Source organism: Aplidium turbinatum, chromosome 2 (assembly GCF_918807975.1).
Source record: "Aplidium turbinatum chromosome 2, kaAplTurb1.1, whole genome shotgun sequence".
In the NCBI taxonomy this organism is placed as follows: domain Eukaryota; kingdom Metazoa; phylum Chordata; class Ascidiacea; order Aplousobranchia; family Polyclinidae; genus Aplidium; species Aplidium turbinatum.
In genome coordinates, this window is record NC_137473.1 from 13513866 (window position 1) to 13585954 (window position 72089).

Sequence of the window (72089 nt, forward strand, 5' to 3'; positions counted from 1 at the left end):
GAAAGTTTTGCAGTGCAGCTGGTACAGTCAGCTATAGAAGACAGTTAACAAATGTTACGCAGCGCATATTTAAAGAATAGGCTACTTGTTTGGAAAGGCAGTTGAAAAGTTACCAGTAGACTGCTGTTTTTCCTAACAAATGCTTTGCAGTAGGCTAGATGTAAAGCAGGTATGCGGGTAGTTGAATCAAATTAATAAATAACATGATCATGCAGTGAATATCCAGGCCTGATGCTAATAAGGCAATGCGGACTGTTATAACAAGATTTTAAATAATGTAGGCTAAAATGTCATTTGAATAATGTAAAATGCCATCTTGCACTTTGTGATAGACTGGCAGTCATTAGAAACGACGTTTTTGATTAAATCTTTATCCTCAGACTAGGAAAGCTTCTTGCAAAGCTTAATCCAGGCAGTTTTGCATACTTTGTAGAGGCTTTGCATCACTGACGCAGTCCTAGTCACTGAGATTGACAGAGTGAAGTATCCGATTGTTGAACTCTTGTTGCCGGAGAATCATTCCATCCATTAGATGCCGCTGAATGGAGAGCAGTCCTTAACGTGCGTTGCTCAAGCGCACATCCCGAGAGTCGAACCAGCGCCGCTTGATTTTAAAGCTTCTTCGTTGCAGAAGTCATGCGCATGGTGTGCCACGTTGAGCCAAGACATGACGACCATCTCAGGATACCGCCATCAATGGAAACTGAAGCTCATCAGCGAAAGTAAAACGGTGACGGAAGTCTTCCATCTCAATAACAGCGAGGCTCAACGTGACCCGAAAGTGACTATCAACAGAAAGATCTTGCAGTCTTGTCCAGAACCAACATACCGTGGGGTTACGTTTGACAGGTCACTCACTTATCGTCACCCTTTACAATCACTACGCTGAAAAAACTGACATTTTGTGCCGCTAAAACGCTTGGCAGGCACAACGTAAGGTGCAACCGCTGACACCTTAGCCACTGCAGCCTTGCCTCTGGTTCACTCCACTGCTGAATACTGCGTCCCTGCTTGGTGCCGCAGTGTCCACACCCGCCTCATCAACCAGCCAATCAACGATGCATTGCGTTCTGTGACGTGATGCCTGCGCCCAACTCCAACAGAGTACCTACCAATCTCTGAAGGCACCCAATCTGCTGAGCTTTGCCAAAAGGGAACTGTTGTACACTTGGCTAACCGCGAGGAAGAAGATCCCAACCACCTGCTCCACTCAAAACTCAGCCTCCACCTCCCGGGTTAAAGTCAACACGCTCCTTTGTACCAGCTTCTGAATTATTACAATCATTCAGCGATCACACCATCAGTGCAGGACATCACATGGAAGACACTTAGAATGCAGCATGGTGTGCCGCCGACACCAAACTGCATGGTTTTATATGTCACCCGGTGGAACGCCCCCCTGGTATGGACCTGTCCCGGCCGCCTTGGGTTAAGCTTAACAGAATCCGAACAGGAGTCAGCCGCTTCCATTCCAACATGTAGGCTACAAGTGCGGTTTGGCTTTCTTATCGGTCTGCGAATGCGGCGCGGAGGAACAAACTGCTGACCACGTCATTCTTGAATGTCCCATTTACAAGGCACCAAATGAGATGCATGGTAAAGCAGCACTGGACGAAACTACACTCACCTGGCTTTCCATCACCTGCCCTGAAATTTGAGCAATCCTGTATCATAAAAAAGAAGATAACAAGATTTATTTATTAAACTTCTATCGGTGCCAATTGTCATTTTACGATAAACAGAGATTATTTACGATATACAGCCCTTCTATTGTCAGACGTAAGAAAAGCTTTCATATCCCCTTCTTTAGATATCTCTGGTTAGAGCACCAAGTCAACCGATCCTTCGAAAGTGCACTCGGCTTATTAGCTGTTTAACATGACATGTGTGAAGCACTTTTCAGCAAAGTGGTTGGAATTAAATCCAAATATCACAACCGATCGACGAACCATCATTTTAACCAGCTTTTGTGTAGGCCTACTGCATCTTTCAATATTAGGCTACCCCCTTATTTTGGGAAACTGATTGAAAGTCAAAAGTCAAAGCTAGCCTCAAGTTTTACATTAAATTGCATTTGTTTTATGACGACCCTTTACAAAATTTAGATTTTGAATTTGGCTCCAGTGCTGAAAAACGTTGAGACCACTGTTGTAGGCTATCAAAGATTACGCGCCTTCAGAAATTTAACTCGTCTCTTGTTTATGACTTCCTTGTTGGTATTCCATTTCGTTTTTTTTTTTTTTATTTAATATTGCTACGTAAGTTATGAAGGTGAAAAAGCACTGCTGTGCTTGCAACACCATTATTATTATTAACCTTAAAGTAGCCTACAGCACAGTCACTTTATTGTTTTCGTCATATTGCATACAAAAGCATCGCCTTTGCTTGGAATGTGATTGATTGATCTTTATCCTCAAACTGAAAAAGTTATTGCAAATTAACTTTTAACTTGATTGTTTTACGTGATGTGCTGCAAATACGGACTTGTTGATTTAATGCAAATAATTAATAATAGCCTAATAACAACACAACGTACCAAAATATCAAGGTTAAAGAATTTATTTAAATATATTAATACCAGTAAAAAATACAAACTATGAAAAAACAATTAAATAACACTTTAAATAGCTTTCATCGACTTTACGCAAACACTACACGTCACTTAATTACGTAAAATTAACATAAAATTGCACAACACTTGCACAACGAACAACACTATTATTTGATTAAAAATTGAAGAACAAACACGCAAACGGAAACACATCGCTGAGCTGTGGTGGACTTTACTAAATTGAATTTCGGGAACAGATAGGCCTAGGTAATGGTATGGTCGCATTTTGTTGAGTCGGTGAACGCATTGCTCTTGTCTTAACTTTTTTGATAGTCTTTGTCAGGGATGCATTGATAGAATTCACATTTGTTGTTTGATAACTTTAGGAAACGGCGCATCTTTTGGAATCCACCCTTCATCTTCCCCTGAAAAGAAAAATGACAAAAACTTTACAATGGGCTTTATGTGATCGTGACGCTTTGTATCTAAATGCTAAGCATCAAATAAAGTTATTAGGCTACCCTTTAAAACCTCTACAGTGTGTTTCACCCTAAAATGGGGATCATCAGAAGTTCCTTATTTTAATAGAAAGTCCTTATTCTATTTGAATAAGGACCTTCCTTATAAATCCTTATTCAAATAGAATAAGCACCTTCTAATGACCCCCCTTTTAGAGTAAAACAGGCTGTAGAGGTTTTAGGGAGTAATAACTATATTTGATGTAATTCCTTCTGATTGACTTTTTGCTTGAAGTTGAGCACTTTTTGTAGTATTAACAGTATTTGTTGTTTAAATGCTGAACAGATGCATATTCGAGTATCTTAGCCGAGTTTACATATTTTTTCTGGCCAAAATAGGCCACCTTAAGATCAAAAGCCAACATTGAATTGAATGTTTTGAAACAATTGCAACTCTCACGGTAACTTCTGGATATCTAACAATATTCAGAATATGCGGCCCAAACTAGTTTTTTTGGCTAACCCGAATGAACTTTAACGGTACAGCAGAAATAGCCTTAAAATCACTTTCATGCGTTTTCGTAGACGACTCCATTTTAAAAAATTTAACTTAAACTTTTTTCCCTACTCTCCTAGCAGTCACAATAGTAGCTGGACTTGAAATGCTGGAGAGTGGATAGGCTAAATTTAATTTAACCCACAGGGTGTTTAAACTTGAAAATAATTAGCCATGCTTTTACTGAAATTAAACTTTATTCTTATTTCTACAGTAGGTCCTAGCTGGAACACCGTCAACAGATTTTTCAGTAAAATGTAGTTGTTTATTTCAGAAAGCTTGAACAAGTGCACTTTTAACTCGGTAATTAACAATCTGTTATCCACGCCCTTTACTTCACAAAACATATTATTTTTTAAATAATAGCATGCTCTGTGGCCGGAGGCATACTAATCAGAATATGTTAATTATACATCTGTTTGGCTGACTTGAAACGACAAGTTACTATAAGCAAGGAAGCAAATAAGTAGTTTGCCTTTTGTGAAGATTTAGAAATTGAGTAACTAGGCGTATGCTTTCGCTTTAATTGTCACTTGCAATTCAAGTATGGTTTTCAACGTCATAGCACCTCCTTGTGCTGCTGGAAAGCACGCTACTACGTCGTTAATTTAATGTTAAACTGCGCTTGTTTGGCGTTATCTGTTACAATGAGGTGAACGGGTTTTTCTTTATCAAGTCAAAAACATGCTATGTGAGCAGTTAGGTGATTTTTTTGACCGGGTCACATACCAATCTTGGTCCAAATCCACTTAGAAAAATAGCTGATCTTGGCGTAAACACCCGGACGTTGCGGGTGACCGCAACCTACTCCCCAGCTCACACTCCCCGCCAACATCCAGACGTCCTTCCTTGGATCATAACAAGATAGTGGGCCTCCAGAATCTCCCTGAATAATAAGAAAACCCAACAATGGTAAACAAATATAACAGCAACGTGTTTTAGCATATATTTTCATATTCCTGATGAGGGCTTAGGTTCTGCCGAAAACGTTCGACTGTCAAAAGTGTTTGCAAATATGTAAAATATATTCTAATAATGCTCAACCCTGTTGCGTTGTTGTGCCTTGCCTGTCTGTGGAACAAAAAAGCGAACTCTTTCTCAAAATTATATTAGGATTTGCATAGTCCAATTTACTGCAAAAATAGTAGACAATAATAAAACGTTGAGCATTGTCGCGGGTTTTGATAAAAATAAATGGTGAATGTTGGCATCACAGTAGGCTGAAGGCATCTTGTGCCTGAGTCAAAAAATAAATCTTGTTTGTCAAGCCTGTTTTGGAAAATATGCGTGAAGATAATAGGTAGCCTATGGTAATTTTGATTTAACTCTACATTAAATAAAGCATTGAAAATGAAATAGGTTATTCACTTAAATAATTCCTATCAACAAAATAAGAACTGAGTTATACTGTCGGAGAAAATTTTTTTTAGAGAAAAATAGATCTACTGTATTTTTTAAGTTGCAGCAAATCAGGTATCAAACGACATTGTTTGGGGTGACCTGGCAAATTTTGTTGATGAGTGTTTGCAGTTAAAGGGTTAAAGGGAAGCATACTGTACTTTCACCATTCAAATGCAGGCCTACACCTTTGGTGCAGTATCTAGAATTTGAAAATTTTGACTGCACTTTTTTAATCGATGATTAATTTAACCTTATACAAACTAAGAATTTTGTTAAAATTACATAGTTAAAATTACATAGTAGCCTAAACCGTTTGTTCGTTTCGTTTTGTTTTTCCACTCAGAAAAAATTTCATAAAAAAAAACAACTTAGTATAATTAATAATCGAGCATAGTAACGAAATGACAGCTATGAAATAATGTATTTATTATAATTATGACTTATTTATTTATTAGTATTGTTTACATATAACATTTTTGGTGTTTATAAAATACTTTAGATGTATTGGGTTATAATTAAACCTCAAAGATCATATGAAATACCTTGCATTTAATAAACAAACTGCATATGTGAATACACTCAAATAACAAAATTATTGTGCTGATAAAAATTCTAATGGCTTTAAATAAATTGAAAATAATAACAAGTGATGGCTAAATCAATATTTTTCTAATCAATGCTAATTTTTATCATTGATTTTAAACTAAGACGTAGCCTAATCATATCAGATTACAAGAATGTTCTTGAAAATAATTTCATATTTTTTTGTGTTTTAAAGCACTGAAAACAAAGCAATACAATGTAAATATCGAAATATTTACAGAACCATAAGCTTGGTTACGTGCGTTTTTTCTTTAGATTGATAAAAGTTTCCAAACATTTTACTTCTTGCATATTTTTGAAAGTATTTCCGCATATTTTTATATTGAAGTTTCCTCTCACCTCACAACCATCCTTTCCCCCTTCCAGTTTTCCTGCGCAAAGCATTCTATCCGTGAGCCAATGCTTATACAAAGACTTGCAGGTTTTTCTTTCGATAATGTTGATCCGAGCTCGTTGAAGAATGTCGGCATCGGGCGAATGCTCTACAAAGTTTGAAATTGTACGATTAACACTACAGGCGGATTTGCTACAGATCAACACGATTCTTCTTGCACGTGGTTTTTCAACGGATTTGGTTGATAATTTGAAAGCGGTAAAATCGAATTTGGAGTTAGGTTTTATTGATTACGCCACGGTTTTGGCATATGAAACCAATGTTGCAAAATAAATTTGCTAAGTTCCATTTTTTTTCTTGCCAACAGAGCGTATCATGTTATTGAATTAAATGCCTGGTGAGCTGTCTCATTCATTTTTTTATCAAAGATTTAAAAAAATACGTTGCATTTCAGCACCTTAACACGAAGCAATGTTAATAAATGGGATTCAGCTAGCCGCTGAAAAATTATTTTCAAAAATGCATTTCTTGTATTTTTTTGAGCATTATTGACCACAGTAAACAACTCTATACAAAATTAAATACCAAAATCTGAGCCTTTAAATTAAATATTAATACATCTATGTAATATTATTTAATATTAAATAAAGTATATATTACTATAAAAATATGGAATATATGTCATAACTTTTGTATTGAATATAGATAAAACGTATGCTGTTACTGTGTATTATGTGTGTTACTGTTGCTGTGTATAGGAATAAACGACGTTTCATTTGGAAACAATTGAATTAATTTCTATTGGACTATCATACTTAAAATATTTTTCTACAATTAAAATTTGCATGAACCACAGAACAGAAGTATTGCATATTGTATTTTTAATAGTTGATTACATTTTGTTACAAATACAAAATTTTATTTAGTACTGTAGATTGAAATCATTTGTTTGTACATTTTTTTTTCAATGTGAATACGATTAAAGTTGATGCGCTTTCAATAAAACTGTCTTATACGAGTCGATATAAAGTAATAAAATACAATACAAAAATAAAACCAACATTTAAACAACGCGTTTACAAAACAAAGTTAAGCTTTTAATCATTAACAGGTGATTTTTTGGAAAAAAAGTTATGGTTTTGGAAAAATGATTCTTATTAAAAAAATTGGTAATATTAGTCCTGGATTATTATTTTGCAAAAGTGGTATATTTAATCTAGAGTTGTCAATTATAACATTGAATAACAAATGGAATAACCCTAAGGTTTTCATACCAATTTTTTGAAAACACTCTTGAAAAGTTGCTACACCGAATTATGTTATTATTCTAAAATCATGTAGTAATCCATTAGTCACATCAAAGCAAGACATGTTAACCTTTTCAAGTATCTGTCAATCAATCAAGTTTATATTTCCTTTCGTTCGTCAACGAAATTTAAGACAGTCCTAAACAATTTTAGTATCTTACTTATAAATATTGTTAAATAAACATTATAACAATAATTAATATATAGTACCATGGCCACCTAAAGATACGGCCTGATTTGTCACATTTTGCAGAAATTTCCACGTTTTTCTAACTTTGGGCGAACGTTTAAATAAATTTTTCTAAAATTTAGATTTTTACGTTTCTTTATTCTTTTCCCCAGATAACACAATAGGTTTTAACATCTTCACATGTTGAAAAACAAAGAAAATTTGATTTCGAAGATTTTAGTCAGACTGTTAATTTTCAATAACAGTCTGATTTTGTGTTTTTCAACTTACTTTTTCTCATTTGCTACTGCTTCCCCAAGGCAACAAAAAAGTTTTATGTCATTAGGAAACCGCAAAAAGTAAAAACATCTAAAAAAATGTCAGTCAAGCACTAGCAGTAGCTGTAATCAAAATCTGCAAAATGTGACAAATCAGGCCACATCTCCAGGTGGCCATGATAGTACTAATAATAATAATTATTAAAATAATAATAATGACATTTCTTATAATAAAACTGTTATTATTTTCTTACCTGCATCTTTTTTTGTTCCCCATCCGCTGACGTAGCAGGACATACCATCAGGAAAGTCATAATTCCAAGGAGGAACACAAATCGGTTGGATGAACTCAGAATACTCCAGATCACTGTCAAGCTATCAAAAGTTATTTTTATCAATTTCAAATGTCAGATCGACTTTTTGTCTGCGAAAGACACTTTCGCATCATAGTCTAAGTATTTCAAAGAATATTACTTTGATGCGATGATAACCTACGTGTCCATAGGATTTCTGATTTATTTGTTTACATGAAAAATGAATGTTTATATTCAACAATAAAGGATGATTCCATTGGAATACTTAGTATCGTTTCTTTAAAGTTAACATGCCACCAGCCTGTGAGCATACTAACTTGTCAACTAACAATGGCATCAAAACGACTATGAAAACCAGTGAAATTGCGGAAAAAAATATTTAAAGATTTAAATCAATTACTTTTTTTTTATTGCATCACAGTAATCTTAATTAAATAAGATGTGAACAAAATGACTACCATGGTAATGCTATTTGTTCTGTGCAATGTTAGACTAAGTTTATTTAAGTCTTCAATTATAAAGCAATGGATCGCCATTTTTTCTCTGAATATGAACAACTAATTACACGAATAAACGAAATTTCGCAAAGCATTCAATTTCGCTTTTTTGAGTACCTTCAAAAGACTGATGTCATAATCATAAGTCTTATTGTCTCGATACTTTTCGTGTTGAATGATTTTGATGACGGATTTCCTTACTCCGGGAAAGTCGTTCTTTTTGGATAACCTCGTCATTCCAACATATACGTTCCACCACTTAGGGTCTGGCTTCCTGAAAAAAAGTTTTTATTTTTTATTTTTTTTGACAAAACATGAAAACTTCTTAGATTTTCAACAGTAGTCTATTAAGTCAATGAATTCCATTTCGATTTTTTCCCTTTAAAATCGCATATGCAACAAACTTGTAAATAAAACACGTGCTACTATAACTCACAGTATAGTGCAATGAGCAGCTGTTAATATCCAGTTCTTCATAATGATGCAACCCCCACACGTCATTCCTTCGTAGTACACATATAAACTTGCCTGTGAAATATTAGCTGTATGTTGATGGAGTGTTTGTTAGATTTGAAAATTAAATTTTGTAGATTTTAAAACTTAGTTAATTCATTTGCGTAACATTTGCAGTTTGTTTATACTTAGGTTACAACTTTTTAACCTACAATTTATGGTAAGCTTGTTAAACATAAAAACGTAGTAACTGCGGTCTAATAAAACTGTAACAGAAATAGTTTCCCACTTTATTATCTTCTGGTAGTTTATTTTCCTTTTTTTTAAATAAAATATATTCACCTGCCATGGGACCGCTCCAGCGGGGGTGTTTCTACCTCCTACAACTCGAGTGTGCCTGATTATTGGTTCATCAGGACTTCTGTCGATCAAATTATTCGAAGCTGAACCTGAATGTTCTTCAATTGAATTTGTTGACGTCTGTAATCAAAGCACAGCTTTTAATTCTGTTTTCAATTTGAAATGCTACACTTCCAAAGACTCTATTGAAGCAAATGATAAAGAATTATCATCGTATGTCACTTGCTAATACGTTGTCTGATGGAGAGCTTGCAGGTCAGTTTAGTTCATGTATAATAAATAGTATGTTGTCACTGTGTTGTCATTTTGGAGACCTTCAAAACGTAAATCTTTTTTTTTTAATTTTTCATTAACCTAAAGTCTACTCCGATGTATTGCAATTTTGCATGAAATGTTGATAAATTTGTTAACAAAGAAATTCCTATTTCACCGCCCAACTGCGTCGACTGTATTTTATATATTCCAAACAATACAGAATTTCAAAATTATTTGTAAAACTTTTTAATAATTAATTTCCATGAGACAAACGTTATTATCACGATAACAATCGACGGCTTTGACATGATATGTTGCAATGTGGTAGAAAAATGTAATAACATTGTCAAAAATATGATAAATTTAGGTTAGTTGATCACATAGAAATTTATTGTAGTCAGTGATATTTTATCACAGGCATTTAAAAAATTAATCATGGTCAAAGTTCTGTTCTGTTCTCGAACTGTTCTGTACTAGAAAACCTTTTTTTCTTGATGGCATAACTTGTGAGTAGCCTACCCATGAAGCAGTGAGCGTCATCAATCAGTCAATGAGTTTCAATCAATCAAATCGGCTTACTTCGAAATGAACTGTGGTTTCGACATTTGGTGATGAAGATGTTGTTGCTTCTGGACTTTCAGCATCAAACGCGTAGATGTAACTTGCAGGATATGCTCCGCAAAATTGAACTGGATAGGAAACAAAATTCAGTGAATTTTTACAGCTGCATTATTTTTTTACAATTTAAAATATAAGCATCTACTCAAAAAATAAAAAGCTCTCCAACTAAAAGATCGTTAGAATATCACAACATAATCGTTAAACACGTGTTCACTTTAGTTTTCATTTCTGATCATCATACCGAAAACAACACAATCAACCTAGCAAAGGTCTAGAAAAAGGTAGAAGCGACAAAACGCAAACGTTAAAACGTGCTTGAGACCGAAATGAGTTATTAAGTTAAAAGAATTTGGCACCGTCCGCAACAGCATCAAAAAATTTAAGTTGAAAAAAAAGGATCATAAAAAAAAATTCAAAAATGGATATTTTCAAGATTTGTAACTTATATTAGACACTTGCTATGAAGATCGGCTGTGGTCCTTTATCAAAAGTGATGATTGGTCGTGATGGGGAGAAATCTTGATGCGTTTACGGCAACAATACTTACTTTGACTTAGTTCGCCTTTCAATCCATGTAAAACAGTTGTTGTGAGCACGTGCGTTGTAGTGACGTTTTCAGTATCAGCACCTAAAGGTTTAATATTGCTACTGTCAGTGGCGTAGCCAAGGGGGGGGTTTTGGGGGTTACAACCCCCCCCCCTTTGGCACGCGTGTGACGTCACTATATTGAGAATGATGCTTTCAGTTAAAAAAAAAATTGCCTAATTTTAAACAAAATTGCATTAAAAGAGCGAGTTTTGCCAATACCAAACATTCAAACATCTCAGCCAGGAATTAGCAACAAGAAAATACAGAGACTTAGCTTTTTTTCCGAAGAAAACATGATCTTATCCTTTTGCTATGCTACTGGACAGCACCATTTTACAGGAATATTCATACCCACATTTTTGTTGAAAATGCTCTCAGAATGCACCAAATTCAAAGTAATTTTTCAAAATTTTCTGGGGGAGGCCCCCCAGACCCCCCGCCGTTGGGTGGTCAAAACCCCCCCCTTTCAAAATTCCTGGCTACGCTACTGGCTACTGTTAATGATTTCAGTTTTTTTGCTTTGTTTGGCCAAGCCATTTAGAGCATTGTCAACAACAGAATATGAATTAAATTCACTGTAAAAGTAATTGGTGGAATCAATCCACCTTATGATTTATCTTTTTAAAACATGTGAAGGAAATGACAAAAAGGCCTATTCCGAAGCGGAAGAAGTCCCGGATCTTTTCGCCTGACAGACAAGCTAATCTGATATCTGGTTGCTATCACATTTCCACTCGGTGACAATAAATTGGTATTATCAGGGTTTGGAACTGCATGTTCGATTTAATAGTTTAGAATTTTTTTTTTATATATTCGTTATTTTTGGGTTGGAGTTATATGCTTTTCAATCATATTTTTTTCCAAGAATAAATTGCAATATTTTACATTTTTACTTGTAGTTTGTCTATGTTTTTTTACCAAAAAATTATGCCTGATTGAAAATATGGCCTACCATCTAATTCGCAAAGTTTACAATGGGGCTACGTCAATAAGCAAGCAATTGTAAGCCACTTTATTTTATTCCATAGATATTAAAAAATCCCTGTCATAACTGTTTTTATCTAATTTTGGTTTTAATGTAACCTAGTGGAATTATCACCCTTGTAAAGCTTTATTAGGGTGACACATAATTGTGTAAATTTTCAGGGCCAGCTTTATTCATTTTGGATTTATAAACTCTCATAGTTCATGGAATGAATTACTTACCGCTGTTGACATTGATTGAAGACTGTTGTAATATGACTGAAAAACAAAGAAAGTAGTGTGAAAGTGTGCAAAGCTTCAGAATAGGCATGCAACAATTTTTTAATAAAGATTATGTATGCATTGTTTAGTTAAAGTACTAAAACAGCCTTTTTAAATAACGATTGAGACAACGCCCTTCAGCAATTACGAAACGAAATTGAAATGTGAGCACATTGATTAAGCGAGTTTCACCATTTTAAACGTGGTCTTGACTCAAGTTTTGTTTAGATAAATACTTAACAGCCCTGTGGTGACAAAAAGTTCAATTACTGAAGAGTGAAGACCATGTGTGTTTTAAGGGTTAAGAAAGCCGAGTAAATAGTCTGAAGCAAAATGAAAAAAGCCGTTTAATAAAAAACGAATCAGTTTAACTACAACGATGAGTTTGTTTGTTTTTTGATTATGGTCAGGCTACATATCCATCACTGTGCCTCAGGTGTAAAAATGGAAGCCATCAGTTCGATTACTCCACTATAGAAGGAGACTACGTTTCACAGACAAAAGCTATTATTATGTGGTTTAACCTGGCAAATCTTGTACAAGTCATAATTAAGACATCAATTACATTGGTATTTTTCAGTATATCAAATTGCCGGCTTTGTCTGGATGAACAAGAGGATAAGCACTTGTTTTTGAACATAATTTTTTCTTACAAAAACCACCCCACTTTTGCATTCAGTCTCGGTTTATTTAATGGAATAACATTGGCATTTTGTTTTCAAATTTCCGATGATTACGTTTTTATTTTGTTGGTTAGATTGCATTTGTTTTGTTGTTTGGCGACTACAGTGCAGAATTTTCACTAAAGTTAAGTAAGGACAGACAACTCAGCGACGGCAGTAACTTTGTTTTTGGCAGTCAACCCGAGGTTAAATGTGTAAAGTTTTCATTTGTTATTGGCTTATTGTGCTTGTAAGTTCTTTCATATGTTTGACACCGGTAAAGGTAATGGTGCCTTATTTATCTACAAACTCCAAGAGTACAACTTCTGTTGTCAGACCTTGCCACTTTTCTTTTGTAAGTCGGATATGCATTGAAAATTCTGGTAATATTTACGTCAAAATGCAAGCTTTCAAGGAAAAAAATAGTAAACAACGCTTGAATTAGCATTTTAAAATCTGCAATCGAGTTTAATTCTGCTGTTGTCATATATTTACAACTCGAATTAAAAAATAAATCAGCAACAATTTAATTAAACCACAAAAAGTATTGAATGTGAAGAAATGTTAGGCTACTCATATTCTAATGCAAAACAGTTGAGAGGATATTGGTTTGGTTTGGTACCAATAAAATCTCCCGGCCTCAATCAAGACTATTCTAAAAACATGCGCAATATCCAAACGAATATTCCGTGGTGTCTTCCAGTTCCCGGGCCCTTTAGAAATGTTACGGCCCCTTAAAATCATGTTGAACCAAGGTCCAAAAATACTCCCTGGACCCCCTGTCAAAGGACTGTTTACATAAATAAATACCTAGATGTCCTTGATATAAAAACATGCTGTACTTACAAAAGTAACATAGATTTCCAATTGTAGTCAGACAAACGATCGCAAGTAACACACCGATTATAATAATCCATTTGTTCTTAGAAACACAGCAAGAGGAACAAGATTTTGCTTTTGGTCCTGTTTCTTGAAATATTTCGTAAATGTCGCTTGGATTGCTCTGTGATCGGGTCAAAGGCAATTGTTTGCCTTGACTTGATCTATTTTCTAACGAAAAAGGTTTTGAAGAATCAGGTAAAGTTAAGATTTGGTCAAGCAATTGAGATTGCGACGAAAAGTCATACTCCGAATGCAAAATTGATCCTCTTGGAGAATTCGTTCTGTTACTAGAATTGATGTGATAATTTGAAACGTCACTTGACGTACAAGGTCTGTTGCAATTTGGTTGCAACTGTGAAACATCTAATGAGACCTCATTTTGAAAAACACTGTTGTGAAAGTTTGGTTGACTGAAGTGGGAAGTTGACGGAAAATTGGAAACATCACGCATAAAATCTTTAGAGGAAACCTCATTTGCATTCACACAATTTTTTGTTTGTATTAAGTTTTCTGTATCAGAAATTATGGGATTATGTGTTACAGTTATCAACTCAATTGGTTTTTCAAATATTTCGTTGATTTTGGCTGCAGGGTAGTGTGAAATTTCAATTCCATTAGAATCTTCATAACTAGAATTCATTGCATTCTTTGTCCGTCTTGTGTTGAAAACCTTTTTTTGTTTAGTTTTATAACTTATTTTGTGAAAATTTTTCCAACTTTTCCGCCTGCTGGTTTGAGCATCCGAATCCCAATCTTCATTTTCATATACTCGATTTTTTTGTGTACTATCAACACTCTGCTGAAACAACTGGTTTGTGACAAAAACTTTTTGCGCGTCAGCATCTTCCTCATCTTCAACTTCCATTACAAAAAGAGGAGGAATTTCTTCCTGACCTCAATTATTACAATAAATAAAGTCATAAAGTACAAAAGTAAGCCTGATCATCTTGATTTAGAGCCATTCTTTGTATTCTCATTTTTTATCTGTTAAATAACGTAAATGAGATGTAATTGATTTTAAAACAACATCTATTTTTTAGTTAACTTGATCCTATATAGTTTATCTTGCTGCTATAGGCTATAGCCAAACTGTGATAACATGTTCTTTCCGTAGTTACCTGTCCTTTCAATATTATTTTCAATTTATATGTCTGGTGCACTTATTTCTCTACTGCCTCGCACATAGTGACAGTACACCGAGCTGATCTGCGGTTGCATATTCCAGTGTTCCTCTTATATCAATGTGATAATTTCTCCAATTACAAGCGCTCGTTTCTGCCATCATGCGGCAAAAACAAATACAGGGTAGTAGAAAATATATCTGACTAAGATTTAATCAATGTATTTCGCACGGACGGGATTTTCCAACTCATTGTGGTAAAAAGGTTTGATGATTTTAATATGAGGTTACTTTCAACAGTCAGACCATTCTTAAAAGTGACTTAGAAGTTAGCGGAGTAATAATTTAACAAAATGGTCACATTTTTGCCAACAATGGGCTACAATATGCGTTTTGGAAGAAAATTCACACACAACTTATGCAGACTTCAAATAAATGACAAAGTTAAAAATTAGCTCACTTAAAACAGACAAAGCATTTGACTAAGAACCCAAAAATATAAAATGTGATTTATTGATTCATCAGTACTGTATTAAAAACAAAATTACAAAAATAAAGTAAACCCAAGGAAATCACCAGTAATATTTGATATAAGAAAACTACCGTTTACTGTCGTGTAAGCGGAAGTGTAAAGTGTAAGTGTAAGCAAAAATGTTTTGTACTGTAACCTGTCCTAAACAAATGACATCCTTATTGATGCACGTCACAAAATCACCCAAGAAACACTAATGTGATTTGATGTGTTCATTTCATTCTTGATTTTTGTTCTACCTAGCAAAAAATTCGTTTTTTTAAACTGATTGAACTTCTGTAGATCTTGAATCGAGCCGAAACGAAAGAAAGTTTCTATCCGTTACACTATCAACCATTAGCCTACTCAGCCTGGATACGACTTTGAATCGTCACCGCATTGATCAATCGCGTGTACCTCATTTGTTCAGTGTTTACCTTTTCAGTTTGTAACTTACTGAGTGCAGTCACCGAACCGGCGCCAATCAAATTAGAATATTTAACTTAAAGTAAAATATTTTTATATTCAAACTTCAAACGAAGAAAAAACATAACAATGATAAAACTAATTTCTACTTAAAGCATTTGCAATTGTTTGTTCAAAGTAAAACTCGACAAATGGAGTCCATGTTGTGAACATATGTGTAAAAAACGGCTCATGAAAAAACATCTATTCACAATCTGGGATGGTAAGTGGTGAAGGTGGTTTACGTTTAATTTTGCAAGACTGATTCATTTTTGTTCTTACCTTTGCGCGAATACTTTCGGCAATTTTGATAACTTTCTTTTCTTATAGTTAGTCACAAGCCAACTTCTATAATTGGGATTCTCAGCTAGACAACTGTAAGCTATCAATCGACAACAGAGTTGTAAATTAGGCTAGACTTTTTGTTTTGGAATTAGGTTTGAACAAAATCAGGCTGTCGGATTAGAATTGCGTTAACTTTTAAGGTCTCTGCAATAGATTGAGTTTCGCTTTTAGCACGATGATCGTTGCTTACTTCACATTGTACATATTAACAACATGTTTTAGCTTGATGCCGCGAGTTCGCTGAGGTAGTAGCGGTTTGCACTAGCTTTCAGAACACGGTTTTCTAGTCATGCGTGCTATTATGATTATGATCTTCAATCTACATCATCCTGCGCGTGTTAATTTCATGCAAAAGATTTGACTGTCTGGACTATTTCAAATTTAAGTTGCACTTTGGGATTCGAACATGAAACTTAGCGCTCAAACATAATATTTTGTCGATTTCAGACCCAAACGTGTTCAGTAAAAGAGGCTTGTTTAATAAAAGTTTGTCTTGATTGCGATGCTTGTTGTCGCTCCAATTCAGTTGATGGCGTTTACTTTTCCTGTGGCTTTCAACAAAATACTTTTTATCGCACTTCACTATAAAGTCGCAAAAATTGCACTTTGTAGAGTTGCATCAAGTTCATCAGGAAAATCTCGACAAATCTGCTTAACTTTTGCTGAAGACGATTTAGCTTGCTTAGGCATTTTTGTATTATAGAATGTCAGTGAGCTATTCCTAAAATCCAAACCGTTGATCTTCGAAACGACCACGTTTGTGAAGAGGAAGTATTTTATAAGAATTATTTAAATACGTAACAATGAACAAACAATGGACAATTTGCGATAAAAGTTACTCCTGATCCAAGTGGGCATTGTGACATATTTCCTGCTTTTATGGGTTAATATGGTTTAATTGTGTCGCAGTTCCTGATTTACAATGCTTCAAGGAGGATTTTGACAAAAATTACTCTCAAGAAACACAAAAAGTTTAAAAGCCATTATTTGACCAATTTTGACTTTAATAATGAAAATTTTGACGCTATTTTAACCTATAAACTTCTTAGAAACAGGCCCCTAGGTGCTGAAAACAACTTCATTCTTTGATTCGTGGAAAGACGAGGTTCTTAAAAATTTTTGAATTTATTGACTTTTGCGGGCCCTAGTAATAATGCTATGGCTCACTTATTGTCGCTCTACAAGTCTACAATATTGAAGTCTTTTAGTGAGAGTGGACCTACTCTTTCTCAATTTGTAAATGATATTTACGAAGTCACCGTATTATTACTGCACTTTTCCTCACTGCATTATGCAAGAATGAACACGATCGGCAGATCTATTGTTGTTGAAGCGTTTGGTATCACCAGATCTGGAATCGAACTTAATTCTATCAGTACAGGAGCCGAAAGAGATAAACACTCGTCTACTGAGCTGATAAAAGTTCTCAGACAATCAATTCAAAAGTCTTTGTTGAGACTTGATTGATGTTTTTAATCTGTTATTTCGCCAGCCTTGAGCCAGGGCCACAAACCTTGAAATGTGCATTAAGCGCATCATCATTTCCAGCATTTGGCGAAGATATTTGATGAATTGCTTATTGGCAGAACAAATATTTGCAAAAATTGGTCCCAAATGCCATAACAACAATATCAATGCATTTAAACTTTCCAGTCGTTTCCGTAAAGCTTGCACAACATTCGCTAAAATTTTGCAGTAATCTGTGCCAATCAAATATATATTTTACGACAGAAGATGGTAGCAAAATATTTTTACACAAAAAAAAGTGTACACAGGACAAAAGAAAAACAACTGTTAGTTCCAAGTTACATGCTGTTGCACAACGGACAACATAAAAACATGATTAAAACATGAAGTTTGATGAATGTACTTTGAAGTCATCAAAAGCAAATAGGCTTGGCCTACAGTTCAACCAAAATTAAAGAATAAGCATGACTTATTTGCATGTATTGCATGTAAAAAGATGCCAACAAAACTGGATAAGGTTTGACAAAACAACACAATAATAACTTTCAGACTCTGAAAATAGAGTACTAAGAAATAGGTTGTCAATCACTTCCACCACAGTGAAAACATGGCTCCAATAACAAAGTCAAAGCCCTTGAAAAGCTATTTTTCACCTAAAATGCTCCAATTTAAAAGCACAGTCCACTAAACGCTGAAAAATTTACACAAGCGCAAGATGAAAATAGGCATCAACGAGCGAGACACAAACCTAGTCAGCAAATCAATCTTTTTTACATTGATTTAACGTCTGCAGACGTAAAATCAATGCAAAAAGGACTGATTTGCAAAATTGTTAAAATATGATATAAAATGTCTATACTACACGATTTTTCAGTATAAAATCAAACATTGTATCAAACAATAATTTAACAACAATTGTGAAACATTCACAATAATCACATCTATTGCACTTTGTGGACAAGTAATAGAAACCATATACAAATAAAACCTAACAACCGGACGGCATTTAACATAATATAATAACATAAAAATAAACTAAAAATTACAAACGTTTTCGGCCACACTCATGTTAGCCTTTTCAAGTACCCAACTGACTGAAATTCTTCATAAATTCAAATTACAAAACTGATCTACATGCACAAAATCGAAAAAAAAAGAAACGCATAAAAATGAAACGGCAAGGCAGAGAGGCAAAATCACATGACGCTCAACTGCCTAGAAAAAAAAAACACAGATCAATTACGCAAAAATACGTGAAGACATTTAGCAGTTAAGAGGTGCCTGCGGCAAACAACCGTCTATTGAGGCGAGGATAGCAAGATTTTATGAGCAAAGCCTCATGGATTTATGGATTTTAGTATCAAATTTGGTGAAGCATTTAAGTACAAATCTAAGACTCCTCCAGGGATGGTTTATTGTTTAAACAAGCGAGTGTAAGATCTTAAACAATGTTGTCTGGTTGTTAGGTTTTATTTGTACATGATTCAAAAAAATTAACTCTTTATCAAAATTGAAGTAGCATAAACACTAAGTCTGAGAAAACTTATTAAATTATGTTAAATTTTTCCTAAAAATTATAATTCCAAACGCTAAAAAAAATCACTGTAACGGTGGTGAAGGCAGAAAAGTAAATTAAAAGTTTTTTTTTCTACTCAAAATGGATACTGGAAAGAGTTTTGAGTAAAAGTTGTAGCCCACTGTGCATGGGTTTTCATTGGGGTATCCATCCTTCAGCACGACCTAAGATGAAACAGATATGTTAGGTAGCGTTGTAACTGCGATACTAAACTGCTATGAGTTTCAAACCAAATTCTATTTTCATTATAAAAGTTTTACCTACAGTGCCTAATATTTGAAATTAGCAAAACAACCTAGCCTACGTGGTAAATCAATGTATTAATAACTTACACTAACATCAAGTTGGAACAGACTGGTGAGTGGTGAACAGATTTTCACTACACTGCGTGCAGTGACGCACGCAGTGGAAGTTGTACACCAACGTTATATGAAATAGAAAGATTATATGTTGTTACTTATGTAACTAAATTTTTGAAAAAGTGGGTATAAAATTATGTCTTTGTAACCTTTTTTGCATACAGTACAGTATTTAAAGAAAAAGCAAAAATTGAACCATCAAACAACGTAAAGCCACTGTTTCAACTAGCCTAGTGAGCTAACGTAATCATGCTTATTTTTAAACATCTTAAAAAGGATCTTCTATTATCTGGGCTGTCGATCTCAAACGTGACAAATGACAACGAATATAAAAAACTAAGCATTAAAATTTAAAGTTATACAGTAGCGCAGTATGTACTGTATTTAGCTCCTGAAAGGAAATGTGTATAGTTTTGATTATTACATCACAAGCCCTTAATGTCTATAAACCTGACAAGAAATCCAGTAAAAATGAAAAGGAAAAAACTGCTACCACTACGATTGAAATTAAATGTCAGCGTCTTTTTGCGCTTGTATCACTGTATAAAAGGACATTTAAAACGTGCAATCTCTTTTTGTGATAAGCTAAACTACAAAGGAAAAGAGAAGCGATGGAGCCTCCCATAGGAAGTAAGAAGTCGATGGACACGTTTTATTCAATAGAGACAGCAACAACAGGAAAACCTGCAAGCAAAAAAGATAGCGATGTAGAGATTGTGCTTCATGAAGACGAGCCTCCTGATGGAGGTTGGGGATGGGTTGTTACATTCTCTGCATTTTTCATTAACGTTATTATGATTGGAACTCACAATTGCTTTGGAATTATATATCTTGATCTGTTGGACGAGTTCAATGACTCATATTCAAACACAGCTTGGGTTGGTTCCATTGCTTTTGGATGCATATTAATATTTGCTCCTTTCAGTGGGTACTTATCGAATAAATACGGCTGTCGAGTAATCACATTTATAGGAGTTATTGTAGCAGCAGGGAGCTTGTATCTCTCATCACTTGCCACATCCATACCAATGTTGTACTGCACCTACGGATTTGGATTTGGTTTCGGAACAAGTCTAAGTTACATGCAGGGTCCAGTGATGATTGCCAGGTACTTTTCTGAACGACGAGCTCTGGCAAGTGGATTTGGATTAGCAGGAAGCACTCTTGGTGCATTGGCAATGGCACCATTCTATAATGCACTCAATAAATGCTTAAAGTGGAGGGTAAGCTTACAGGTGATTGCTGGGTTGACAATGACTTGCACAATCTGTGCAGCCACGTATAGACCTATTCGACCATCTAAGCGGCGAACTAGGGAAGAGAGGATGAAGTCGTCTCCTGCTCGTAAATTTGTGCTTGATTTATCTTTATGGAAGAACAAAGCTTTTATTGTATGGGCAATTGCTGTCGGCTTATGTAAAATCGGTTACTTAGTTCCTTGGGTACACATGGTGCAGTTTGCCATCGACAGTGGAGAAGAGAGAACGTTTGGTTCGCATTTGCTTCAGTACATGGGAGTAGCTGCTACGTTCAGTCGCTTAATAGTTGGAAAAATTGCCGATTCACCCAAAATTAATCGACTTCTACTGTCCCAGTTCAGTGCCTCTATGATGGGTGTTGTTAATATTATTCAAGCGTACACAATGTCACCTTCTGGACTGCTAGTTTATGCCATAATGCTTGGAGTTTTAGACGGAGGTGTGGAAATTCTTTTACCGGTCATGACGCTAGACCTTGTTGGAGCAAAACACTTGTCTATTGCTTGGGGCAGCATTTTAGCGGTGATTTCAGTAAGTTCCATTGGGCCGCCTGTAGCTGGAACTATAAAAGACAAGGAGGAGAATTATTTCTGGGCCTTTTATTTTGCAGGTCTTCCAATGATACTTTCTGCCCTTGTGTTGTTTCTAATCCCACTATGGGCGCGCAATCAGAAGCAGAATCCAACTACGAGCATCATGTCCATCAACCCGTCCAATTTAGAGATGATGCGAGATAACGACAAGGCTAAGCTATGTCCAGGTCTTAGAAGAGCACTGCGACGCATGTGCGGAGGAAAACGAAGAAAGAAACGCACAAAAGGATCAAAGGGTCAATTGTTAACAAAACCAGCGGAACAAAACCGAGACGAGGGAGGACCGGGGACTTCTGATAGCGCAAACAGAGGATTTATTTTGCCAGGAAATTAAACGAAAGGCTTATTTTGTTCAAAAATTTGCACCGCAAATAAGTTTAAACTATCAAGATGCACGCCTTTTTAAAAGAATGCCTCAAAAGTAACAACTCGAAGTTGAAAAGACTTGGCGCGAGTTAAACCATTCTGTTATTAGTCTTAGAGTAAAATTGGTATCTTTTTGTATTGATACTCTATACCTCGTGCGTTCACAATCATGCCGAAATGGGCTCATAAGATTTTTGTAGTGCCAAAAGTTTGTGTCATTTTTAATTGTGCCTGTTTTAATCAGCTCAATCCTAATAACATGATGAAAAAGCCAATATGAAGCAAATAAATCATCAGAGTGTGATAATGGTTTTGTCATGTGACAGATATGGTATGATTTTCACAGAATTGAATAAATTGGGCAAACTCGCTCCATAATTGAAAATACTTACGCTGTTCAAAAACAACCAAATAACAAGATTGTGTCTTAATCTGTTTCGAAAAAGAAATCCTTTGGATTAAAGTTAGCGAAGAGCTAAAGTTCTGCCCTTGTTGTTGTTCAAAGATTGTGAGAGAAAACCAACAATGCAGTTTTATGTGAGATTTGTTGTTTTGGCCTGAAATCGTTGTAGCCTGCTGGTTCTTGTTGTTTTAATTTGCACGGTCTCTTAACTGAGATTATTTTTAATTTTGATGAAATACCAACTTTACTGCCTTGAAAAATAATGACTGTACATTTATCTTTTTAGTCAAACAAAAATAAGCTAAATCACAACACAACTTTGGAAGAAATTGTTTGTGCTCAGCACTCAGCAGTAAGAAAAGCAAAATTAGCAGTTAGGCTACACTGCGCATTCCATAATAGAATATCATAATACATTCTATCTCAAGACTGACCTATTTCATTCCATATCCAATCGGCAAAATAGCTCATCTTTGCATATACGCCAGGAAACTTGGGCAGACCACAGTTATATCCCCAGCTGACACTTCCTGCTAGAGTCCAAACACCCTTTTCGTCGTCGTAACAAGACAATGGTCCGCCGGAGTCACCCTAATGCAACAGAGCGAGTTAAGCATACACATTTTGCACGTGTCAACTCTCATGACAAATATTACAAAGTAAAGAGTAGGAATTAGGAAGAGTCCCGATTGTTTATTAAAACTCGGACAAAGTAGAAAAAACGTGTTGCAAGAGCCTCAAACAGACCGAATTTCAGAAATCGTAATTTATTACTTTTCCCACAAGTATCCAAATGTGTATTCCTCTAATAACCTACGTTTCTTTTCTCGTACCTTGATAAAATTACAACTTCATTAATCTAACCTAACCCTACTTGACAAAACAAGGAAGGTCGGATTGGCGAAGTCTGACGGGGATTGAAATAAAATGAAAACTACTCTACTTACTTGGCAAGCATCTCTGACACCCTCGGCTTTACCAGCACAGATCATTCTAGCGCTTAATGATTGAGCACCCAACCAATCCGGTCTGGAACATACTTCCTTGGGAATAATATCCACTTGAGCTTGTTGGAGCACATCTGGGAGGTTCGTTACTAAACAACCAAAATAATAAATAAAATTCCAACAACTTTCAAAACATCTATTGGCTTAAACCTTATACTTTCAAAACTTAACAACAACAGTTCGCACAGTCCTGTAACTGGAAAGTTATTAAGTGACTGACAAGATGTTAAACTCATATGATCGACTCACTTGGTGTTGTTGTTGCGCCCCAACCGCTAACATAACATTTCTTGAAAGCTGGAAATACAAAACCGGACGGTGGCAGGCAAATTGGTTGAATGGATTCAGAAAATTCCACACTACCGTCCAGCTGAAAAGAAAGCATAATCATAGTAAAACGTTTGGTCTAAAAATATAAAGCCTACCAAAGGTTATGCTTTACTAAGGCAAGATTTTTCAGCTTGAAGTTGTTGCTGAATAAAGTTATTTGATAAAATAAATGATATTAAATAATATATAATATATAATAATATATAATATATAATAATAAATATTTAATACAAACCCAGGGCAAAGAATATTGTAAACTTTTTATATATTTTTGTCAAACTTGGTCGCATGTTGCCTAACTCTTTTTTAAGTACAATCTTACTGTACCCTACAAATGGTCTTAGTACACGATTTCTGATCGGTCACATATTGATGTTTCAAATCGATAACTCGTTAAACAAAAAAGGAAGCCAGAAAAGATGCTATAAACCGTTATATTATTTCACAATGCGATCCAACCATACAGTGAAGCCTGAAATCGATAATAAAAATCTACAAAACCTTTTTTGTTTTATTTTTAGACCTCAAACAAACAAAAAATCGTGTACAATGAGATGATTGTCCGACTTCGTTAACAAACAAACGATTAGCTCAAGCAGCCCTGGTTCAACTCTCAAGGTGTTTGCTTGACCAACGCAATTTAAGGATAACTCCCTATTCAGCGGCATCTTGTGGATGAAATAATTTAGACAACAACACTTCAACAAGCTGAAAGTCTGTCAGTCTCAGTAAGCGTCTGCGTCGGTAGTTAAAACGGTTTAGGCCTACAGGTATGCAAAACTACCTGGAATATGCGCAAAGGGACTCTCTAAGTCCAAGTGTATATTCCTACAATCAATCAAAAAAAAAATTAAGCAAAAACAAAAATAAACAAAAACCTTTAAAAGCGCAACATCATAGTCGAAGGTCAAAAGTTGTTCATCCCTTGGGGTCTGATATTGAGCGTGTATCGAAATCGATATTATATCCCGTCTTTGGGCAGGGACGATATGTCTTTCGGATAAAGCCGACATTCCCATGTACGCCTCCCAACTGTCAGGACTTGTTACACTGAAAGTGCATTTTGGTTGTTAGTTGCAATTTTTAAAGATCTTTTTCTTCAGTCTACTTTTAATAACTTTTGAAATTTCATATGATTGCTTACACAGCTCTTTACATTTAACAAATAGTAATCAAGTTTCCAAAATGATCATGATTCGAAATGTAGTAGACCACGTATATAATTATAAACTGTAGGTAACATGAAAAAAAGTTGCAATTTGTTTGTAATCAACTTCATTATTCCTATCGTGACAAAGAGCATAACATAGCCTACATTTTGAAAGTTAAACCTAAAATGTGCTGCAGTAGGTCTATTAAACAAACTATTAAGATATCGCCTAATTAAGGGACTGTGTCAAGAGAAGAAATGTGGCAAAGTAGACCAATTGGCTGTGCTTTTAATTCAATTTCCACATACTTGAAGCAAAATATGAGCAGAAAGTAACGAACTTACGCATCTAACGTAAGGTAAAGAACGTAACGCATTTACGTTAAAGCTTGTCACAATCACCACAACAAAGCTTACTAGGTGAAGCAGTGTGCTGCAGTAAGAATCCAATTCTTCATTATAATGGTTCCACCACAGGCCAAGCCTTCTTCCTTCACCCACAAACTTGCCTAAATACGTCACAATGAGTTCAAGTCAAAAACGCAGAAGACAAAAAGCAATTCCAAGACATCAATGTTATCTGGATAACATCTGGATAGGATCTGGATAATCTGGATAACATCTGCACCAGATCAGGTTGATGTCCAGATTGTTTATTAATTATTGTATGTGATGGGAACTGAAAACAAGCTTATTCTTTACCAACCTGTAAAGGGTCATAAATAAACTTTTCGTCAAACTAACCATGCAAAACATAGCAAGCAACATGCAAGCCCGCGAAGCAAAGCGAGAAACTTCTTAATGGTGGTGTGAGGGATGAAAGCTTTTCATGATAGAGATCAGACTTCGGGCGTGGACACTGGACAGGCATGAAAATATTTTACGTTTTTTGCCCCCTTGATGCCATTTTTAATCATTTTAACTTTACTTTTTAACAAAGCAATAGGCTAAAAACGCTTAAGCGCAACCAGAAACAAATCATGACAGTATAATATTTATGTCAGAATAAAACAAAAATTTAGATAAAAAAAAAAGCTTTGCGTTTAAGGCATTGAACTTATTGTTATTATTTAAAATTCAAACTCAAAAAGCAGGTCTTTCTGTTTTAAATGTAATTCAAATACTTTATTCAAACAACGTTTCGCCACAATAGGTATTGTAAAGTAAATGACATAATTGTCATTCTGGATGTATGGGACATAAGGTTTGTTTGTGTTAATTTAAACAAACAAACATTCAAAAAATGAGAAAATTCAAAAAATAACAACTTTTTACCAAAACAAATTCCAAAAAATCTACTTCAGTGTTGCTAAATGTACCATTTCAAAAAACGATCAGCTTCTTCCACTTATTGTAGCCTATTTATTTTCTCTGTACTTACAAACAACAGCACCACCTGCATTAATTTCCAGGTCCATTAGCCAAGCAAAAACTGTATGCCACCACTAGGCCTGCTTTGATCTCAGTTAGATGATTTCTATGGTCAGAAAAAAGTTAAAGCGACTGTGAGTTCAAGCAAAAAAGTCAAACTTTAGTTTCTTGAAATACCTGCCAGGGTTTGTCCTTTATTGATATATTTGACCCACCAAAAACTCTGCCCCTGCCAACCATTATCGTATAATTATTTTGTGTTTTCCAGTATCCTTTATCTTCTTTTGCCGATTGTTTATCAACAATCATTGGAGAGTTATTCTGAAACCATGAAAATGACAGACATGCGTCTACTTAAAAGCACTCTCTTCGACGTTATTTGAATATTTGGCACAACGATTTTCAAACTATATTTTCTAAATGTAAAATATTTGTTAAATTGTGCATCTGAACATATGTGAAGTGCGTTTAAAAGCATTACATCTATCTTATCGTTTCATGTGGCAATAAATTACAATGCTAAACAATTATATTGTTCATGGTTTGATTGCAGTTGAAACAATGCTCTACATGGGCAGAACAGGGTTAAATAGTGATCGGCATGCGTACTTCATTTTCAATAATTGTAGGCTATGAATAGCAGTGGCGTTGACAGGAGGTTCAATGATTAGTTTTCAAGGCCTCGTTTTTTTTACCAAACGGAACATGTCAAGGGTAAATCATGAATCTGCGACAAAAGAAAGCAACAAACTTAAAAAATTTATGACACAACTGCATATAGATGAGGTAGCCTACATCAAATGTTTCTAAATTACAAACCGTAGCCTACTAAACTAGCACTTCTGCTTTCGATTACAAACAAACCAGCATTTCTGTGCTTCATTGTGCAAGTTTTTACATTAGTTTGCAAGCCTGGTGTCTAAAACTTGAACAACATATGTTTGGTTGAAATTTTAAAGACAATTTAATGAAGGCTTACTTTCAGTTGAGTGAAATGTTAAAAATAAGTGACAGAAACTTCACAAGGAAACGTTACACAGAATGCTTGCAGGCCGGGTAGCCTAATGGCGGATACAGTCACTTTACACTGACGTAAGCGGGAAGTGTCATCCTGCGGTTACAATGACGTCATTAGCGTTATCCGGTCGCAAATTTCAACGTTAGCAACAAATATAGGCCTAATTGTAACTTGTTTACGTTTTTGCGATGTTTCAATGTAACCCACTCTTCATAAGCAAAAAGTAGAAAGGCATTTTTAGGAATTGTGTACCAAGCAATGAAAGTGGAAATAAACCAGAACTTTCTAGTGTGCAAAGTAATGAACTAGAAATGTCAGTTTTGATCCTGCACAGTAATGTACAGTCCAACCATTTCAATGAAATCGTGGTTATAAGTCTGGTTTTGTCTTACAAGGCAAGCTGCTTCATCCTTAACGCGTTTCTTGCGCAGAGGTTTACTTTGCTTAGCAATTGTTCAGGAACGTCGAAGCTACTTTCATGGATAATATTAGATTATGCTACACGAAACGATCATCATCAACATACTCAACCAGTAAATCAGTCTCTTTTTACTGCTTTAATGTCTGCTGACGTTAAAGCAACGTAAAAAAGGATTTGTTTACTGCCAGGATGTAAAAACTCTGTAAAAAGGAAACATGGACACAACACACACGAAGTAAAACACTGCATGCAAAGTGCAGATAAAATGAATACCCACACTCCAGTAAATATTGCAAAATAATGATGTTTGCTTTCATCATGAAATAAAAGTAGAGTGATACCGAAAGAAATATGTACTGCAACAAATCAAATAAAAATGACAAACAAATCCATGCTAATGAGAAACCGTACAAATATATATCAGTGCTGACCTGCCACGGATATTGGCGAATGTTTGCTTTGATACCCCCTACTACTCTTCCTTCAACTCGACTGTCGTTTTTTGGAAAAACTGGGTTAAACGGGGGCAAGGAAAATTGATTTCGAAAGTCGATGGTAGATCCCGTTGGGATGTACTTGGGAGGAAACTTCCCGCAAAACAAGGCTGAAAATTGAAAAAAAAAAAAAAATTGAAAACTTTTAGATGAAAATGAAATCCATTTCAAATTATCTGTTTTTGCTGGTTCTTGTTGAAAAATTAAATAAAGACAATTATAAAACAAGACCAAGTTCTTGAGAGAATAACTGATGAGAGGAAACTTTCCTTCTTGCGCCATTCAAATTAAAAAAAACTGGACTTTTTATATATTTTGCATCAAACATGCGCAGAAACAATGTGGACCATGGAAAATTTTTGCTACGTCATAACTTGTCGTTACATTTATCGCATATCCTTCGATACTACTTGACATAAGCTTCTTTGCAAAACATCATAAAATCGTGAATAAGTTACAAAGATATTCAAATTAGCTTGTGGACTACAGCGTGTTTGCACGTGACGTTTGCATTGTTTCTCACTGAAATTTTTATGCGGCCAAATCGTGCTAGAGCGAAAAGCTATTAAAGTGAAAGGAAATGAGATCTGCATCGTTTCAAAAAGTTTTTCAATTAATTTATTTCAATTCCAAAATTAAAAAAATATTTTGTCATCGGATAACCCGTGTTTTCGTAGAAGATTTATTTGCAGTCAGCTTACTTGGTGTTAAAACATAACACAATTTGCATAATTGGAAAATGAGGCCGCTTTTCAGTTATCTGATCATAAATCCTCTTGTGTTCTAGTGACTGATGCTGTAACACGATGGTTAACTGTGATAACATGTTTCATTCGTTTTTTATTGCATCCTTTTTCTATTTACATAACGTTTACTGAATGTTTGCATCCCTGATGAGGAGGTTAATCTATTGAAGTACAAAAGTTTGGATTCAGTTTATTGTACTTTTTACTAATTTATTAGTATTATGTACATGTCCGACTCAAAATGGTTTATATCACAATCAAACTCAATATAACTGTGTGTTTGTATGTTAATTGAAATAAAATAAACCAGATAGTATTAGTCATTTTTTATACCCTACTGATGTGAAATAAATTATTATTATTACACAGTTTACTGATCATGTTGAATTTGTTATAAAGAAAAATATTACGTATCTGACTTCTTCAATAAACTCGATTTTTTTTACAACTCAATAAAACAATTTATAATCATGTGTATTTGCAAGTCAAGTGTTGCTTCACTTTGTGTATTGAGGCTTTTATGAGGTCAAAAATATAAATGAACTACCGTATTACTATATACTTAGCCTAACATTTTTACAACCCAGTCATCAGCCTATGAGTTGGGCTGTTGCACCAAAGTCAGATACAACAGAATGGCGAGCTATGACTGCTGTAGTCTAATACGGCTGCAAAGTTTCCAGGAAATTGAGATGTACTGTCAAACCCACATCTTTTAAGATTACAAATATTTCGTGGAACTTGCAAAGTAATTAGTTTCGCAATATTGCTTTTCAATCTATTACTTAAAATTAGCAGTTATGCGGAAATACAGCCTGTATTGTATTTATTTGTAGTCTGTATTTATATTTATACCATTTTGTACTGTATACCGGTGAAACTTTTAAATTTTGTAGCTTACTGCTCGCAATGCAAACATAACTTATTGATGGCGATAAAGTTTTTTGTTGTTGAGAAAACACATCAGAATATTTGTATAAAAGGTGGACTTTAAAAGATGATTTTGAAGACCTTGTTGACCCAAAAGTTAAACTTAGTACTTGCACTTTCACGCATTATTTAACCTGTTGAAAAGTACTGACAATAGTCTACTTTAAATGTCTTGTACTTTGCAGTTAAGTGGTGTAAATATAATATAGATCGACAGTAGAATTAAAAATAATTGACTTTATGGGTGACACACATTACTACAATGATATAGTAAATTGTTTTTCATTCATAAATATGAAGAATAAGCTGCGCTTTACATAGAATTATTTAAGAATATTTTAAGACTTTCTTCGAAAAGATCAAAGGTCTAAAATACTTAGTTTTATAAGATGTAAATTAAGTTAACCGATCAATACCGTTGCACAGTTTGGCAGGCCAAACCTATTATAGCTATCAGTGTTATAAAAAGCAAGACGTGAAAGCGTACGGTATTTCCTCTAACAATCAACTTTATCATTGTTAAGACATTGATAAGTAGATTATTTTTTAAGCTGAAGTCTAATGAGTTGATAAAATCATTGAACTTTATTCATACCCAAGTGGAATTTATACATTTTGTTGATATAAAAAAGATGCACAGATAAAAACCTACTAAAGCGTCGATGGTTTTACAAAAATATGATTCTATCAGTCTACTGTGGCACTTCCTGCTATTTCTTTACTTGATATCACACTGTTCAATGTTCATCCTTTAGGTGCATTCATAAATTCAACTGAACAGATTCTATGAAAACTGTAATGACATATTTTTATCGTGGAATTTTACTCTACTTTTTGTAAACTAAACTTTTAAATGACAAAAATCAAGTGTTTTTTAGGTGCTATCAATAAGCTATCAACTGTTAATTATTTAACATACTTCAAAGCTTATGTGAATTTTATAAATACCATTAAGCGTTGTTTTGGTATTTGAAGTGTTTTTAATTGTTATTTTTGCACGTTTTGTTGTGATTGCAATGTTGGCATAATTAAATTTTAAATTTATAATTGCAATTTTGAAAAGTCGAACCATATGCAATTAACCTTGTTTATGTGGCTTGACACCATATTAAAATAGAAAGCAAGAAAGGTTATTGAATAAAATAACTTTGTCACTAGTATATTTACAAGTAAAAATTTCAGGACCAATGTAGTTTCAAGCAAATGAACATTTGTTGCGTAAGATTTGCTATAAGAAGTCATAACACATTATCGTATTGTAATAAAAATATATTTACTGTTTGCTTAAAAGCAATACGAGATAAATCTTATCTTGAAATTTTAGTTTGAACATTTCGAAGAAATCGATAGTTTAGGTTTGTCGTAAAGTTAAAAAACACCTTAAAAACAAGTTACGTCAAAGAACAACTTTTTGCCGGCGCTATTTTCTCCAGGCCAATCAATAATTTCTACTGTAAACAAAACATTACTCCATGTAATTGGGCGGTAAGTAAACGTTTTGTTCTTTCGTATTTCATAACGGAAGGTTTTATTAAAATTTTTTATAAGCTTTTGCTAATATTTAACAGAGTATGGAAAAACTTGGACTGCTTTTGACATGAGAGCGAAATGTATGATTTAGTTCCAGCCATGCCAAACTTTTAATTTTTTTTGTGACTAGTCTTATAATATCTCTTTTTAGTTATTGTGATATATATATCACACATGATTTTGTAAGTGGCTCTACTTTTGCGTTTGTCACTCATAAGGAATACTGTGTTATTGGTTTTAATATCTTTTGTTTAAAAGTGTTTTTGCAAAGGTGATAGCCTCTATAGCAAATCCGGTTTAAAGTTTTTTCATTAGTGAAAACACCTTTGCTATGCTATTCGCTGGTGATAAATCACCCTGAGATTCATTTACATATTATATTGCTATGATTACAGGTCAATAGTTCCCTTAGCTGATGACTTTTTGAACGATAGTGTTAGCTTTAAAGAATGCTACCTTGTCTATAAAATAAGTACGACGTGGAAGAGTGCTGTAGATATTTAAAATGAAATTTTGACTTTAATATAATTATTTTTCTTCATGAAAACATAGTCCATTGCTTCAAAAAGTTTAACTGTCGCTTCTGGGTGTATTACCAATCGATGCAAGGTCAACACTTCAGTATATAACGTTTTTACGTTTAAATAATGTTCTTCGATAGATTCAATAGAGTTGGCCATGGGGTAGGCCAAATAAGCTTATTGTATTTTTGACGCACAATATCGGCAAAGAGAAGCCGGGTTGTCACATTTTACTGTCGAAGGGACAACATTTAAGACATGTCCCCAGTAAGGCCCACCGATGTTTTTACCAAATTACACAATTTATCCGGGAATTAACAAGCTAGTCTTGGAAGCGCGGGTGATAAAGATCAACTCCATTTGATAAAGCGATACCACAACCAATGCAGCAAAAATAGTTCATAAAAGTCAAATTTAATGAATAGCTTAAATATATGTGGCTGTTTCAATAAGTTTATTCGATTTCAAAAAATAAAAGTAAAAAATATTCGGTTTCATGAGCTTGTCAACAAATAAACGAAATCCAACGATTCAAGAAAGGGTTGTGTAACTTATTTCGATGAGATAAAAATCGCTCTTTTTCAAATAAGTTTTCCATAAATATTGGTTTGAAATTTAACACGCAGGGCAAGAATTTTTACTACTATTATGCCCTCACACACCAAAGTTAATTGGTTAACCAAATATAATTTAGAAAACCTTACTTTGATTTAAAACAAGTGCAGCTTCTGGAATATCGGGGGGCTCGGATCCGGAGGAAGTGTCGAGGCCTGAAAGCAGAAGCGCAGTGAATAATTTTGCTACTCAACGTTCAACAATGCAAAGAATTTGTGACCTTACTCGATGACTATTACATGTGCCCTTCCCAAACAACAAAATCTGTCATTTTCACATTGATTCAACGTCTGCAGACGTTGAATCAATGTAAAAATGATGGATTTTGCTATCTGGTTTAGGACTTTTCGTTGTGTTGCATTGTAATCACAGTGTACTGAATGTTGTTGTAATAGACGCAAAATAAAACATGACTATTATTATTATGATCCTTCATATCACCACGAGCTTTTTTTTATAAACAATTAAAAAAACATGCAGGTTGTTAGAAGTTTATATAATCTTTTATTATCCTATAAAATAAATATTTGCAAAAAGCAAAAACAACAAGGTGTTGCCAGAAAAGCAAGCTGCAACAACATAGCTTCCATCGGCTCCAAAAGTTTTAAACGCGGCTATTACAACCGGATTAATTGACGATCAATGAATAACTAAGCTAATAACCAGTGTTGTACGTTGACGCCGTCAAATTGACGGCGTGACGGCGTCAACTTTTTGTTGACGCTGAGGCTAGCGCCGTCAGTTTATTTTTTAGTTGACGGAAGTGATAGCGCCGTCAATTATTTTGCCAATTTTAAGCGTCAAGCGCTATGCGTCATTTTTTGTTTTTATGGAAAATCTCGTTTCACAATAAGAGTTTCACAATGTATTCTGGCCAGCGCGACTCATCCGAAATACCCGATTTCGCGTTGGTTGGAATAGCTACCTGGAATACAAGCGGAAGAAGTTCGCCAAATGGTGATCACTCATATCGCGATCAGTATAGAAAACGAGGGATCAGAGAGAGAAAGAGAAAAATCAATGAATGTCATCGCGGTGGTTGAAGGTAGGCTACTTTATTTCAAGAGCTCTATGCCCTTGAAAAGAGCGATGTTGGTGTAGTGGACCTCGTTAAAAGATTTATATACGCTAAGCCATCACAGCACGCTTGGAACAGTGATACCTTTCCGAGTAAACGTTTTCAAGAATTGTTTTTGAAGTACAACACACCAATACCATTCAGCGCTGCTGTGGAACGCATGTTTTCACTTGGAAAGGACATTATGCGTTCCAAACGCAGCAGATTGTCAGACAAACGTTTTGAAATGCATGTGTTTCTACAAAAAAATGACTAATAAGCTAAAGCAACTAGTTACAATACAGTCTCAAAACATAAAAACCTGCTCTTTATTTATAGCTATTGTTAGCCTAAACTTGGTTGAAATACTCCCGTTTTGTGAGACCCTGGCTAAAATAGCGCTACAAATTAGCGCTGACGCTGACGCCATCAATTTCTTTTAGAGCTTACGCAGTACTTTACGCCGTAAAGGTTTTGGGTAATTCGCGCTGACGCTGACGCCGTCAATTTATTTCATTGACACGTACAACACTGCTAATAACCAATTTTATAGCACTGAAGATGAAACTCTTTAATTTTTGAAGCGTTAACTGAACATGAGTTTAGTGCCTGCATTTTGGGCTCTTTACTGTTTGATTGAATGGCATGCACTTACCAAAATCTGTTGTTCTGCTGAAAATGACTGCAAGCAAACAAAATAAATGAATAATCGCATGAACAACAAAAAAGAGTTGTAACAAAAGGCATGCAAAATATCACAATAATACCATGATTGAAATCAAAGCTTGTGACGTTCAAAATAAAAGTCAAGATAAAAATAAAACTGTTACGCTGTTATGCTGTTAGGCTACTATAATAACAAGAATGCCAAAGCTGTGAAAAGTCATTTTCAGTCTGTAGATGTAGAATCGACGTAAGAAAGGGCTGATTTTCTGTTTGGGCTATTGCCTTCTCAGCAAGAAGGCCACATGTTGCAGAAGTACATCGTATTTGTAGCCGCTGATGACACACCAAGAAGTTTGTTATTGGGTGTAATGTAATGCTGTATTCAAACAGCATTGCCACCTGCAGATGTGAACAGTTTTTTTCTTAATTGTAGCTTTGATTTTGTATTTACTATTTCACAACAAATTTTGTTTACTTTTATTTAATTTTTCTTGTAAGCTTACAACTACTCTGCAAACGTTGCGGAAGTTACTTTGCATCAGTGAAGATAGTTTTGCTTACATGCTGTTGGAATACGTCATTGTAAATGTGATGGCATTTAAATGGCAATTGGTTACAGAAAAATGTGTCAGTAAGTTATAAGAAAAAATGAAATGCATCAATCGTGAGGTGTAGCCTAGCTCAGAAAGCAAAGTCCATCATTTTTACATTGATTCAATGTATGCAGACGTTGAATCTGATTTGCTGGTTGGGCTATCAATGTATCAACAAATGTAACTTTAAAAGTCTTAAAAAAGTAGTACGGTAGCACATACAGTAAGTAATAGCCTACCACAGATTAGTCTACCATCGATCTGCTGTTATACAAGCACCTACAATTGTTGAGATTTTGTAATGTAGCCAGGCTTTCTCCCCTGCAACTTATTACACATAAAGACAAAAGAAAAAAAGTCTACCCTTTTTTAACTGTTAATTGGATGAAACGAATATTTACATTAATATCTGCAGCCCAATACAATGATGTTTTATTTAGTTATTTAAAAAAACAAAGAAGGGGTGTTTATGGGCTTTTGTCAAATGCAGTAAGAATACAGTCACATACAGTAATGTTTCAACAACCGCCATTTGTTGCATTCAAAATTGTGCTTGTATTAACTGTAGTCTGGAATATTTTTTTATTTTTATCGAATAAAACAAAAAGATCTTTTTCTAACTTTCATGGTGAAAACCAAAATCGTCAATAAATTTATCTTCAGAGTGGCATGACATAATGTTAAAAGTTTCTATGTTTAAGTTTAATTATAATATGTTTCATGCAGTGACAATTTATAACAATGCATTTGCATGTCCAGAAATAGTTTGATGATTTTTTTCCAAAAGTTACAAATATAAAGTTACCGAAATTGTCTTTCAAAATAACTTGCTTTTCAAAAACATTCTTTTGCGCCTTTGCAACATCACAGTAAGCGTACGGCCTAAGTTAAAATTAGCCGACAAGCGCAATGCTTGAAATAACTTCAATAGGCCTACTTGTGTTATTCGAAACGATTTTTGATCGAAACGAAAAACATCAAAAGTTTAATACAAATGAAACGAAATAAAAACCGAGAATTTTCTGTTAATTGTAAGAATGGAATTGTTTTCATTTCCTAGTTGTTACTACTTTAAAATTATATTTCTTACCGAAATAAATTAGTGCTGCCAAAGTCGACATTGTAATGATGACCAACAGTACGAGTAGAGCAATTAGTCCTTTATTCTGTAGCGGACAACTTCTCGGGAACTTGCTGCGTGGAATCTCAGAATCACTCGTTGAACTACTATTCCGTACTGTACCAGTTGGAAAATTTCTGTCGGTTCTAACGTTTGCATCTCTGTTAGGATTTATGGATCTATTATGTCCACCAGATCGCGTTGGTGCTGAAACTACGTTATTGTTATTCGCGTTTTTAATCTCAATATCGAAGAGATCCGATACAAGTTTTAAGTCTTTTCGAGGTTTCAACCATAATTGGTTTCTAGAAGATTCTGTTAAATCAATGCTTTGGCCACTTGTATACATAGGTAAAGTAACTGTTGTGTAGAGTTTTCTGGGTGCAAAATAGAATGAGTCTGAGAGGGAAAGTTGATGACTTTGCTTGTTATGGTCACAATAGCAACGGAAGCAAGGTCTCTGGATGCTGTTATCTACTGAAGAACCTATGGACGTTTTTTCAAAACCTAGATTAGATAAGTCGATGGCGGAATCACACTGAGATATGTCATCGTGAAAAGATGAGTCTTGATCGAAAGCTTCATTATCAATGGTTTCACAAAGGTGTTTATTCGAATCAACTGTTGACTGTTGGAGCAAAATATTTCGTTCCAATGAATATTCGCTTGTAACTGTTTCTGCGTTCCCCCTTGATTTGCAAAGATTTGTAGAGGAGAACGACTTTGTAGATGTGGAGCAGGAAGAGTTATTTTCAGACAAAGATGCAAATTTGCACTCTGTTTCACCGGTGCTGAGCTCATTGAGTTCATCTTCTTTTTCGTTGTAAGCTTCCACGCTCACTTCCTTCAGTTGTACCATTTTGTAGGCTACTGCTGATATGTTGAAAAAATAACTTTTCTGATTTTTTTAACTTAACAGGCTCTAAAATTATTCAAATATTCCGATAAAATCAGGATAAGAATGGTAGTATTTAAAATAGTAGACGTATGATATATTGCTCTTGTTTCACAACTCTAAACATTTTATAGCAACTGCGCTTTTTTACGCTTTATTTTCTATACACTCCAACATCTGTTGACTTTGAGCGTTATGTGAAAAGATTGAAAATATCTGGGGATGTGTAGATAAGTTATTGTACTGTCTAAAATTGAGCTTGCAGCCCTTGTTAGGTTACATTGACATAGCCAGTAGAAAAGACGAGGGGTATAGGGGGTACTTTTAAACCCGGGCCCTGGATGATTTTAGTGGCCCATAACCTTTCTAAGAAGCCCGAAAACTTGATAAAACCACCGAGTATTCTTTGGATATCAGCTAGCTCCTTTTTCTTGGAAGGGTCTTGATTTGAGGTTCGTGGTCTCGTGGATGTAAGTGGTACCAGGTTTAATTTATCCTCTAAACGGTCCTGGCATAGCTGCTGCTGCTGCCTTTTCGGTCAACCTTTATATTGGTAACTTTGTTCATTAATGTAGGCTGTTTCACGTATAAACCTTGTATGCAACTTGAAGGCTTGCGGGTAACACAAGACACATAGGCAACATAGCACTGCGAAATATTATTTACGATAGGCTAAAGCTATGGCCACAGACCGACATTGATCTCGTACATAAGATTTGTACAACAATGAACAATTGTATATGAAGACAAACTGCATATGTCAGAACTACTCGTGCGCTTAGCAGATAAAAAACCTGAGTCATGTGATCAACGTTGAGTGCAACAGCTGCTTGCCTGTCATGGCAAACGTTGTATATTTGGTCCTTTTAGATTATAAGCTACTTATCTGCAGTGCGATAATCGCCTTTCTCAATAGTTGGTCAAATCAACTAAACTCTTCCAACCATCGCATAAGGCATCTATGCATGAGTTAACCGAATAAGTTTAAGCTATTTACGTTTTAAAAAATTATAGTTAGAGTCACTATCTGTAGTGCGTTTCCTCGTTAAATTCTCAAAACCAGTGATATCAAAGTTTGAAGTTAGGTAATAAATTACCTTTCTAGCACCTAACACTAACTTTTGTTTTGTGAGTACAGGCTTCAGCTGCTTGCTTCAGACATAACTTTCTAACGGGGATATAGTGAGCTTCCCCCGCTTTCTAATTTACTAATTAAGTGTGTACAGCTTCACGCTTTGCTTTTTTTTTGAAAGTAAAGAGGTTTTCAATCAGCCATGTCTGCGGTTTTACACCCTCTTCCTCTGCTATCAGATAGATAATGACGTAGATGACAACGACAGCTGACGTGATTGGCAAAGACCGGAAGTGGTACGCAGTATGCAACTTACAGCTAATTTGTTATTTCATGGATACTTACAAGAATCAGAGATTTTTTTCCGAAAAAAAAGTTTTGTCGCCCAAATGTAGATCATGGCACAGTCCTCTGTTTTTCCATGAAGTGAGTTCAATTCAAGCCAGTGGAAGTTACAGTACATTAGCTTATAATAATTTTCGAAATACTTGTGATATCTATGTTTTAATTACAGTCTACTTTCCATTTTTTCTAAAACCGATCGATTTCTATTTCCTTATCTGAAGTTTCTACTGGAGACTACCTTCTTGGTAGGAAGTCGAAATCAACTATACAGTAATATGGAACAATCGTTATGCATATAGAGGCCATTCGATCCCACGTTAGCCCGTAATTTTTCTTCAAATAGGTTTTCTGTTTTTAAGAAATTAAATTCTATCTGAAACGTAGCCGTGCTAAAACCAACTAAATTTGGTTTATTTAAATACAAGTTCAACTTGATTTTTACTTAATTTTATTTTGCAAATAAGCTAGTCCATATCCTCAGGCTAAAGTAAAAAAAAAGAATTCAACTTATCTAATTATTGTTCTGCTGGCCTTGTAGCCTCCCGAAAACAAACTCACAATCTTTGTCAATAAACATTCGCAATTTTGCTTGTTTTGAAAATAACACGAAAGTTTTGGTATCCAGCAAGAGAAATGCTCAAAAGGTTATCCATAAATGTCTTGAATGCCGTTTATCATCGTTTTACGACAAAATCATTGTAAACTGACTTTTGACAACCTACGTAGGCCTAGCTTTTAGAAGCAACTTTAACGACCTTTTTTTCTTTTGCCATGAAAGCTATATTATATTAGCACGTGCTTGTCAGTCACTAATTTCACTCGAAGCGCTTCAATGAAACGACCCAATGGATCGTGATCAATAGGCCCCGCAAATCAATATGAGAAAAATTTCGTTTGACCCAGACATTTTTGGACAATTCTTATAGGTCAAAAAGATGTCATAAAGTCATAACAATGTCATTTGTGCAAACTTTGACGTATCATTATTTATGTGATCTTTGAAGAGTCACAACTATCGTGAATGTAAATACTTTGTTGCATGCAACTGTTAGGAATGCCTTCCATTAAAAATTCTGCAAAAAAACGCATGATTATTTTGACCTGTGCAGTTGACATAGAAATACCCCATTTCGTGCGTGTTGTTGCAAAAGTGTTAATGTTAATTGTTAACTTTCAAATCGTTAATACCCAAATCCATAATAAACGAAATTAAAACTTTTTACCAAACTTTTGACGACGAAGATTTTCGACCCATTTTGAGGGGGGAGGGTTAAACATTCAAACACAAGATGACTTTATTTATGGACAGGTGTTTACCGCTTGTGAGTCATTTTAAAAGTGATTGTCATAACCTGGAAGAAGAATGGTGCAATAAATTTTCTTTGTGTTGCTATTACTGAGTTTAACAGTAACAATACTGCATTGGTGATCTTAAAGTCTTCGCTACGGCTTTAATAACGTGAGATCTGTCTCTTTCTTCAACAATAGCGTGAGTTTTATCGTTGCATCATCCATTTGTGAAACAGTACTTGCAAGCCCCGTCGATAAACAAAGAGATACAGTAAAAACAAACATGCTTTCAGAAAATTCCATACGTCTTTTTTGGCGAAACACACTTTATACATGCGTAGACAGGTCACGAATAGGCTGCGCTTGAATAGTCTACATATGGAAGAAAACTGCACACTGTTATACTGAAATAACACATTTTGTTATGATACTATGACCTACCAATTAGGCTATCCATATAGGGTGTTGTACACGTTCCATGAAGTTTAAATCTTAATCTAAATTAACTTGACTTTGCAATAGATTGAGTTTCGCTTTTAGCAGCATGATCGTTGCTTACACACAAGGTAGATATTAACGACCTGTTTTGGCCTGATGCTGCGAGTACGCTGTGGTAATAGCGAGTTGCACTAGGTTTCGAAACACAGTTCCCTGGTCATGGGCTATGAGTTTATGACGATTGGTGTTGAAGTCAGTAAACTGTTGGTTTATGTGCTTTTTTGTTAGGCTTGTGGCTGCTGTCTTGAATGCTGGCTGTTAAGTTTCTGTGTTGTTAGGCGTTATTGCTGTGAAATTTTGTTGAGTCAGTTAATTAATAGATTAGGTGACGCAGTTCTTCCCTTTCGGCACAGTTGTTGATCTTTGGACTCTGTCTACTTATGAAAATGGCCTCTTTGAAGCGCAATTGTACCCCGCCTTTTTCTCTGGCAATGATTGTAAATTCAAAGTCGTCGAAGGCACTGTTGTTGATGATCAAAGACCGAACTTTTATAGAATGATCAAAGACCGAACTGAGCTAAGTTGTTTTTTCAGGAGGTAGTGGAGTGGGAGGATCGTCTGCCTACGTAGCTTTCCCTGCATTTTTTGCACATGATTTTGTAAACACAATTCTTGGTGGTACACATGTCGTCGTTCGTAGCAGACAGTCTTGTAGCCGGCAAGGTTGGGATTTTTGTGGTTTTTGACGGGCGTTTCGTAGGATTTGTGAGCGTCGAAAGAGTCAGACTGGCAAATCCAGTCGATTATCTTAATTTTCTGATGTTAATACTGTTAATCAGACTCCAGTCATCGTTTATTTGTTAGGTACTGTACCAAACTCATTTGATTTTCTTTCCATCCAGCTGATACGTAACAGTCTGCTGTAGTACCACATTTCAAAACTTCTTAACTTTTCAGAGTCACGTTTTTGTATGTCCAATTCTCACATCCATACGTGGCAATTGGGAAAACGAGAGTTTGCAGTAATCTCAAATTTGTGTTCTTACCAGTTGACCTTTGTTACCACACCGTTGTAAGTGATGTCACAGCTGTTTTTTCCATTGCAATTCGCCGTCTAATTTCTGTGCTATCATCGTAAGTATGTGCAAACCCTGCCCAGATTGTAGAAACTACTTACATTTTCAACAGCATTTCTACCAATGTACAGGCAGTGGCGCCGGAACGGTTTTTGACTGGGGGTCAAGATTATGAAAAAAGGGCACTTTTGTTGCTGAAATGCCAATCTTTTTTTTAAGTTTTGAGATTAAATATAGCAATAATGCTCATCCATCAGCTCATCATCGAGTAATGATACAAGTGTCCGGTATACAAAGAACAATAGCAAGGAAAGGCATCATGCTATGTTATAATGATGTAGGCTAATTACCTACTGTGATACAGAATTTTGTGTCGTGAATATTATTTTGAGGCAGAAATGAAAGATTATAATTAGGCTAAAAGATAAAATTGTTATATCGTATTGCAAAATGTGCAGTAGCTTACATGACCTTAAAAGGGCACCATATCCTCCTGCCCCCCCCAACAACAGAAAAATTGAGGGCAGGGGGGGCGTCCGTCCCCCTGCCTTCCCCCCGTTTTCGGCGCCACTGTGTACAAGCAGGGTTGGAAGTCGTTAGTCAAAAAGCAATGACTATTTCACTGTTCAATAGTGCGCAAAAAAGCAATGACTTTCCGCTATCGATACTTAAAGTGCCTCTGACAGGAAAATAAATTCGCTAACTTTACTTAAGATACCAAAGAGATGACACTAACAAACTTCCCTGACCAGCAAATCGTAAAAAATATCAACAGGCTACTAAGTTACACGCTTGTAAACTTTCGTTCACTTTCGGCGAATCTGGCACCCATTCAATTGCGAAAATAAAAACGGCAACACCGCTGTGACGTCACCATGGTTGGGAAACATACTTTCTTTCTCTGTGGTGAGTTGGTAAGGTATGGTACGACTACTGCAAAACGTCAATGTGTGGGGCTCTGTTGGTCTAAAAAATGTGCAAAATGAGAATTACTGAAATGAAAAAGTCAACTTATGATTACTATCAGGTTTAGATCAAATAGGTCGAGTTTATTTTTATCAAACAACATCTCAATTCAATTGAAATTGCAGTTTTTCTAAACTCTTGTAGGGCTACAACTTTGATAATTTTTTATTTGTCCTAATCTGGCTATAGCCATTTGCAGTGTAACAGCAGTATCTCACAAACAGTACCCTTAATTTATGCTTGAGGTAATGCCTGCAAATTGCTGTTCATGTGACAGTGTCGTGACAAAGACGTGTGCTATCTTTTCACGCTTTCAAACAAAACAAGGTGCTAAGAAGAAAATAGTCAAAGTTTTCTTGAAGTGTTCGAAAGTGGGATGGGCCATACAAAACGAGTCGTCCATGTTCTCTTCACTTCACTGGAGATGATTTTGTTAGCACCACCAACCCGATTTGGATCTTCCCAGCAATGAGTGGCGTGCTGGGAACTCTAGGTGGTGAGTTTGCCACAAGTGCGAGTCTATGCCTCAGCCCAATGAATGTGTATGTTGCCATGAAGTGCCACAGACGAAAGAACTTTTGAAGAAAGACAAGAAAGACGCATCTAGCTGTGTTACCAATTTGACTGATTTTTAGGCACACTTACATCCTGCACTTCTGCGTACTTTTTTAATGAGGAGCAGGAAGAACTGGAGAAAAACAATAAACCGAAAGAAGAAAACGGAGACCTATCAAAAGAGTAAGGATGTTACATTAGGTTAAAAATACCCTAAACGCTAAAGAATGCACATTAAAGGAAGTGATTTTATTTCCTTGCAGGCAGAATCAGTAATTAGTCGCTTACAGGCATGTATTGGAGTGGATACTAGGCTACAAGGTGATGCTCTCGGAAGCAACAATCGGATTGTGCTGCCGTCATACATTGTTTGGCGAATCCGAAACAATTTTCCAAGTGCAGATGGCCATTACACCGGATTTCAATGGCCAACTGAAGGCACATAATAAGAAAGAACTTTTATTTATTTATGAATAGTGATGAATGATGATGAATTAAATATGAATGATGATTCTTACGATTTCTTCATTTTTCACTTCAAGTATATTTTAGGCTTTGTAGGAACGTATCCAGTACAGTTTTATTAAACTGCAAAAAACAATAAATCTTTGAAAAAAGCAACCGCTTGTACCGACTCCGACCAAAGTGTGATCCACCAATTACATCTAGAAAGCATTTGTTTTATCCGTCGCTATCGACGCCCACCCAGGATGACGTAATACCACCAAAGTCGTCCCAGAGCAGTGAAATATGGAGTTTCGCCTGTGGTGGCGCTGCGAAGCAGTCGTTTTGTATAAATTACGCCCTAACCAGTCGAGCTTCGAGGTTAAGATTAAAAATTTAGCTAAACGTAATTCTGCGCTAAGAAATGCTTAGAAAAGTTACTATACTTGGGTCCAACCTGTCAGGGGCACTTTAAAAAAACCAATGAATAGCAATTACTAAAAATTGACTGGCCAAAAAAACAAGCCCAAAACCAAGCAACCCGCAAACTCAAAAAAAAATACGCAAACTCGAAAAAAAACAAGCCTAAACTCGAAAAAAAACAAACCCAAACTTGCAGAAAAACCGCAAGGTTGGCAACACTGATAACGACTCTCACTGGCATGGATTTTCTGAAGTGTGTTGCCGCAAAATTTTCCTTAATCCTTTGAAGTTCGAAAACCGGAGTGGGACTAGGTCAGATAATAATCCCAAAACTAAATCTCGTAAATTCGTTTTGACGACGAAATAAGTGAACAACAAAAAGTGATTTAGCAGTTCTCCTAAATATCGATTAGTAAAAAACGAATAATGATTTCGTTGCTTGCATAAAAAAGCAGTGAAGAACGCGCATTCGATATTTATTTAAAAAAAAATGGGTATAAGCATTCGATATTCAGAAAGCATCAAAGAATAACGCTATCAAATAGTGACAACTATTTCCGTTACACTTCTACCAACCAACGCTATGTCGTCAGCATATCGAAAGTCGGTTTGGCCTACCACATTTTTCTCCAATTTTTATAGAGCCATCAAAACTGTTCAAAAGTTTTCTTATTATGTTTTCAGTATGTAGATTGAAAAGATATGGAGACAGCGCTCTAGTGAACTAAATCACTTGACTTGATGAAAAAGATGTTTTTTTGCCCTCTAGTGGCAGTATTGCAATAAACAAAAGCCAGAAACAAAACCCTCACACCATAAAAGGGGGCTATGGCAAATTATGTTCGAATCGGTTGAGTAGTGGCCAAAAAACGCAAATTACATTTTCGCCACTAATGGCAGTTATGAGCTAAACCTTAGTAACATTATCCCATATCTGCAGACCTCAAAACCCAATCAAGGTAAACTTTTTTCATATTATTTAGAGAACCAAGGGGATTTTTTTTTTTTATTACCCAACAATAACAACACAGATAACAAACACAAAGATATTGTACTCATCAGCACATCAGCAAGATGCATGCAAGTTCTAGTTCACAAACTATCTATGTCATGTGATTCCATTTCAATTGGTGTTTTTTCAAATTCTTAGACTTTACGGCGATCACTCGCTCTGATTGCTGAGTTTCTTTTACCGTTTGAATAAACTGGGAAATTGTCGGGTTAGCTTCGGCATATTTGCATCGATAAACAACATATCGTGCGCATAAAAGTAAACAATTCAACAAATTAGAATTCACAGTTCCAAACAGAATCAGCTGGTCATTAGCTATAACAGGGTATCTCAGTTTTGCTGATATCCAAGAAAAAACACCTTCCCAATAATTCTTTACAACATGGCATTCACAAAACAAATGAAAGGTATTCTCCGTAGCAATTTTGCAAAATGTACAGAGGTTGCTCTCCTTCAGACCAAACGCAAACAACGCGTCATTGGTCACAATTGCTCTGAGGTTCAACTTTATTTGGAATGCTCGTAGTTTGCTCTCTAGCGTGCTGTAGTGTACAGATTTGTAAATGTTTTCCCACCGCGTCAGGTTCCAATTCATTCCAGCAATGTGCTGCCATCTGTTTTGTTGCTTTGTAGGAATTAATTTGACTTTGTCAAGGTAAAAGTGATATGCAGTTTTTGTTGCTTCGCATATTGTATTTAGGTTGGATGTGAGTGTGGTAATGTTGGTGGTGTAGTTTGGGCGATTTAAATTGCCGTTGTCTCCATCCCAGGAAGGAGGTAATGATGAGATGAGTTCGATAAATTTAATAAATGTTTCGTTGGTGGGTGTCAAGTTGTAAGCTGAACATATGTCATCATAAGACTGGTACTGTCCGTTATGGTCTAGCAATTGGCCAAAAAAGAGAATTTGCGCCTCAGCTAATTCTTTATTATACAGAGATTTCCCATTGAGTTTTATTGACTTATTTAACCATAACGGCTGATGCAAAGTCTCGGCATGTGATGCGTTGTGGTGACAGTATGATATTTGCAGAGACTTCATGCAAGCAGAGGTTGACTGGAAGGGTATAATATTTTTGATGTTTTTGTTTATTGAAGTAAAGGTGCTGGTTGCTAGACACATGAGCATGGTTGGGGTCTGGGGATACCAAAGCTTGTTCAACAATTTTCCAAGGAGCAGAATAATCTTCATCGAGCAGTTTGCTTATCCATCGAGATTGGAACGCATAGATGTAAGACTGTATGTCTGGCATTCCTATGCCTCCTTCATGTATATCACAGCAAAGAGTCATGCGACTTACTCTTTCCCAAGACGAACCCCACAGAAATTGGAAAAGTTTTCTGTTGATGTTAGACAAAAGTTTTTTAGGCATCGAAACAGGAAGAGAGTTAAGTTTATACATCAACGTGGACGTCAACAAACTTTTAATGATTGTTTTTTTCCCCAATAATGTTAAGCCTCGCGAAGACCATATGTTTATCAAAGTTGAAATTTTCTGTAGACAAGGGTCAAAATTTAGAGTGCCAATAGTTGTCGGTGATGCTTGTCTGACTGGGACAATAATGCCAAGGTAAATAAAATTGTTTTCTGCCCAAATTAGGTTCCGGCAAGCTAAGGGCTTGCTATTTCCAAAGTTTGTACCAATGTGAAAACCTGTAGATTTTGTTTGGTTTATTTTACACCCAGAAAGTGAGCCGAACTTGTCAAACAATGTTAACGTATTACTTATCGTTTCTTCGTTGCCATCAGTGTACAATAAAGTGTCATCAGCCAGTAAAGAGATTTTTATCTCATTGTCTAGCACTTTCATCCCCTTTATATCGTCGTTGGATCGCACGGCTATTGCAAGCATCTCTATGCATAGGGCAAAAATTGTCGGCGATAAAGGATCGCCTTGTCTCACGCCTCGCTGAACATCAAACTTTTCTGAGAAAAAACCATTGTTGGTAATTACGCATGTAGGATTTTTATAAAAGATTTTGACCCACTCTATAAATTCGTTTTCAAATCCAAACGCTTTCAAGCATTCGAATATGAAATCCCATTCTAAGGTATCAAATGCCTTATAAAAATCTATTGAGAGTATTGTTCCGGGTATGCGTTTGTGTTCAGCGTAATCCATTATGTTAAACAATAAACGAATATTGTCTCCAATATATCGACCAGGAATGAAGCCTGATTGGTCACGAGCGACAAGAGCATTTAGATGCTGCTTAACTCTGTTATTAAAAGAACTAAATTAGCCTAGCTTATAGAAAAAAAATCATTTTTTCTATGTCCCTTTTACTTTGAAAATACTAATGTGTTTTATATGATGCTGTATGCATCGTCGATATTCGTTTCTATCAGCGCTTTACCAAGCAGACAATATCAGTGCAGCCAAGTGCATTATTGTGCAGAATCGATTTTTTTGCTGAGTGCCAAGCTAGAGTATTTTCAGTACCGTTTTTGAAACCATGGGAAAAATCGCCAAGTTTCGCTCAACAGTTAATCTGGTAACTTTGAACTTGTATATGTTGCTCATATTAACCATTAGCGCCTTGAAGCGGCAGAATTGTAATTTGATCAAGTAGTAATGTAAATCCAAGTAGGTACAATTGCCACAGCTCTGGCAGACCAGTGCACAAACTATCTACCAGCCAAAGCAATGGCGCAGCCAGTCCAAAATTTGAAGGGGCCAATTTTTTTTAACTTTGAGCGCATAGCAGTACTTCTTTGTTTGAGACATCCTCTGTCCAAGCATGTTGAGACGAAAAATGCTGAATTGGCAAACTAATTTAGTGCGTAATTTAAAAGATAAATCGTTAGCTTTTATCGATACAAAATCCACATTTTTTAACCTTTTTATCTAAAACATTAGCAAATATCACCACACTTCAAAGTCCATTTCGGCAAACTGTAGGCTCGTGACAACTCCATTTATCCTCTTCTCGTTGATCCTTTCACGATTGCAATGAAGCACATACAAGTCTGAGAGGAGATCGGAAGTCATCGCTGAGCGTAACCACGTCTTAACTGTTTTCTTGCACTATAAAGACTTTTCATCCTCAACAGTTGATGCTGGTAACGCCACGATGACATGGATGGCGAATGCGTGTTTGCATACCACTTAGGTGGATGTCATTGTGGATGAGCCATCTAGCCCTGCCTGACAAGTTTTAGAAAATCCTTTCTTATCCTAGAGGGATCGGCTAAAAGGCTAATAAAATTGGTTCTGTTGAAACAAAATCTTGTAATACAAAATTTAGTTTTACAAATTCTATGAAGCGAAGCTTTTGTACACTTTGCTGCTTTTAATGCACCTCAAAATAATGCCTGGTTGTCCTTTGCCAGAAATATCTCACGACTCATCTGTTACAGTGCAGACATAAACCATTCCTTAGCCTCGATGAAGGTCTCTTGCCCAAGCGTTGCTGACTAACCCCAGAGAATATTATTTTGTATCTCTGGGTTTGCATACTGAGAGTTTCCAGTCTTTCAAAATGCTTTTTAAATCTTTATCACAAGCGTCAATGCAAAAACCGAAGAAGTTTAAAAAATATGTCGAAATGTCCCTGCAAAAATATGTTACTTGAAGTACAGAACATCACAGGCCACAGCAGCAGTCTTAACAATGGAAGTCATCATGTTTTTGTTTTCTTTCGTTTGCATAGCGTATTTGCCTTCAAGTTTGCACACACGTTTTGATCAGTGTCAGCGCTTTTGACAAAAATTTTGCTTCTTTGTGGTGACCATCATCTCATGCGTCAATGCAAAAATCGAAGAAGTTTAAAAAAATCCTTTTATGTCGAAATGTCCGTACAAAAAGATGTTACTTGAAGTACAGCACATCATAGTCACAGTGTGCGCGCGAATACAAATCTGTACAAGCAGAAGGTCAGTCGTTAGGCCGGTCTTTATTACACCTGTTCAATACAGTATCATTTGCTCGCACACGCTAGAAACATAACTACTAACGGTTTAAATTTTAAAAAATTGTGAGGAGTGGCCGCTTTGCCCTCTGGCTGAACTTATAAACCAAAGCTGAGAAGTATTAAGGAAGGCATGACGTAAACTGGTGAGCCGCAACGTAAACGGATATGCAGTTTTCTGTGTGGTGTAGTCTGAACTCCAACATTTCAGAACACACGCATACTATCAAGCAAGTCAAGAATAATTTATGCTGAAAAAGCACTTGACAACATTATTATTCAACGCACCGCCCGTGATTTGAGAAGATGGTTTTGCGTCCCGTATTTCAACAAATCCTATACCTGTTTAAACTTTTCAATTCTATTTCTTGTTTCAGCCTAGTGTAAGTTATTTATTCGCGCGTTTGAAAAAAAATTGATGTAGGCTAAGCCTAAGCCGAAAACGTTTGCGATTTTATTTATTGTTTTTTAACACGATGGCTTGTTGTTGTTGTTGTTGTTGTTGTTGTTGTTGTTGGGTTTTGGAAGTTTGTAGTGCAGCATTGCAAAGCTTCCAGGGTTTTATCACCATTTGCGATTCGTTTAATCAGAACAAGGGACAATCGATCGTCGCGGAAAACAATGGCAGCCGACACCTTATATAGACTACTATAGACATGACCGATGATCGGGGCCGTTAAGAGAATAATTTAGGCCCGGTACCAATGAGACTCCTGGGCCCAAAATCAAGATATTTTCACGAAAAATGTACTATATCCAAAAAATACGCGATAATTTCTTCGATTTGCCGGACCCCTTGGAAAGGTTACGGGCCCCTAAAATTATCCCGGGCCAGGGCCCAAAAGTAGCCCCTAGACCTCCCCTGTCAACGCTACTGCCGATGATGATGATAATGCATATCAAAAGAAGTCAAGAAAATACAGATGCTTTTAAATTCAGTTTTATTGACAAACTACAATTCGAAAAAGCGCTTTGAAAACTCATTTACAGGCACTTTCATTTACAAACCAAGACAATTTTTCGGAAGACAAAACTTCAAGGCTTTCGGGATAATATTGTCAGCATACTACGCATTTTACATAGCTTTATAACTTGCTTTAGGTCAAAATCATAAAAACATTGCAGTTCAATGGAATATACAGTGGGTGGGTTTCACACTACACTACAGAATACGTTATCTCTTATTAATGCTGAAGTACTTTCAAAACACATTATTATTGCTACGTTTTACGTTGATTTGGTGAAATTAATTGAAGATCACTAGGCACTAGTCCATCAGTGTCATCGGGGAAGGCAAGAATGAAATGAATGCCAGGCAAACATTATTGTAATTCATTCTATAAATTAGTATGAAATACGGTTGAGCCATGGACTTCTAAATAGTAGCATCTGGACTTGAAACTTAGTGGGCAATATGTGGCCAAACAGTTGGTACAACAGTTGGCCAACAGTGGGCCAAGTTGAGCTTCTTGAGCTTTTTGCTTTTGCATTTGAGCTTTTGCATCAACAATTATATTGTAATTATTTCCTGGCAGTGTAGTAATATTTGACAGCGATAGGCACGTGTTTATCCTATGAGGCTGAATGCATCACTACCGCACCACTCATTTATGCCACTAGCTTGTTTCTTCCATTCAACATTGCAATTAATTAATTGTTTTTAGTCAGGCAAAAGCGTTTTATTGATTGATGATAGATTGACGGTGCGTGTACGATATGTGGCATATTACAGCATCTTTGATAAACTTTTGATAGACCATCAGTGCTTCTAGTAAAATCTCAAAGCAAATCAAAGGCACTGTTGGTAAACTATACTGCTATAGAAAATACTTCAGTTTGTAAAGCACGATTGGCAAGAGGATTACTATACACAAGCAAACGTAAACACAATGCAAAACAAACGACTTGTTTAGGTACTAAACAATTGTTTTCTTTCTGTTTCTTGGAAGTATGTTTTCATACATGTGGAGCAATCAAGCTTTTAACATCAAAATAAACTCGATTTTTTAACGCATAGGGTGGTATTTATTGCATAAGCAAAAAAACGGAATGCTCTGGATTTTCAAAGAGATATATGACTTTTAGAAAGCAAAGGGGTCAAGGCAAACTTTTTATTCAGGTTTTCATACGACGAGGGCGAATGGAAAATACTGACCCTTGAAAATAATCATTTTGTCAAATTAAAAATTTTGCCACGTCAAATTCAAATTTAAAATCCATCCTGTTGAGCTTAAAGATTACTTATAGATATAATGTTTTACTTACAATACATAAATTTTTAAAACATAAGCAACTTTTTTATCAAAATTCTTAGGCTGTATTTTTACATATTTTAGGAAAGCTTTGTTGGAGAATGCTTTAAAATTAATAAAAGAAAACAGTAAGCTACTGTTAAAAGTGCCTACAAAATGTGAGCTTTTTATGATTCGATTTAAATTAAACCATGAAACAAATGAATTTTAAAGAACTTCCACAAAACCAAAATAATTTATTGCTTCTTTTGTTACAACTTAGTTTATATGCTTGAGTGCATATATATATTATTGAATTATTTTTCAAATTTGCGTTCCAATTGTCTTATCCTTGATACTTGTGTAGATTTTTGCTGCTTTAAGATCATTTTCCGGTCTTTCAAACCTGTCGATAGAAAAAGATTAGTCTAAAGTAAGTTTTTTTTTTTAATAAAGATGAACAACACCTTTTAGCCAGTTATCAAATTTCCTTTATATCATTTTTTCCAAGTGTTGGCGCAGGTCTTCTTATAGATGCAGTTCTTTTATTTAAGCATTTTACACTAACGATTCTCAACATTATTCGGAGCAACACATTACAGTACAAAATAAAATCAGTGAACTAACGGGGGACCAGTAATAATAAAATGTCAATGTATAACAAATTAACAAAGCTGTATTTAGTGATGTTATTATTACTTCTCTCTTCATACTCTCAACTTGCTTGCATGAAAACAAACAACCTTATACGTTGCTAATTAAGTAACACAGTGCTTGGGTGTGACAGGGTGTCTCATGCTGTATCCTTCAAATAAAAGCTTTTTAAATTGCGCAATGCGCATAGTTTATTTTTACGTACAATGATCACGGAGGCCGCATAAATTGCTCCATAGTTTAATAGCCACGTCGCCGTGTTTTGAAATACATGCTTGTAACTTTCCACAATGGTTTTCTGAAAACAAAAGTACAATATTAGGCTACCAAACATACTAACGCACTTTTACGCACAACCTAACAAACCGATTGGCTAAGCGTATCGGTCAATTCACCATAAAACTTTATGGTAAAGCAAATAGATATTTGGCCATATAATTAATGGGTAATATAATAAAAATGTTCAAATAAAAATAACGAATTGCAAATAATTAACTTATAAAAAGAAATCTTAAAAATTGCTTGTTTTTGGATTTAATTCATAAACTCTTGTAAGCGAATTTGACATTTCTATTTTTATTTCTGCCTCGTTAGCTCAGAAATTGAGCCTCGACTCTCAAGCGGCGCTGGTTCGACTCTCGGGGTGTGCCCTTGGGCACTTCAGGACTGTTCTCCATTTAGCGGCACCAAGTGGATGGAATAACTCACAGACAACGACATTTCAACAACTATGAAAACTTCGTTCTCTAAAGCTCGGTAACCGGCCCTGCGTCAGTGGTTCAAAGCCTATACAAGTATGCGAAACTACCAGAAATAACCTATCAAAGGCTTTGTCAGTCCGAGAATAAAGATTCAAATCCCAGTCAAACATTTACAAACACAGCAAAAAAAAAGAAAAGCAATCATAAAAAAGCAAATTATCAAAATGAAATAAATAATTAACTGATAAAAATACAAATTGCATTCAAATACAAACTTCTTGGTGATCTTATCAATGTGAAAACGTTGTACAATTATTGTTGATCTCTTATGTTAATTTTTGTTGTTAATTGTTAATGTTAATTTACTTCTCACATTCATGTTCTACCTTAGATTAAGCAAGCTATGCATTTTGTTCTATTTACACTCTATTTTCTAACAACACCAACATTGAAAATCTACAGCAATTACATTTTAGCTACTGCCAAGTCAGCAAATGAGATTTTTGTGCTCACGTCGGACTTGTTGAATCATCGCTTGCCAAACTGAACTTGCTGACTTGTGACATACCAAATTATAACTTGCTTAGTGTTACTTACTTAGTTTCATCATTTACCAACTTTCAGCCACTTTCTGAAATGTTGCTGGTTCAATTATCACTTGCTCAGTTGTCGCTTGCTCAGTTCACAACTGCTGACTTGTAGGAGGCTCGTAAAACTTTAGGTGATCCACGTTGTTGGCTGACACTGTATCAAACAGGTGTAAAAAAGACCGTCGTAATGACTGACCTTCTGCTGGTACATACTCGTATTCGCTCCAACACTCTAGAAATATAACTATTCACAGTTTAAATTTTAGAAATTTGGGAGAAGTGGCCCCTTTGCCCCCTAGCTACGCTTATGAGGCAAAGCTATGAAGTATTAAGGAAGGTCTGACGTAAACTGGTGAGTCGCGAGTCTCCTACAAGTTAGCAGTTGTAAACTGAGCAGGCGACAACTTAGCAAGTGAAAAGAGAAGTGCCCTCATTGCCCCAAAGCCCCAAAGCTTTAGTTTAGTGGAAGTAATTTTTTTCGCACGTTCGAAAAAGGTTTGATGTGAGCCAGCCTAAGCCGAAAACGTTTGCGATGTTATTTATTCTTTTTAACACGATAGCTTGTTGTTTTTGTTTTTGGGTTTTGGATGTTTGTAATGCAGCATTGCAAAGCTTCCAGGGTTTTATACCCATTTGCGATGCGTTTAATCAGAACAATGGACAATCGATCGTCGCGGAAAACCATGGCAGCCGACACCTTATATAGGCATGATCGATGATCGGGGCAGTTAAGAGAATAATCTAGGCCCGGTAACAATGAGACTCTTGGGCCCAAAATCAAAACATTTTCACGAAAAATGTACTATATCCAAAACATATGCAATAGTTTCTTCGATATCCCGGCCCCCATGGAAAGGTTACGGGCTCCTAAAATCATCCTGAGGCAGGTCCAAGAATACCCCCTAGACCCCCTGTCAATGCTACTGCCGATGATGATGATGCACATCAAAAGATGTCAAGAAAACACAGATGTTTTTAAATTCACTTTTATTGACAAACTACAATTCGAAAAAGCACTTTGAAAACTCATTTACAGGCACTTTCATTTACAAACCAAGACAATTTTTCGGAAGACAAAACTTTAAGGTTTTCATGATAATATTGTCAGCATAGGGGAAGGTATGGACCCATGACCATACCTGACCCATGAACCACCCCTTTCCAAATTCAAATAAAGCCTTATAGTAGATTTTTTATCAACTAAACAAGTTGCATTTAATTCATTTGTATTTCTTGGAAAGTTCTGGATGGAATCTTTTAAAATTTTGCAAGTTAGAGGGTGGGGTGTGATTTTGAGGTGTTTTAGTAAAATTTCTCGTTTGCGTTTGGAGCTTTACAGAAACTTAAATACAGCTAGTATCGAGATATAAAATTTAGAAATTGTAATGGGCTATATAGTGCAGGATTTAGTACAGTTCATTTAGACTTTACTTCATTCTAATTAAGTAAATCTAAGATGGAACTTTGTCACCAACAGTTCTGACCGATGATCCACCAAAAGTGTTGTTCCTTGAACCACATAGTTCATGGGTTAGCACAATGCCTATGTGAGGGACAATAAACATGTTTCATTTATTTTTCATTTTAGAAATTATTGTGTATTGTAAGTAGAGTGTAAAGTATTTTAAAATGACTAGCGAAGCTGGTGATGCCTTATCAATTGTTTTTGTCCTCCCCCCACCACTTGCAGGAACGACAAAACAAACAGTCGACATTAAAAAGTTTTGAACCGACTTTTTGCAGTTTAATATTGTTTAATCTATTTTTGCAAACTGTTAGCAGTGTGCGCATTTGACAGTGTATTTATTGTATCATAAAAGTTTGCTCTAAACATCTTTAAGGTCAAACTTACCAGAGTGGTTCAAGGGTCCATACCCGGTGGTTCAAGGGTCCAAACGCGTTTGCACCCTTGAACCACTCTGATCACCGTCAATGTTGTCAAATATTTTTGTTGATCTTATAATTATATGTGGTTGAATTTTTTACACAATATATTGAAGTGATCACACTATGTTGTGAGGAAGTTTCGTCATCATAGAGTGATTGGTTAACCAACTATAGCTTTCAATGTGAAAAAGTGGCTCATCAGTCCATACCTTCCCCTACTACACATTTTACATTGCTTTATAACTTGCTTTAGGTCAACATCATAAAAACATTGCAGTTCAATGGAATATACAGTGGGCTTCACACTGCACAACGTTTATTTCTTTTCAATGCTGAAGTACTTTCAAAATACATTATTATTGCTACGTTTTACGTTGTTTTGGTAAAATTAATTGAAGATCACTAGATACATGTCCATCAGTGCCATCGGAGAAGGCAAGAATGAAATGAGTGCCAAGCAAGTTTGAATTACAGTTGAGCTTCTTCTGCATATTGTAGGCTACATGCAGACGCAAAAGTTAGATATATTTTGCATCGACAATTACATTGTAGTTATTTCTTGGCAGTGTAGTAATATTTGACAGCCATTAGACACGTGTTTCTCCTATGAGGCTGAATGCATCAGTATCGCACCAGTCTTTCAACTATGTTTTCATGCTTCTTGGAACTATGTTTTCATGCATATGCAACTATCAAGCTTTTAACATCAAAATAAACTCGATTTTTTAACACATAGGGTGGTATTCATTGTATAAGCAAAAAAGCGGGATGCTCTGGATTTTGAAATAGATATATTACTCTTGGAAAGCAAAGGGTCAAGGCAACTTTTCATACAGGTTTTCAAACGACGAGTGCGAATGGAAAATAATGATTCTTGAAAATAATCATTTTATCAAATTAAAAATTTTGCCACGTCAAACTCAAATTTAAAATCCACCCTGTTTAGCTTAAAAATTATTTATAGATATATTGTTTTACTTACAATACATGATATTTTAAAACATAAGCAACTTTTTTATGAAAATTTTTAGGCTGTATTTTTACATATTTTAGGAAAGCTTTGTTGGAGAATACTCTTATAAACAATAAGCTACTTCTAAAAGTGCCGACAAAATATGGTCTTTTTTATGATTCGATTTAAAGGTGCACTGCAACGAAAATACATAGCTTTTGTATTTGTAGATCTTTTTGAAATAAAACGTTTTTCAACAATTTTTTTATTTTTTGTGTTACCATTAATTAAAAAACCTAAAAAAACTTTTTTGAATTGAATGATTCTGATTGGTCAAAATTTTTGATGACGTCATTGGCTGGCAAAGCGGCATCCAAGGTCTATTGTTTTGCGTACAAACACAAGGAACAAATCGCGTAGGCTACCGAAACAGTGAACAATTTTGTGCTAAGGGAGTTTTTACACTCTTAAAATGGTGGCTACTTGTATGGCTCCCGGTTGTACTAACCGGGAAATCGTCAAATTTTTCATCGTTTACCTCTGAATTACCTCTGAATACGACAAGCTGAAGAAATGGATCTCAGCAATGAAACTCAAAAACCCACCTGTAAACAAGCACTGCCGTGTGTGCAGCAATCATTTTCTGGCCAGCGATTATTAACGCGATCTACAGGCAGAGCTACAAGGCACCAAGTCCAAACACCTGCTCATCCCTGAAGTTGTTTCTTCTGTCTTTGATTTTTCAAGATATGTGAAAGCCACTGTCAATACAGTACCCACAAAACTCGATCGACCTAGGTACAGGTCTGTGAGTACGATCGGGCGTTTGGATCGAATAGCAAAGCGAGAAAACAACAAGACTTTGAAACAGGTCAGTAAGACAGTAAAACATTGGCAGGGTAGGCAAAGGCATATTAGGCAACTCTGAATACATAGACTACTTTTAGTTGATATAAACCACTTGGTTCAAGCAAATTATTTTCCTGCATTTTTTTCAATGCAAATTTTCCATCCAACTGCTGTCTGAACTGGTGTTGTCAGAGCACGAATCAGAATGATGTTCTTCGCTGTCAAGTCGCCGTCTTTTTGGTTCAAAGAGAAATCCTTGTCTTGTTTCAGACATCTTGTTTATGCTCAATATGCAATGACCTATGCGACGTTTCTAAGGCAAATGCATGAATCAAAAGTGAGAAAAACTAACTGGTAAAGGTGATCAGGTACTATGACACTTCCTCAAATGGGCGATCAACCTAACACAGAAAGCAATCATTAAGAAAATAAATCAATAGTTTTTTTTCAAGTCTAAACCTTAAACCATTTGACCAGGTTAACACTCACAATAGTATTTCAAAAAATTTTTTGATATAATTTATGTTGTGGAACCGGTTTTCTTCCTATAGGATTCATCAGCACAACTGGATCGAAACGAAAAAATTACAGAAGATTACTATCAGCACAACTAGCCCAAAAAAAACGCAAATTTACAAGTTAAATAAATAAAAAAAATAAAAGTCACTGAATGTCCAAAACCTTCATATCCTTGCTTTACTCTTTTTCATTTCTTTAATTTTCATTTCTTTACTCTTTAAAAGAAATGAAAAAGAGTAAAGCAAAGATATGAAGGTTTTGGACATTCAGTGACTTTTATTTTTTTTATTTATTTAACATGTAAATTTGCGTTTTTTTGGGCTAGTTGTGCTGATAGTAATCTTCTGTAATTTTTTCGTTTCGATCCAGTTGTGCTGATGAATCCTATAGGAAGAAAACCGGTTCCACAACATAAATTATATTAAAAAATGTTTTGAAATACTATTGTGAGTGTTAACCTGGTCAAATGGTTTAAGGTTTAGACTTGAAAAAAAACTATTGATTTATTTTTGCAAATGCATGAAGCTGTTTACTTGGTTGCCAGCCGATGACGTCACAAGACACATAGCGCCATCAGGTGGCCGGTTTTCATTTGGTTATATCTCCCAAACAAAAAGGCATATCAAAAATTTTTTTCGAAAAATATAACACTAAAGAATCACCAAAAAAATTTTAATTTTTCATTTCAGGTCCCCTTTAAATTAAATCATGAAACAAATAAGTTATAAAGAACTTCCACAAAATCCAAAATAATTTATTTCTTTTTTGTTACAACATAGTTTATATGCTTGAGTGCATATTTATTATTGAATTATTTTTCAAATTTGCAACATGGCAATTTCATCTAAAAGAAATTCAGACCCATGACTCGTTTGAATTGTGTACAAGCCGATAGCCAATACATTTGATCGCAATAGTGCGAAAGAATTTTTATATTGCACTGCAAGTACGAAGCAACAAACGATGATACGGCTTTACTGTACTTTATATAACAATGAAAAACCTATCAAGAAATTAACTTAGGTAGCAAAATTCTTAAACATATTACACCAAAATTTGTAATTAATTCTTCTCACCTGTGCCATTCTTCTCACCTGTGCCATTCTTCTCACCTGTGCCATTCTTCTCACCTGTGCCATTCTTCTCACCTGTACCATTCTTCTCACCTGTGCCATTCTTCTCACCTGTACCATTCTTCTCACCTGTGCCATTCTTCTCACCTGAGCCGACTTCTCTTCCAGCCGTTGATTTTGAATTTGCATAATACTGCATAGTGCATAATACCAGTTCCTTAAAAAAAAGTTGATCTTTGTTCTGAGTAGGTCAAAATTCTAACTTTAGACTTCATAAAATAATCCCAGAAAAATTTAAATCGATTTCTTTCCACGCATTTTATATACAAGATGTCTTCTTTCTACGGACGATGTGAAAAAACCTTCGGTCTTGCTAAGTCCGAGCTGTTAATTACTAAAGTTATCTTCTTTGAAAAGAACTTCAACCACTGCATATACAGTAAATAAAGAAGAAAGGTAGAGGAGTAAATGCTAAATTGAAATATATCACTTAGAAAGGGTTGGTCCATATATAAATAGGCTATTTCTGAATATTTACTGGACGTTTAGCTATAAACTTTCGTTTTCTTTTCTTCTGACTGCAGGCTAAGTCAATCGTTGTCAAACCACAGCAAGTGTGCTCTTTGTATTTTTAACAGTGATATTCTAGTTCTTGTATTTTCATGCGCAAAGTAAATACATCAAATTAAAAACACTAATTGCACAAAAAATGGAAAGTAAAAAACAATGCAAAAACGATATACGAGTATCAATGTGTTAACAGCGGAAAATTTGAATACATCAAATTTACTACAACTGTGTGTTTATGAATGATTGCAACCTTCTACCATTGAACGGACAGACGTTCGCAAAGCAGGGAAATGACAGTAACGGAGATGTTATTGTCATTTTAATAACGGAGATGATTCCACTTAAGTAATGTGAGATAGTTGTTTGTATAATGCCAAAGTCTAACTATAGAAAAGATTTCAGGATAGATACCACATCTCCTATCGCATGTTTCAAGCCATTACCCCAGACAGCATATCATTTGTTTTTTGCATTGACAACGTTTACAGACGTTAAACGTTTACAACGTTAAAAACGTTTACAATTTACAGTTAACGTTTACAGACGTTAAAACCGGTTAATTTTTTGTGTGTTCTTTGAGAAGTGACATGAAAATTTATTGTTATCTTGAGAATTTTGTTCCAACCGCAAGAAAATGCAAATGCAAAGTTTTCTCTTATGCAGTGTATTTGTGAGACTTTGCCACAAAACTTAAAACCGAAAGTGCAAAGTTTAGTTGAAGGTTCTTCAAGAAAGGAAGTGGATTAAAAATAGAACTAGATTTTTTTAGAGGTAAACAACAAAAGTTGAGCTTTATTAAAATTTAACTGTATGCCTTTAACCAAGAATAAAACAGTTTTTATGCGAGTGGTTCCATATCAAAATAAGTCGACATTTAATTTGCCCCAACATAATGTTCAAAACAAGAGCAGTTTGCCAGAGTTTGATTTGCAAAAATAGTTGACTTGTGTGATTGCTTAATGACATACCAACCTTGAAACCAATCATAAAATATACCAACCTTACCTTGATTTGTCCCCAAGCATACACATACTATTACTGTGTTAATAGAGGTATAAGGTCACGTATGGGCCTAATACAGGGGTACCTATAGTTTTAGCCACATGCCCCATTTCCCTCTTCGCAGATCTTGGCGGGCCGCATTAATAGTTTTACTAATTTTTTGCTTGACATACGGCCTAAGCTTTCAGATTGTATATTCTAGAGCCCAAACCGGGACTGCAGATAATGTTTCTGCGTCCTGCATGTGGACTTAACTAAAACACAAACAAACCGTGCAACATATATATCGAAACTTTGACTTCGCTACTATTTTTATTTCGGTCATTAAATTGTCCATTACTTCTTGTTATTTGCAAATTTTGATTCGTAGGAACCCACAAAGGAGCTCACAAAAGTTTATTTTAGATTTTCCACTGTATACAGTTATACACCCTACATTTTGATGTTGAATATGTCGAATACAAGCGAATAATAATAACCATAATATACTTTATCTTAGATAAAAATAATGTTGAAAGCTGAGGTACTGATGTATTAAAGCTAGTTTTTTTATGTTTATGATAATTCATATATTTAGCTTTTGAAACGATGTACAGCCAAACTATTTCTTCAATCAGCAGTTGCTTAAATACTAGATAACTCATCAACGAAACCTATTTGGTGCAAATTAAGTGCAAAAAATGTGAAGTGATTCTCTGAGGAATGTGCGGTAAATGTTGGCTTATAGCCAGCCTAGATAATATTCACAGTCAGCACATTCTACGTATTTCAATTAATATTTCCATGCTCTATCTCTCGTAAGATTTCGATCCTATTCAGCAACTAAAACCTATTTTACACCAAGCATCTTCCACTGCTTATTCCCCGTGTGCAACACCCTAAAATCAGTAGCGTATTTAGGGAGGAGGATAAAAGGCGATGCCCCCCCCAAATGATCAGGTAAAAACAGTACAAATTTTGCAAAAAAAAAAAAAAAAACAGTTGTAGCGCAAGACATAATGATCATTCATCCTAGCACGGGGGGGGGGGGGTATACTTTTTGCAAATGTAATTTGTCAATAATATTCTGAGTTTCCAAATCAACTTCTAGTTTCTTGATTACAGTAAGTTAAAAAAAAATAATTAAGCAAGCAATCACTAGTATACACTGCATACACATACATACACTGTATTTTTTTCTTAGTTTTTAGCGAAGAAAGCTGAATGCCCCGGAGTGCATCAAGAGTTGTCTAGATTCCAGACAACAACATCGACCTAACATTCCAGCTGAAACTGCGGAGATCTATTTCAAACGAACAGTTTTTCTTCCTTTCATTGACAATTGCATGGCACAAACTCACGAGAGATTCAATGAGCGCTGCTCGCTAGCTTAGTCAGCCCATTTCTGCCTTCATTGATTCATTAAGATGAGGAGTGCCCAATCGACGAGATTTTCGACTTCTACCATGAAATGCTGGATGTTGAACCAAGCAATTGCTTTGCAGCTACTATTGAGTTGCGAAGATGGAGAGCGAATTAGCTTGCAGTTTCTGTGGATAAACGACCTGCGACTCTTGTGGATGCGTGTCAAGTTTCTAAACAACTCGGCACTTATCCGATTATACAGTACATAAATTACTTCGAATCTGTGCTACTGTTCCAGTTACAACTGCCTCCAATGAGCGACGTTTCAGTTCACTAAAGTACCTGAAAAATTATTACCGCACGAACATGACCGAGCCATGTTTGGATGGTCTAGCTCACATGTATTTAAACAAAGATATTCTACTCTAGTATGATGCAGTCATTGATATATTTGCCAAGCGCAGCCATCGTATTAAATTTTAAATTGTCATTGCGAACCGCCGAGAATGTTCAAAAGGTATTCGAGGTCGGAAGGACTAACTTATTGTTTATGTTCTGAAGTGTTTGATATCTTTTGTTGGTTCATTGATTGGAACAGTAACTTACTTCTGCGAATTCGCTCTCGAATTCGCTCTCGTTTGTCCAAGCATGTTATGACGAAAAATGCTGAATTGGGAAACTAATTTAGTGCGTAATTTAAAAGATAAGTCATTAGCTTTTATCGATACAAAATCCACTTTTTCAAACCTTTTTTATCTAAAACATTAGCAAATATCACTACACTTAAAAATCCACTTCCGCCAACTGCAGACTCTTGACAACTCCATTTATCCTTTTCTCAAAGGTCCTTTCACGATGAAGCACACACAAGTCTGAGAAGAGATCGGAAGTCATCGCTAAGCGTAACCACGTCTTAACTCGTTTCTTGCACTAAAAAGACTTCTCAGCTTCAATACTTCATGCGGGTAACGCCATAGCCGTAGGAGATGGCTGGGCAGGGGAGTGGCGGTTGCTCCCTAGCTGAATAAAAAACGATGCGAATTTGGGCAAAAATCTTCACTTATTTGGGAAAATCAATCTTACCATGATGTTTCGACATCTTACCAGTTTAGAAACTTTACATAATTGTTATAATTTGTGAGATACATAAATAGTTTCCAATCAATATAAAAGTATTTTCAGAAGTACAGAACATCACAGTTGACAATGGAAGTCATCATGCTTCTGTTTTCTTTCGTTTGCATAGCGTATTTTGCCTTCAAGTTTGCACACACGTTTTAATCAATGTCTGTGCTTATGAAAAATTTTTGCTTCTTTGCGGCGACTATCATCTCAGTGGTCAAAAGATTTCTCAATCAATTTCTAGAAGTTTTGAGATTTTATAAAAAAATGTCCAATTGTGCTTGTTTATGTGTTGCCATCTGAGTAAACTGTGGTATGCAAAACTCAGTGTTGTACGTTGACGGCGTCAACTTTTTGTTGCCGTTGAGACTAGCGCCCTCAGTTTATTTTTTAGTTGACGGAAGTGATAGCGCCGTTAATAATTTTGCTGATTTTAAGCGTGACACGCTATGCGTCATTTTTTGTTTTCATGGAAAATCTCGTTTCACAATGTATTCCGCCTAGCGCGACTCATCCGAATTACCGACTTTCGCGTTGGATAGAATGGCTACCTGGAATACAAGCAGGAGAAGTTCGCCAAATGGTGATCACTCATATCCTGAGCAGGCCCGGATTTAGGGGGGGGGGGCAGAGGGGGCAGTTGCCCCGGGCCCCCCGATTTTTGAAGGGCCCCCCCTATGTGGATAAAAATGTGATTTTGTGTTATTTTTTTCCTTTTGGCCTGTAAAGTTTCTGCAAAATGCTATGCAGTACTGGACTGATGCTACTGTAGACGTAGAGACGGTTTTTCGCGCCGTAGGCGCAAAAAAATTTTTTGCACGGGGGCCTCCCGATCTAAAAGTGCCCCGGGCCCCCCATCAGCTAAATCCGGCCCTGATCCTGAGCAGTATCGAGAACGAGGGGTCAGAGAGAGAAAACGCAAAATCAATGAATGTCGGAGGTTGAAGATACTTTCCCCATAAACATTGGCTCGTGAAAAACACGTGAAATTCTGGGGGAACTCGTGTAATACTGGGGTACGTTTTTATTACACCTGTTTAACACGTGATTAACACGAGTTTTTTTACACATGTCATCAATTGCAATAATGCTTTATATCATATTTGAAGTAAGTTTTTCAACTCTAGAATATCAATTGATACGTTTTATGTTAATATCTTTGAAAAATTTCTGCAGTTGCATATTCACTTGTTTCTGCATACTCACGTGTTTTTAACGTGTTATACACGTGTTTTTTACACGCCAGTACCAAGTTTGTTTCATCTTGTTTTTCTCGTTTAAAATAATTTTTCAACTCTAGTAGGCTATTTGATACGTATTATGTTAATATCTTTAAAAAATTTCTCCAATTGCATACTCATTTTTTTCTGCATACTCACGTGTTTTTAACGTGTTATACACGTGTTTTTTACACGCCAGTACCAAGTTTGTTTCATCTTGTTTTTCTCGTTTAAAATAATTTTTCTACTCTAGTAGGCTATTTGATACGTTTTATGTTAATACTTTTAAAAAATTTCTCCAATTGCGTATCCATTTTTTTCTGCATACTCACGTGTTTTTAACGTGTTATACACGTGTTTTTTTTACGCCAGTACCAAGTTTGTTTCATCTTGTTTTTCTCGTTTAAAATAATTTTTCAACTCTAGTAGGCTTTTTGATACGTTTTATGTTAATATGTTTAAAAAAATTCTCCAATTGCGTATTCATTTTTTTCTGCATACTCACGTGATTTTAACGTGTTATACACGTGTTTTTTTACACGCCAGTAGCAAGTTCGTTTCATCTTGTTTTTCTCGTTTAAAGTAATTTTTAAACTCTAGTAGGCTATTTCCCATTTGATGCGTTTTATGTTAATATCTTTAAAAAATCTCTGCAGTTGCATATTCACTTTTTTTTGTATACTCACGTGTTTTTATCGTGTTATACACGTGTTTTTACACGCCAGTACCAAGTTTGTTTTATCTTGTTTTTCTCGTTTAAAGTAATATTTCAACTCTAGTAGGCTATTTGATGTGTTTTATGTTAATATCTTTAAAAAAATTCGGCAGTTGCATATTCACTTTTTTTGTATACTCACGTGTTTTTATCGTGTTATACACGTGTTTTTTACACGCCAGAAGCAGGTTTGTTTCATGTTGTTTTTCTTGTTTAAAGTAATTTTTCAACTCTAGTAGGGTATTTGATGCGTTTTATGTTAATATCTTTAAAAAATCTCTGCAGTTGCATATTCACTTTTTTTTGTATACTCACGTGTTTTTAACGTGTTATACACGTGTTTTTACACGCCAGTACCAAGTTTGTTTTATCTTGTTTTTCTCGTTTAAAGTAATATTTCAACTCTAGTAGGCTATTTGATGTGTTTTATGTTAATATCTTTAAAAAAATTCGGCAGTTGCATGTTCACTTTTTTTGTATACTCACGTGTTTTTATCTTGTTATACACGTGTTTTTTACACGCCAGAAGCAGGTTTGTTTCATGTTGTTTTTCTTGTTTAAAGTAATTTTTCAACTCTAGTAGGGTATTTGATGCGTTTTATGTTAATATCTTTAAAAAATCTCTGCAGTTGCATATTCACTTTTTTTTGTATACTCACGTGTTTTTAACGTGTTATACACGTGTTTTTACACGCCAGTACCAAGTTTGTTTTATCTTGTTTTTCTCGTTTAAAGTAATATTTCAACTTTAGTAGGCTATTTGATGTGTTTTATGTTAATATCTTTAAAAAAATTCGGCAGTTGCATATTCACTTTTTTTGTATACTCACGTGTTTTGAACATGTTATACACGTGTTTTTTTCACGCTAGTAACAAGTTTGTTTTATCTTGTTTCTCTCGTTTAAAATAAATTTTCAACTCTAGTAGGCTATTTGTTGTGTTTTATGTTAATATCTTTACAATAGGAATTGTGCAACTCAGGAATACAGTATTATGTAATTTTCATTAAAACCGAATTTCTCCCCTTTATTTTTCGTAAACCTTATATCGCGGTTACCAGCGGTCACCTGATTAAATATCCCTGTGAGTCTGTGACATAAAAAAATGGCACAGAATTTCACTAAGTATTTGCTTATCAGCTTAGGAGAGGATTTTTTAGAGTGACTGTTAAGTACGCTACAAGGTTTGTGTTAATTAATCTTCCATTTATATTTAGAAATCATTAACTGATTTAAATCTACCGAAAAGCGCCTGAAGATAAAAGGTTCAATCTTTCTTTTTACCAAAAGATTGTGCATGAATCGCGATGAACATACCGAAATGGTGCAGTGCTGTTCAGAGAGGTAGCGAAAAGCTGTGCCTGTTTTTTGTCATCTATCGAAGTATGGTACCTACCTACAGGCTACAGGGCTTGCTGTAGAGTGTAGACAGTGCATTTATTTATATTGTACGAATAGTTTTACTCCATTGGCCTATCATTTAATGTGCAGTCATGAGAAACAACACTGATTGAAAATGCTTTACTGTCTATGTTAAGTAAGTCCAGTCTATTTTGTGCTTCTGTAGATTAAATATATGAAGACTATGACTGAGAGCATTTGCAGTCGTAGACTTTATATCAAGAGGTGAAGTTGATCTTGTCCTAGAGAAATGGATATTTCATAATAATGATGTTTTGGAATGTTATTGGCCTGAGCTTCCGGTTACAAGGTTTGCCAGTTATGCCTACAAAATTCAGATGTCAATCCAAATTGGAAAAAGTATCATGTACGAATTATGTACAAAACAGGTAAACATTAATATTAATTTATACTACCCATTAAGTTATAATACATACGGCACCTAAATAAAAGTTGGAAACAATCAGAGGTACCATAGGGTTTTACCAGTAGAGTACCCAATGGCCGGCTATATTATACATATATATAATTATGGTGACTTAAGAGTTGGAATTCACTGGCCTTATGATTCTCTCTTACTAATTTACATTGCCAAGTGTCAAGGTTGTTTCATTCAACAATCAACATGTATATGTATAATTATGTTTTCCAATATATGGAGTTTTGTGCAACAAAATTTATGTTTGCTCTGTTGTTTCTGTTGCAGCACAGCTGCTTGTCTTAATTAGCTGTCAATTTTTTGATATGTAATTTCCATTTAACCGCTTTAGCAGGTTGTTAGGTATTATTCCATATGCAATATGCATGAGATCTTATTCTTCAGTGTATCGTTTTTACTAAGTTTGATCACTGTTATGGGAAGATGACATGTTAACATTTTGCAACACATAATTTGGCTAAAGCACTGATAAAGTTACAACATGCTGAAAATACTTCGAGACCAGCATGTGCCCCAGTTGGAGCGCGATACATTGGACAGTCCAGAATAACATAGTCGTCAGTTTGTTTTTGTGTGCGACACTTGTAGGTGTAGAGTGAGCCAAGCATATCACTAAATATATTTTGTTTAAGCAAGGGAAGCAATAAGGCTGGCGGGGAGTTAGAGCGTGCCAAAAGCACGCATATTTTAGGGGAGTCCGGGGCATGCTCCCCCATAAAAAATTTGCAAAATTACACTCAAATTATGGATTATAGCGCTTTCTGGAAACACTTTCAGGGTAATAATTGTATGAAATTTGTAGGCAGGTAAACAGCTATTAACTTATTAAAGGTAGCTGTTACACACAAATGGGCAAAAACTGCGGCTAAAATTAGAGAACACAAAAAACTCAGCTACACAAAAACCCAACAGAGTAAGCGATTCTGAAATTGCTTCCACAGATTAGTTTAAAGAAGCGTAAATCGCATAAACTTTGCGCGATTTACGATTTGCAAAATTTTTGGTGTCTTTCTGTGTGTCTAAAACAAATCCTGGGGGTGTTAATAGCCAGATGTCTTGGAATACGATTTAAATTTATACAAATTATATTATATATATTTTCAACAAAGGGTTCAACTTTGGAATCCAAACTTTGAAAATTTGGCGGGGGGGCATGGCCCCTTTTGCCCCCCTGGCTACGCTTATGCAGTAATGATGACAAACGAAAGAAACGCCCCAGTACAGTGCCGGTCTTAGGGTATTTCGGGCCCTGTGCGGAATATGCTTTGCGGGCCCCAATGACAATGATCCAATTCAGTAGCGTAGCTAGGTATTTTGAAAGGGGAGGAAGGGTGGTTTGACGGTCGGCGGGCGAAGCCTGGCAGCGTAATTGCCGAAGGGGACACCCAGCGGCGGGGGATCTGGGAGTCCTCCCCCAGAAAACTTTGAAAAATTACGTTGAATTTGGGGCATTCTTTGAGCATGTTCAACAAAAATTTGGGTATGAATATTACTGTAAAAAGGTGTGTAATTTCCATTTAACCGCTGTAGCAGATTGTTATTATTCCATATGCAATATGCATGAGATCTTATTCTCCAGTGTATTGTTTTTCCTAATCTTGATCACTGTTATCGGAAGATGACCTGTTAATATTTTGCAACAGATGATTTGGCCAAAGCACTGATAAAGTTACAACATGCTAAAAATACTTCTGATTTGGCTTCAACAGCAGCTAGTGAAGAAGAAGTAAATGATAGTAGACAACCTAAATCGAAAAGAAGAAAGCGGTATAACAATGCATTCATTTTTCCCTGATATTTGTTCATTTCATTGTGATTTTAACTGCTCAAAACTAATTTTACCCTTTCTTAACTTAATTATCATACATGGGTGCATGCCAGTACTTCGCATTATAGTAACTTGTTGCATTGAAGTCACAGTTACACTAACGTGGCAGTTGTATATAACGTTTTTGTAACATTGTTGTATAAATTGTATAATATCTAATGTAAGTACATTTTGGCTTGTTACATTGTACCTGACAACACCGTGATGCAAATATAAGCTAATCCTTTAAGATACCGTACACCCATGCATTTCTACGTTTATTGCATGATGATTGTTTGTATATATGCAAAATATGTTGATGTTGACGAGATATCAGTAGGTAATGTACCAATAAGCAAGGGCAAGCATGACATCTAGCTGAAGTAACTCTTTTCAAATTATAAATGCAGGAATTGCCGGTTGCCTATGAGGATTGCATATACAGATGAAAGCGACTCACCGGAGTCAGAAAATATCATTACTGTAAGTAAACAAATACTTTAATCACTTATTAATTATGATAATCCCAAAATTTGACAATTTTTAGGTGTTGTTTTTTAGGGAAATTGAGCGGTTTCTAAAAGTGGTATGATTTTAAAAAAATATTGCAATCTCATTTTTAAGGTTAATAGCACGGATTAAGGTGTTCAATCAGAACTTTTCGAACGTTGCCTAAATATGCTGTCGTCATCCAGGATTTTGAGACCAGCATGTGCCCTAGTTAAAACGCGATAGATTGGACAGTCCTGAATAACATAGTTGTCAGTTTGTTTTCGTGTGCGACACTTGAGGGTGTAGAGGGAGCCAAGCATATCACTAAATATATTTTGTTAATGTTCACTCTGACGGTCACTAAATCTTCCATAGGTTTCTACTCCTGTACGAGCAGCTGAGGTTGCTACAACCTTGCAGCAACTGCCACAAGTTCCAGAATTTCCACAATCTTCCTCTGTGAGGGCACCACAGCAATCAAGTCCAGAGCGCGAACAATCAGTCCTTGATTTTCACTTGGATGACAATCAGTTGAATGTTGCAATCGACACTACGCCTGAAGTGACCAAGAACATATCTTGTGACGAATTTGTTGCGCTGCAAAGTGAAGGTTTGCACCTGGTTAAATTAAAATCTTGAAACTTGTTCGATTAACTTCGCTCAACAATTGCTCAGCTGCATCGGTGTGATGATATAGTTTTAGCTATAATTCTTCACTTCGTTTATTTATGTTTACTCTCTTTTTTATCCTTCGTAACTCCCATTTTTACTCACAAGCAGCGCATTTTGAAAATTCAGTTTTTCGAATTTTGGAAGATCTGTTGAGTCTCTCACGTGAGCGCCCCTACAAGAGCATTGTTCTTAATTGGCAGTATTATTTACCACTCGCTTTTCTTGTTTGGCAGCTGCTTAAATCACAACTGCCCTACCCTGGGAGCTATTCTTTTTGTATTGTCAAAGCAAAGCACCTTTGCTAACACCAAATCATGTTAAAGCAACTATTTATTTTTCACACAGTTCGACGAATTCGAATTGCTCAACTGGAAATTATGGGAATTTTAAATTCTGTCAACGAATAATTGGATATAATAATGACAAACGAAAGAAGCGCCCCAGCTCAACAAATAGAGGAACCCCCTTCGGACATTCCATCTTTTCCCATCAACAGCCTGGAGGACTTTGACGAGCTTGAACACAACCTGGGAAACAGCACTGTTCAAAATAAACTGGTAATTTTTTTTTTACTGTTAACATGGCTGTGGAATCGGTATCACAACTCCGACTCTCCTCATAGAATAGACATACAAGAAATACTGGTTATTTTCACCCTCTTTAAAACAGTTTTGCAATGTCGTACTGCTGCAAATTTCTTGAAAGTTTCAACCAGCATTGACTGCAGCAAAACAACGATTCATTGATTTGCAGCAAAACAACAAAATATACATTTCCCAAAGTTTTTGACACTCTGACAATGGATAATTTTAAAATTCCTCGCAATGTAGAGCATTCCTCAATTGTATATAGGGGTAGGAGTCAGTGCAATTTTTAAAACTCCGACTCCTTTGGCTAAACTATAAACATTGTTACGGCTCTGACTCCACGGCCCTGACTGTTAACAATGAAATTTAACAGCTTGCAGTATGAGTGCGCTCTACTTTTATTCTATGGAATATAACCGTGAAGTCTAAATTTTATATGATATATGTTGTTTTGCAGATTTCTTATTTTAGTCGGTATTTTTCGACGGACTACAAAAAGAGCGTAAAGCAAATTCTTTCTGGAGTATTTACGGATACGCTTATGACGAAGTTTAATTGGATGGGTCAACGCGGTTCCAAGCGCCCAATTAAAGATTGCAAACTTATTTTTGTAATTTATGGTATGTAGCCTAAACTTTAGATTTTGCACGTATACCCTGCTTAATGAACGTATGTTGCAATCTATTTTTAATATATTTGAACCGTGAAGAATTCTGTATATCTATTGCTAGCCTATTGCTTTTGTGACTAAGCACTAACTCTTTTTTGCTTACAGCATCAGTTCGAACATACAGTTACACAAAAGACACAACCATGGGCGATGTTAAAGCTGTTGTGCAAGAATTCCTCAAATCAGCTGAAAAGAGAATAAGAAGACAGTCAGTTGCAAGGACATCTTCATCCAGCACGGTTCGCCCAACTGATGATGTGTGAAACAGCTGTACTGTCTTCAGTTATATCTGTGTTTTTTGGCATGTGTGATTTTGGTACCAAATAAATTGCCATATTAAACACGGGTTTGATGTGTAAAACACGGGTTTAGAAGTCGTGTAAAACACGGGTTAGAAGTCGTGTAAAAACACGGGTTGCGTTTGTGCAAACACCCGTGTAAAACACGGGTTTAGAAATCGTGTAAAACACGGGTTAGATGCCGCGTAAAACACGGGTTAAAAGTCGTGTAAAACACGGGTTTAGAAGTCGTGTAAAACACGGGTTAGATGCCGTGTAAAACACGGGTTAGAAGTCGTGTAAAACACGGGTTTAGAAGTCGTGTAAAACACGGGTTAGATGCCGTGTAAAACACGGGTTTAGAAGTCGTGTAAAACACGGGTTAAATGCCGTGTAAAACACGGGTTTAGAAGTCGTGAAAAACACGGGTTGCGTTTGTGCAAACACCCGTGTAATACACGGGTGCACATCACGGGTTTTACACGAGAAACTGGGGTAAAAAAACACGTATCTTTCTCGTGTTTTTCACGAGCCAATGTTTATGGGGTTATTTCAAGAGCTCTATACCCCTGAAATATAAAAGGGACACTGCGCGACAAAGGGAACACTGGAAAAATTTACGAACTGAGCATCTAGTTCATCAAAGGCCGCATCGGCTATGATACTGTTGATGATACCCCTGAAAAGAGCGATGTTGGTGCAGTAGACCTCGTAAGATTTATATTTATGCTAAACCATCACAGCATGTTTGGAACTATGATACCTTTCCGAGTAAACGTTTCCAAGGATTTTTTTTGAAATACAACACACCAATACCATCCAGCGCTGTTGTGGAACACATGTTTTCACTTGGAAAGGACATTATGCGTCCCAAACGCAGCAGATTGTCAGACAAACGTTTTGAAATGCTTGTGTTTTTACAAGGAAATAACTAATAGGCTAACCAGCTAATTACAATACAGTCTCAAAATATAATACCTGCTCTTTATTTATAGCTATTGTTAGCCTAAACTTGGTTGAAATACTTCCGTTTTGTGAGACCCTGGCTAAAATAGCGATAGAAATTAGCGCTGACGACGTCAGTTTCTGAGCTGACGCAGTACTTTACGCCGTGAAGTTTTTAGGCAATTTGCGCTGACGCTGACGCCGTCAATTTATTTCATTAACACGTACAACACTGCCAAAACTGCAAAACTAATATGACAAGCTAGCTAAAGGTTTAAAATTCAAAATTGCAGAGTCCAAATCTCGACCAAGCTAAATCTGACTAAAAATAACACAATATGCTACTTTTTCAATGGCAATAATCATAGTCGAATAGTAAAACCAGGTCGTAGGACCTACTCACAGTGGCGTAGCTAGGGAATGTGCCGCCCGGGGCGGATTCAGATTTAGCCGCCCCTTCAAGAAAAAGCATGTGAAATGAAATTTTTTTAATTGATTTAGAGTGGAATTATTGTATGCTATATATGTTTTGAACCAGTAGCGTAGCCAGTAATTTTGAAAGGGGGAGGTTTTAAGGGCCGGCGGGCGAAGCCCGACGGCGTCCTCGCCAAAGACGACACCCAGCGGCGGCGGGTCTGGGGGGTCTCCCCCAGAAAATTTTGAAAAATTACTTTGGATTTGGTGCATTCTGAGAGCATTTTCAACAAAAATGTGGGTATAAATCCCCTAGTATAAATATTCCTGGAACATGGTGCTGTCCGGTGACATAGCAAAAGGATAAGATCATGTTTTCTTGGGAATTTTTCGGTAACTTAATAAAGCTAAGTCTCTATGTTTTCTTGTTGCTAATTCCTGGCTGAGATATTTGAATGTTTGGTATTGGCAAAACTCGCTCTTTTAATGGAGTTTCGTTTAAAATTAGGCAAACTTTGTTTTAGAGACATAGAGACTGAAAGCATCATTCTCAATATCGTGACGTCACATGCGTGCCAAAGGGGGGGGGGGGTTGTAACCCCCAAACCTCTCCTCCCCCTTGGCTACGCCACTGTTCTGAACGTTGCCATTCTGTTTGCTTTTATTTTCCGTGTACTTTTGCATTATCAACAAAAAAAACAAAGCGTCCTGTCTGAAAGTGCCGCCCCCCAGACGTGCCACCCGGGGCGGTCCGCCCTCCCCGCCCCCCCCCCCCCTCCCCTAGCTACGCCATTGCCTACTCAGCATGCGACAATTCAGCAAGTGCTTCAACTCAGCAATTACAGTAGCCTACAGTACGTTTCAGCTGCTGCTCAGTCAGCAGATGAGATTTATGTGCTCACGTCGGAATTGCTTAATCATCGCTTGCCAAACTGAATTTGCTGACTTGTCACATGACAAG

The 72089-nt window shown here is 35.8% G+C and overlaps 3 protein-coding genes across 6 annotated transcripts; 2 read left to right on the plus strand and 1 right to left on the minus strand.

Moving 5' to 3' along the window:
* Positions 1 to 17535: 17535 nt before the first annotated feature.
* On the minus strand, positions 17536 to 35667 carry LOC145764699 (transmembrane protease serine 11D-like). The gene is made up of 9 exons (XM_082576352.1): positions 35538 to 35667; positions 32221 to 32286; positions 27727 to 27899; positions 24903 to 24994; positions 24214 to 24385; positions 23255 to 23375; positions 22946 to 23094; positions 22433 to 22589; positions 17536 to 19182 (listed from the first exon to the last, which is right to left on the minus strand). Exons 1-9 carry the CDS (start codon positions 35566 to 35568, stop codon positions 19154 to 19156), a joined length of 990 nt encoding a protein of 329 aa, XP_082432478.1. The 5' UTR covers positions 35569 to 35667; the 3' UTR covers positions 17536 to 19153.
* On the plus strand, positions 17826 to 22274 carry LOC145764698 (monocarboxylate transporter 8-like). Of its 2 annotated transcripts, XM_082576351.1 has the most exons (2): positions 17826 to 17841; positions 20107 to 22274. In XM_082576351.1, the coding sequence occupies exons 1-2, from the start codon at positions 17826 to 17828 to the stop codon at positions 21561 to 21563; spliced, it is 1473 nt and encodes a 490-aa protein (XP_082432477.1). In that variant the 3' UTR covers positions 21564 to 22274. The 2 variants fall into 2 exon arrangements, with proteins under 2 accessions (XP_082432477.1, XP_082432476.1); XM_082576350.1 differs by lacking the exon at positions 17826 to 17841 and having other exon boundaries at positions 19866 to 22274.
* Positions 35668 to 64572: 28905 nt separating the features above from the next.
* LOC145764994 (uncharacterized) lies at positions 64573 to 69850 on the plus strand. Of its 3 annotated transcripts, XM_082576715.1 has the most exons (5): positions 64573 to 65213; positions 66907 to 67030; positions 67481 to 67553; positions 67938 to 68172; positions 68580 to 68780. In XM_082576715.1, the coding sequence occupies exons 1-5, from the start codon at positions 65201 to 65203 to the stop codon at positions 68639 to 68641; spliced, it is 507 nt and encodes a 168-aa protein (XP_082432841.1). In that variant the 5' UTR covers positions 64573 to 65200; the 3' UTR covers positions 68642 to 68780. The 3 variants fall into 3 exon arrangements, with proteins under 3 accessions (XP_082432841.1, XP_082432842.1, XP_082432843.1); XM_082576716.1 differs by lacking the exon at positions 66907 to 67030; XM_082576717.1 differs by lacking the exons at positions 64573 to 65213; positions 66907 to 67030; positions 67481 to 67553 and adding exons at positions 69279 to 69441; positions 69597 to 69850 and having other exon boundaries at positions 68034 to 68172; positions 68580 to 68791.
* The last annotated feature ends 2239 nt before the right edge of the window (positions 69851 to 72089 follow it).

What these genes read in the sequence shown, in the direction of transcription:
- LOC145764698 (XM_082576350.1), top strand. Translation starts at nt 19,989, where the DNA reads ATGGAGCCTCCCATAGGAAGTAAGAAGTCGATGGACACGTTTTATTCA.
- LOC145764699 (XM_082576352.1), bottom strand. Translation starts at nt 35,568, where the DNA reads ATGTCGACTTTGGCAGCACTAATTTATTTCG. An exon ending in GCAGCACACTGCTTCACCTA is followed by an intron (nt 24,386 to 24,902) that starts GTAAGCTTTGTT and finishes ATGCACTTTCAG; the next exon opens with TGTAACAAGTCCTGACAGTT. An exon ending in GTGTCAGAGATGCTTGCCAA is followed by an intron (nt 22,590 to 22,945) that starts GTAAGTAGAGTA and finishes CTGTTGCATTAG; the next exon opens with GGTGACTCCGGCGGACCATT.
- LOC145764994 (XM_082576715.1), top strand. An exon ending in AAATCGAAAAGAAGAAAGCG is followed by an intron (nt 67,031 to 67,480) that starts GTATAACAATGC and finishes TTATAAATGCAG; the next exon opens with GAATTGCCGGTTGCCTATGA. An exon ending in AGTCAGAAAATATCATTACT is followed by an intron (nt 67,554 to 67,937) that starts GTAAGTAAACAA and finishes AATCTTCCATAG; the next exon opens with GTTTCTACTCCTGTACGAGC.